The 72,089-nt window shown below is 40.7% G+C and overlaps 1 protein-coding gene across 1 annotated transcript; it reads right to left on the bottom strand.

The window, feature by feature from the left end:
- Positions 1–19,979: 19,979 nt before the first annotated feature.
- On the bottom strand, positions 19,980–69,712 carry LOC132823605 (cell adhesion molecule-related/down-regulated by oncogenes-like). The gene is made up of 9 exons (XM_060837523.1): positions 69,640–69,712; positions 67,144–67,458; positions 65,458–65,685; positions 64,412–64,525; positions 31,351–31,671; positions 27,531–27,806; positions 23,431–23,550; positions 22,882–22,925; positions 19,980–20,429 (listed from the first exon to the last, which is right to left on the bottom strand). Exons 1-9 carry the CDS (start codon positions 69,710–69,712, stop codon positions 20,280–20,282), a joined length of 1,641 nt encoding a protein of 546 aa, XP_060693506.1. The 3' UTR covers positions 19,980–20,279.
- Between the last annotated feature and the right edge of the window lie 2,377 nt (positions 69,713–72,089).

Raw genomic sequence — 72,089 nt, 5'->3', positions numbered from 1 at the left:
AAACCCCAGGTACTTTCCCCTGCATCCAGAAAAAATGCAAAACCCATGAGTACACCATCTCCCCCTCATGCACAAGGCCTTGCTGATTATCCCCAAACAGTCCTAGCCTTTCCAAATGCATGTAAATCCTGATTCTCATGAATCCCTCCAACTACGTGCCTACCACCGATGACATGCTCACCAGTCTATAGGATCCTGGCTTTTCCTTACCACCTTTCTTAAATAGTGGCACCATGTCAGTCGATCTTGAGTCTTCGGGCAACTCACCTGGGACTATTGATGATGCAAACATCTCATTTAACGGCTCAGCAATCACTTCCATAGCTTTCCATAGTGTTCTCGGTCTAGAATGTGGTGCTGGAAAACCAAAACAGGTCAGGCAGCATCCGAGGAGCAGAACTGATTTTTCGAGCATAAGCCCTTCATCAGGATTGTTCTGCTCCTCGCATGCTGCCTGACCTGCTGTGCTTTTCCAGCAGCAAACACTCGACTCTTATCTCCAGCAGCTGCAGTCCCTACTTTCTTTCACAAAGTTCTAGGGTACACTTCATCAGGTCCTGGGTATTTATTCATCTTTATGTGTTTTAAGACACTTCTTGACTGTGATATGTTTATTTTTCAAGATGTCATCATCTATTTCCCCACATTCTGTATCTTCCATGTCCTTCTCCACAGCAAACACTGACGTAAAATACTCATTCAGTATCTCTCCCATCTCTTGCAGCTCCACACAAAGGCTGCCTTGCTGATCTTTGTGAGGCTTGATTCTCCTTCTCGTTACCCTTTTGTCCTTAAAGTATTTATAGTAACCTTTTGGATTCTTTTCAACCCTGAGTTGTTTTTTTCCCCTTTTTTTCTCCTTATTTTCCTCTTGAGTATACTGCTACTGCCTTTGTACTCTTCTAAGGATTCTCTTCTGTATACCTGACTTATACTTCCTTCTGTTTCTGAACTAAGTTCTCAATTTCTCTAGTCATCCAGCATTCCCCACACCTTCTATCCTTATCTTTTACTGTAACAAGAATACACTTTCTCCAGACACTCGCTATCTCATTTTTGAAGGCTTCCCATTTTCCATCCATCTCTTTACGTGTGAACATCTGCCCCCAATCCAAGTTGAAGATTCTTGCCTCATTCCATTACGCGGTTCACCTTTTAAATCTGATCTATCCTTTTCCATCACGATTTTAAAACTAATAGAATTATGGTCGCTGACCCCAAAGTGCTCACCCATTGACTCCTCAGCCACCTCGCAGAAAGTGAGAACTGCAGATGCTGGAGCTCACAGTCGAATAGTGTGGTGCTGGAAAATCACAGCGAGTCAGGCAGCATCCGAGGAGCAGGAGAGTTGACCCTTCGAGCATAATGAACTGTAGTCCATAATTATCATCTCATTATTGGCAAATTTATCAATAAATTGTGAAGAAATACTTTTACATAGCAAATGTTCAGGAGATGCAATTAACAGGGCTTTTAATTATGACGAACATGAACAGACCAAAGGAGAAACTTGATAGACGTATGACCGACTTTGCTTTTCTAGCACCACAATTTTTGATGTCAGTCACCTGCTCTGCCTTATATCCCAAGAGCAGATCAGGTTTTGCACCTTCTCCAGTAGGTACATGCAAATACGGAATCAGAGGATTTTCTTGCCCACACTTAACAAAGTCCTCTCCATCTCAACCCTGAACACTATGGAAATCCTAATATATGTTTGGAAAGTTAATATCCCTGACCATAACCACCCTGTTATTCTTACGTATATCAGCGATCCCCTTACAAATTTGTTTCTCAATTTCCCGCTGACTATTTTGACATCTATATCACAATCACAAGAAGGTGATTATTCCTTTCTTATTTCTTAGTTTCCCTAGATGTATTCCTAGGAAAATCCATCCCTGTTAATACAGACTGAGATGAATAGGAATGTACATTATTCCAAGTCTGGTATGTATTCGGATTTCTCTCCTCAGCTTCTCGTTGTAGATGCAGGCATTGAGAACATGCAAGAAGGCAATGGATTCATTTTCTCCAATTAGAAGAGTTCAATTCCATGCATACTGGAAAAGTTGATTGGGTCGAATATTCTTGTTATTGGTTTTAAATTGTATAGTTGTGATTCATTTTGAAGCTGATGGATGACCTGAGAGAGTTTTTTTTAAGATGATGAGATGATTTAAAGGAAGGGTGGAGAAAGGTAGAGCAATAGTTCTTGGGGACTCGATAGTGAGGGGTACAGACAGACGGTTTTGTGGGGGCGACAGGGACTCACGTTTGGTATGTTGCCTCCCAGGTGCAAGGGTACGTGATGTCGCTGATCGTGTTTTCCGGGTGCTTAAGGGGGAGGGGGAGCAGCCCCATATCGTGGTCTACGTTGGCACCAACGATATAGGTAGGAAGAAGGGTGAGGATGTCAGACAGGCTTTCAGGGAGCTAGGTTGGAAGCTCAGAGTTAGAACAAACAGAGTTGTAGTCTCTGGTTTGTTACCCGTGCCACGTGATAGAGAATCGAGGAATAGGGAGAGAGAGCAGTTAAATGCGTGGCTACAGGGATGGTGCAGGAGGGAGGGATTCCAGTTTCTGGACAACTGGGGTCCTTTCTGGGGAAGGTGGGACCTCTATAAAAAGGAGGGGCTACACCTGAACCTGAGGGGCACCAGTATCCTTGGGGGGAGGTTTGCTAGTGCTCTTTGGGAGGGTTTAAACTAACTCCGTGGGGGCATGGGAACCAGAACTGTAGCTTTAGGGTACAGGACCTTGAGTGTAGGGAGGTTAGGAATAATGCAGTGATCTCTAAGGAGGGTGCCTGTAACCAGAAGGGTGGATTGAAGTGTGTATACTTCAATTAGGGCGGCACGGTGGCACAGTGGTTAGCACTGCTGCCTCACAGCGCCTGAAGACCCGGGTTCAATTCCCGACTCAGGCAACTGACTGTGTGGAGTTTGCACGTTCTCCCCGTGTCTGCGTGGGTTTCCTCCGGGTGCTCCGGTTTCCTCCCACAGTCCAAAGATGTGCGGGTCAGGTGAATTGGCCATGCTAAATTGCCCGTAGTGTTAGGTAAGGGGTAATGTAGGGGTATGGGTGGGTTTCGCTTCGGCGGGTCGGTGTGGACTTGTTGGGCCGAAGGGCCTGTTTCCACACTGTAAGTCTAAAAAAAAAATGCCAGAAGTATAAGGAATAAGGTAGGTGAACTTGCAGCGTGGGTTGGTACCTGGGACTTCGATGTTGTGGCCATTACAGAGACGTGGGTAGAACAGGGACAAGAATGGCTGTTGCACGTTCCAGGGTTCAAATGTTTTAATAGGATCAGACATGGGGGTAAAAAAGGGGGAGGCGTGGCATTACTTGTCAAAGATAGTATCACAGCAGTGGAATGGAAGATGGAAGAGGACTTGCCATCTGAGGTAGTTTGGGCTGAGGTTAGAAATAGGAAAGGTGAGGTCACCCTGTTAGGTGTTTTCTACAGGCCTCCTAATAGTCCTAGAGAAGTAGAGGATAATATTGCGAGGATGATTCAGGAAAAGAGTGAAGGTAGCAGGGTGGTTGTTATGGGGGACTTTAACTTCCCAGATATTGACTGGGAGAGCTATCGCTCGAGTTCATTAGATGGGTCGGTGTTTGTACAATGTGTGCAGGAGGGTTACCTGACACAATATGTCGACAGGCCAACAAGAGGGGAGGCTATATTGGATTTGGTTCTAGGTAATGAACCAGGCCAGGTGTTAGACGTGGAGGTAGGTGAGCACTTTGGGGACAGTGACCACAACTCGGTGACTTTTACTTTAGTGATGGAGAGGGATAATCGTGCGCCGCAGGGCAAGAGTTATAGCTGGGGGCAGGGAAATTATGATGCAGTGAGGCATGACTTAGGATGTGTGGATTGGAAAAACAGGCTTCAAGAGAAGAACACTAATGAGATGTGGGGATTGTTCAAGGAGCAGCTACTGCGTGTCCTCGATAGGTATGTACCAGTCAGGCATGGTGTAAAGGGCCTTGTGAGGCAGCCGTGGTTTAGTAAGGAATTGGAGTCCCTTGTGAAAGGGAAGAAGGCGGCATATGTAAAGATGAGGCGTGAAGGTTCAGTAGGGGCGATTGAGAGTTATAAGGTAGCCAGGAAGGAGCTAAAGAGAGAGCTAAGAGAAGCGAGAAGGGGACATGAAAAGTCTTTAGCTGGTAGGATTAGGGAAAACCCAAAGGCTTTCTATAGGTATGTCAAGAATAAAAGGATGACTAGGGTAGGTATCGGTCCAGTCAAGGATAGTAGTGGGAAGTTGTGTGTGGAGACGGAGGAGATTGGAGAGACATTAAATCAGTACTTTTCATCAGTATTCACTCAGGAACAGGACACTGTTGCTGATGTGAATATGGAATCACAAATAATTAGAATGGATGCCCTGGAAATATGCAGGGAAGAGGTTTTGGGAATATTGGAAAGGATGAATATAGATAAGTCTCCTGGGCCTGATGGCATTTACCCCAGGATCCTATGGGAAGCTAGGGAGGAGATAGCAGAGCCATTGGCCTGGATTTTTATGTCGTCATTGTCAACGAGAATAGTACCAGAGGACTGGAGGATAGCGAATGTGGTCCCATTGTTCAAGAAAGGGAGTAGGGATAGCCCTAGTAACTATAGGCCAGTGAGTCTGACTTCAGTGGTGGGCAAAGTCTTAGAGAGAATGGTAAGGGATAAGATTTATGAACATCTGGGTAGGAATAACGTGATCAGGGATAGCCAGCATGGTTTTGTGAAGGGCAGGTCGTGCCTCACAAACCTTATTGAGTTCTTTGAGAAGGTGACTAAGGAAGTGGACGAGGGTAAAGCAGTAGATGTTGTGTATATGGATTTTAGTAAGGCGTTCGATAAGGTTCCCCATGGTAGGCTAATGCTAAAACCTCGGAGGTATGGCATTGAGGATACATTAGAGGTTTGGATTAGGAATTGGCTGGCTGGAAGGATACAGAGGGTAGTAGTTGATGGATTATGTTCATCTTGGATCGCAGTTACTAGCGGTGTACCACAAGGATCTGTTTTGGGACCATTGCTTTTTGTTATCTTTATAAATGATCTAGAGGAAGGACTTGAAAGCTGGGTAAGCAAGTTTGCGGATGACACAAAAGTCGGTGGAGTTGTGGATAGTGAGGAAGGAAGTGGTAGGTTACAGCGGGATATAGATAAGTTGCAGAGCTGGGCGGAAATGTGGCAAATGGAATTCAATGTAGCTAAGTGCGAAGTCGTTCACTTTGGTAGGAATAACAAGATGATGGATTACTGGGCTAATGGTAGGCTACTTGGTAGTGTGGATGAGCAGAGGGATCTTGGTGTCCATGTACACAGATCTCTGAAAGTTGCCACCCAGGTAAATAGTGCTGTGAGGAAGGCATATGGTGTACTGGGCTTTATTGGCAGAGGAATTGAGTTCCGGAGTCCTGAGGTCATGTTGCAGTTGTATAAGACTCTGGTGAGGCCTCATCTGGAGTATTGTGTGCAGTTTTGGTCGCCATACTATAGGAAGGATGTGGAAGCTTTAGAACGAGTGCAGAGGAGGTTTACCAGGATGTTGCCTGGAATGGTAGGAAAATCTTATGAGGAAAGGCTGAGGCACTTGGGGCTGTTCTCATTGGAGAAGAGAAGGTTTAGGGGAGATCTGATAGAAGTGTATAAGATGATTAGGGGTTTAGATAGGGTAGATACTAAGAACCTTTTACCGCTAATGGAGTCAGGTGTTACTAGGGGACATAGCTTTAAATTAAGGGGTGGTAGGTATAGGACAGATGTTAGGGGTAGATTCTTCACACAGCGGGTTGTGAGTTCATGGAATGCCCTGCCCGTATCAGTGGTGAACTCTCCTTCTTTATGGTCATTTAAGCGGGCATTGGATAGGCATTTGGAAGTTATTGGGCTAGTATAGGTTAGGTAGGATTCGGTCGGCGCAACATCGAGGGCCGAAGGGCCTGTACTGCGCTGTATCCTTCTATGTTCTATGTGTGAGAATGGTATTTTAACTTCTGTGTGAGATAAGAGTAACTCTTTGGATATGGCCAAACGCGGCATCAAGGAAGCATGAAGTAATCAAGATAAACAACCCAAATGGAGAATCTAGGATTGTGTGGGGAAAAAAAAGTTTTCCTGCAGTTTTACTGTCCACTGGCAGCACGGTGGCACAGTGATTAGCATTGCTGCCTCACAGTACCAGAGACCCAGGTTCAATTCCCAAGTCAGGCGACTGACTGTGGAGTTTGCACATTCTCCCCGTGTCTGCGTGGGTTTCCTCCCACAGTCCAAAGATGTGCAGGTCAGGTAAATTGGCCATGTTAAATTGCCCGTCGTGTTAGGTGGGTGGGTGTGGACTTGTTGGGCCAAAGGGCCTGTTTCCACACTGTAAGTAATTTAATCTAAACTATTCACTTATTATTTGCTAATCTATCAATAAATGGTGAAGAATCTCTTTTACATAGCAAATGTTCAGTATATGCATATTTCCATTAGAAACACTTTTAATTATGATGCCGATGGACAGACCAAAGGAGAAATTTGATAGGCATATGATTTACAAATGTATAGAATGGTAGATTGGTGGGTTTATATTGATCAGACACATTAGGGGAGAGCTGTTGAAATTACTGATGTGACTCTTTACTGCATATGCTACAATGCAAAACTGCTACATACTAGGATGGATTCAGAGAGGTGCTCTAACTCTCCAGCCGTAGCAAATACTCACTGGCTGCATAAGAGACATCCATTGTCCTGACACCGTTTTATAACCAATGCGATCTAATACGTAGTTTCTTTTCATTTACAGACATTTCTTTGTAAGGAATACAGAGGCCCAAAAGTAAACACACTGCTGATTTTGCATCTTCGGTACCTTACCCCCTTTCTGATTAACAACAATACGGTTTATAATAAGCTCAATTCAAGCAGGTAGACATGATAACTGTTCAAGCAGAAGACTAGACCCAGTGAACAGTAAAACTACAGGAAAACGCTTTTTGTTCCCCACACAATCCTAGATTCTCCATTTGGGTTGTTTATCTTGATTACTTCATGCTTCCTTGATGCCGCGTTTGGCCATATCCAAAGTCACACACTTCAGTTTAACGTCTGTTCCTTGCTTGATCTGTAAAGGCAACAAGAAAATATCAAGAACAGCTGCTAGTTAATTTTTGTAGCTATTCAATGTGCATCACTGGAAATAGACACTTGTGTTAGAGCAGTCCTAGTCAGAAAGCATTGTTGTATTTTCCAGTTCTACCTGTGAGAATGTGTATAAGGTAAGAGCAGGTAGGGAAAGAGTTAAGAACAGGGTTGCGTGACAAAGGCAACAAAGAATTGAATTACTGAAAAAGTTAATTGAATAGAATATTCTTGCTATTGGTTTAAATTTGTGCAGTTGTGATTAATTCTAAAGCTGATGGATGATCTGACTTATTTTAAGATGATGAAAATGATTTAAGGGAAGGTGTGGGAATAATATCTTAACTTCTGTGTGAGATGAGAACTGTAGTCCGTGCTGGTATGTCTTTGACGAGATAAGAACTTGCAGTAAATAATGAGGTGCTGGAGTCATGGGTAATCGTTTAATGATGTGAAGAACATCAATTGTGTAATGCCAGATGGCTTTATCTTTATTGTTGTTACTTGCTGATTGTATCGGTCACCCAATCAATATAAGTGATGCTGAATTTGGATGCTGCTTCCTGTAAGTGCCTATATAATTCCTTAAGAATCTGCTGTTTGAGAGAAGACTGAGAACTCATGTTCTTGTGTACAAGAGCGATCGCGCTCTCTCCAGGGCTCAGAATAAAGATGAAGAAGGTAGAGCCATACTGTGTCTCTGAGTATTTGCTTCGAATGATACAGAAATGGGGCCACAATATTGGCAAGCCGCGTAGGAGTCCAAATGAATTGTTAAGATCAAATGGCGTCTGCAATTGCCCAGAGTACCGCTATCTCAAGATGGAAGGGTCCATAAGGTAGGATTTTAAACCTTGATCCCGCTCAATATTCCTGTGTGTCGGAAATGATCCCTTCATTCAAATGTATTCTTGGGTTTGAGTCCCCTGGATTTAATTGAGTTTCGAGTCCCTTGGGTTTAATTGGGGTTCAAGTGCCCTGGATTTAATTGAGGTTCAAGTCCCCGGACATATAGAGTAATAAAAAGGGCGTTCGAGTCCCCTTGAGAAGTAAAGTGAAAAAGGGATTCACGTCCCCTAGGTAAAAATGGATTAAAGTCCCTGAGGTAAAAGACAGTTAAAGTCCCTGTTAAAAGGAGTTTGGAGTCCGCTAGTGGTGAGTTTGAGCCCCCAGGGCATAAAAACAAGTTAGAAGCCAGGAACTTCAAAGAAAAACATCTAAGCAACATTTGGTACTTCTTAAAGTTATTGCTTTTATCCCCCACACCTCTCCTGCAAAATACTTTTAGGACAACATGGCGTCACTTGTAAAAGGGGAAGAAAGTGGAGCCGGTCCACTCAGATCCCAACAGCGAAGTGCATTGACTGCCAGGGAAGCTTGGTCCACGTTTTTGTTATTAGAGTCTCAGTTCCTGGGTTGGTGTTTTGACTCAGTGGGTCTTTGCTCTGGGCGACGGAATGGCTTGGACTGCGGCACCGTGTGGTCCACTGCAAGGGGTTTCTCTTTTTGTAAGTAGGAGAGGTGTGGCGGATAAAGGCAATAACTTTAAGAAGTACCAAATTTTGCCTCGATGTTTTTCTTTGAAGTTCCTGGCTTCTAACTTGTTTTTATGCCCTGGGGGCTCAAACTCACCACTAGAGGACTCCAAACTCCTTTTAACAGGGACTTTAACTGTCTTTTAAAGTATAATTTTTTGTAAGTATAATTTCATCAAGAGGATGCAAAAAAATAGAGAAACGCTGAAATTAAAGTTGTACTAATGCTTAGATAAAGGAAGTTTCGACATAAATTATATCATGGTGGAAGTGTTTGATATTTAAATATTTTGTTTTGTTAAAGTACTGGTTCAGAAAATCATTTTACGTAACTGTTTTGCCTTATTTGAATCAGGATCTCAATTTAATGCATTTTGTGGGCGATGAAATAGGGTAGATTTTACATTCATATACAACACTAAGTCCTTTTTACAATGATCAAACATCTAACATTAAAACAAGTTGATTGAGGACTTTGAGCCCCTGATTTGTTTGAAAGTCTACAATGACTGTTTCGAAAAACAATTGTGTCAGCGGTCATGTTTTAGCCAGATGAGAGTATTGTATCATAATATCTTTGCTGTGTTTTTTTAATGCAGCGTTTTCACAAAATGAGAAGTGCATTTGAATTGTGATGCTTTGTAAAGGTTTTAGAGAATATTTGAATTTGAGATTAAGCTAGTTAAATTCTGTCAATTATTATTAAGATTTATTTGGCCCCCTTCATATTGCAAATTCAAAGAATGTTAATCTCTAGCAAAGTTGTACAGTTACTGGTCTGTAACCATTCTAATTCCAATTGTTTTATTTGGGAAGTTCCATTTGGAGAGCATATTATATTATAACATATATATGTTCTGCATTTGTTTTGCACAAATATTAAGAGATTAAATCTGAATGGAAACTGAATCTTCAATGGCTGAAGCACAGGAAATATTTTGTTACTTTCTTGCCGTTTCAGATTTTGAAATAGTTTTCCTGCCAGTTTACAAATTAACCAAGTATTAATTTATCAAAGGAAAATGATTTTTGAATAACCTGAATGGGGTCACCGAAGGATTTGATTTTAGGATCACTGATTGTTGTTTATAATTGACTGAGTTGTTCAGGCAGTACACTTTAGAAGTTTATGTATTGTAAAAACTCGATAATGTTATAACAGAGTAACAAACTTCAAGATAACTGAGAATGTTGAAATGGGCAGACACAATTTAGTGCAGTGAAATGTGTGACTGTCTTCTTACTGAAACCCAGCTTGGCATGGAAGGAATAAGAAAGGAAATGCAGAGATATTTTCAGCAGCTAACATAATCTCCAGAGTTTCTCCATTCACAGGTAAAGCACAATTTCTGACCACCACCCATCCCTCCACAGCCTGATCCAACGGATTCAATCGACTCCCCAATCATAACAATGGTGAAGAGGAGGTCTGTACGTGTTTTGTCAGTGGATTTCCTATGGACATTAAACCACATGAGCTTTACCTTGTCTCTTGATCATTTAAGGAATATGAAGGTTTACTGATCAAACTAACATCAAAACAGCCAGTTGGCTTTGTTACATTTAACAGCCAAGCAGGTGCAGAAGCAGCAAAGGATGCTGCATTAATCTAGGCTGTTGCTGCTGCAGCTGCTACACTGCACACTCATATGTGCCAGTAGCCTCCTTCTGAGGCAGTTCCGCTAGGATGGAAGTCTCGTCAGTTTTCTTAGGTGGTTAACTGCCCTTATCTTAGAATTGCGATATCTCCATGGAGTAATGCAGAAGCACAGACTGGATTTCATTTTCAGGCTGGACTTTACTGAAGGAGATTTCGGATAACTGTCTCATTTCCACTCGACTCGGAGGGGGTGGAATTGTCAATGAGAACTGAGGACTTAAGAACTTTACAGGTGAAATCAGTTTTCCACGTAGGAGGATCCTGCAGATCCTATCTATTGCATGGACTTGTAATTTTTGTCGTTATATTCATTGCATGTTGTGTGTCAATAACTTGCTTAAGACCTGGCAGTAAGAGTTTTATGAAGAAGATGGCAGTGTCATCTAGGTGGTTATCATGAAATGATAAAAAGAGGGAATGAGAATGTGTATAAGTATGAGCAGGTAGGGAAAGAGTTAAGTTCAGGGTTGCGTGACAAAGGTTTACCTGGCATGACTTTGGCCAGCTAAGAACTTGCAGTAAACGGTGATGTGCTGGAGGCACAGGCAGTGGTTTAACGAGGTGAAGAACATCTATTGTGTAATGCCAGATGGTTTAATCTTTACTGTTGATGTTTGCTGATTGTAACGGTCACCGACCCTCCGGTTTCCTCCCACAGTCACAAAGATGTGCGGGTCAGGTGAATTGGCCATGCTAAATTGCCCATAGTGTTAGGTAAGGGGTAAATGTAGGGGTATGGGTGGGTTGCGCTTCGGCGGGTTGGTGTGGACTTGTTGGGCCGAAGGGCCTGTTTCCACACTGTAAGTCTAATCTAAAAGACTATAAGACATAAAAACAAAAATTAGACCATTCATCCCATCAAATCTGCTCCACCATTCAATCATGGCTGAACCCCATTCTCCTGCTTTCACGTCATAACTCTTGATCCCCTTGATACACAAGAACCTATCTATCTCAATCTTAATCATATTCATTGATCTGGTCTCCACAGCCTTCCACAGCCATCGATTTGCCACTCCCTGGCTGAAGGCGTTTCTCATTCTTGCCGTTCTAAAAGGTCTTCCCTTTACTCTCAGGTTGTGCCATTGGGTCCTTTCTCTGATACCATTGTATAGATGACCTGGGTTTCAATTGTGATCCTCATCTCCATCTATCAGATTGCTAACAAATGATATACAGGTAGATTTATTATGTAATTTTTGGAGAAGTTTCAGTCAAATAACTACATACCAGTCAGCCATTTCAGAATGAAAATTGTGAAACACTTTAACACAGGATATTTAGGAAGGATGAAGATACATGCTGAGAAATGAAATTGAACACTGATTATTAATAACATCTTGAATATTATTAACTTAGCTGAACTCTTTAATAAGTTATGTGAGTGGCTTGATGAAGGTACTTATTGATCAATACTTGGAGACTCGAAAAGTCTTTTAAAGATGCCACCATTTAGAAATATCATTAACAAAGCACCTGCAATTAAAACGACAAGCACACAATGGAGAAGCAACTCCCTAAATAACTTATATTGAGAATCAAGGTCAATGACTTCAATTTTAACTTTGTAATAATGTACCTCATGGCGATATATACTAGAAACAGGTACAAAGTCACAGAGGCATAGAGGTGTATACAGCATGGAAACAGACCCTTTGATTCAATCCATCCATGCAGACCAGATTTCATAAATCAATCTAATCCCACTAGGTGGCATTTGGCCATATCTTCGAAACTCTTCCTGTTCAAATCCCCATCCAGTTGTCTTTTAAATGATGTAATTGTACTAGCCTCTATCACTTCTTCTGGGGACACATAACACACACGCACCATCCTTGGCTCGAAAATGGTGCCCATGAAGTCCCTTCCAAATCTTACCCCTATCGCTGTAAACCTATGCACTCTAATTGTGGACTCCCGTACCATGGATTTAAGACCTTGACTATTCAATCTATCCATGATTTTATAAACCTCAAAATGGTCACCCCTCAGTCGCTGATATTCCTGGGAAAACAGCCTCAGCCTATTCAGCCACTCCCTATAGCTCAAACATTCCAACCCTGTCAACAACCTTTTGTGAAACCTTTCAAGTTTCACATCATCCTTCATATTGCAGGAAGACCAGAATTGAACTCAGTATTCTAAAACTGGCCGAACAAATGAACTGTACAGCCACAACATTACCTATAAATTACTGTACTCAATGCAATGATCAATAAAGGCAAGCATATAAAACACCTCCGTCACTATCCTATCTACATGTAACTCCAATTTCAAGGAACTATGAACCTGCATTCCAAGGACTCTTTGGTGAGCAACCTTACTAGGACTTTACCATTAAATGTATAAATCCTGCCCTGATTCACCTTTCCAAAATGCAGCACCTCACATATATCAACATTAAACTCCATCTGCCATGCCTCAGCTCATTGGTCCATTTGATCAAAGTCCCATTGTACTCTGAGGTAACCTTCTTCACAGTGCTGTACACCCCTAATTTTGGTGTCATGTGCAAACATACAAAGTATTCCTCCTATATTCACATCTAAATCATTATTATAAGTGATGAAAACCAGTGAACTCAACACCTTTCTTTGTGACACACTGTTGATCACAGGCCTCCAGTCTAAAAAGCAACCATCTGCCACCACCCTCTGTCTCCTATCTTTGAGCCAGTTCTGTATCCAAATGGCTCGTTCTCCTTGTGTTCCATGTGATCTAAACTTTCTAACCAGGTCAGCATGAAGAACTTTGTCAAATGCATATTGATCATGTCCACTGCTCTGCCTCATCAATCTTCTCCTATACTTCCTCAAAAAACTCAATCAAATTAGTGAGACATGATTTCCCAAGTATAAAGCCGGGTTGACTTTCCCTAATCAACCCTTGCCTTTCCAAATACGTATAAATGCTGACCCTCATGATCCCCTCCAACAATTTTCTCAGCACCAACATCAGGCTGCCATGTCTATAGTTCCCTGGCTTTTCCTTATCAACTTTCTTAAATAGTGGCACCACGTTAGCCAACCTCCAGTCTTCAGAAACTTCCGCTGTGACTATTGATGGTACAAATATCTCAGCAAGGGACCCTAACAATCACTTCACTAGCTTCCTACAAAATCCTCGGATACGCCTGATCAGGTTCTGGGGATGTATCCATCTTTATGAGTTTTATAATGTTTAGCACCTCCTCTTCTGGAATACAGACATTTTTCAAGCTATCGTTCTTTATTTCCCCAATCTCTAGCTTCCATATCCTTCTCCACAGGAAATACTGATGCAAAATACTCATTTAGTATCTGCCCCATCTCTGGTAAGTACCAGGGCAAGAACAGCTTCATTCTCGGTTGCTCCAAGAAGTGAAAAAAGAGATTGTTAAGCCACTGGTAAAGATTTTGGTTACTCACTCTACGCGTGAGTCGTACCAGAGGATTGGAAGGAGGGTTGTTCCTCTTTACAAGAAGGGTAATAGGGAAATCCCTGGCAATTACAGACCAGTCAGTGTTACGTCTGTGGTCAGCAAAGCTTTGGAAAGAATTCTGAGGGGTAAGATTTATGACTATTTGGAAAAGCGTAGTGTGATTAGAGGCAGTCATCATGGCTTTGTGAAGGGCAGTCATGCCTCACAAACCTCATTGAGTTCTTTGTGGAGGTGATGAGAGAGATGGACAAAGGTCGAGCAGTGGATGTGGTGTATGTGGACTTCAGCAAGGCATTTAATAAGATTTCCACGGTAGGCACATTCATAAAGTCAGGAAGTGTGGGATACAGGAGATTTGGCTATCAGGATTCCAAATTGGTTGGCTCATAGAAGGCAGAGAGTGATTGTCGATGGAAAGTATTCTGCCTGGAGGTCAGTGTTGAGGGGTGTCCCGCAGGGTTGTGTTCTTGGGTCTCTACTCTTTGTAGATTTTATACATGATTTGGATGAGGAAGTTAAGGAGTTGGTTAGTAAATTTGCCAGTGACACAAAGGTTGGAGGTGCTGTTGATAGTATCAAGGGCTATTGCAGGTTGCAGGGCAACACAGACAGGATGCAGAGCTAGGCTGAGAAATGGCAGATGGAGTTCAACCTGGAAAAATGCGAAGTGATGCATTTTGGAAGGTCAAACGTGAATGTTGAATATAGGATTAAAGACAGGATTCTTGGCAGTGTGGAGGACCAAAGGGATTTTGGTCATCAAGGGCATAGATCCCTCCAAGTTGCCACAAAAGTGGATAGGATTGTTAAGAAAGCATATGTTGTTTTGGCTTTCATTAACAGTGGGATCAAGCTTAAAAGCCGCGAGGTTTTGCTGCAGCACTGCAAAACCCTGGTGAGACACATTTGGAATATTCTGGTGGCTCTCTTATAGGAAAGATATGGAGAATTTGGAATGGGTTCAAAAAAGGTTTACCAGGATGCTACCTGGCCTAGGGGGCTTGTCTTACGAAGAAAGGTTGACCTGGAGAGAAGTAGGAAGAGAGGTGACCTGATCGAGGTAGACAAGGTAATGAGAGACAGGATGCAGAGCTGGGCTGAGTAATGGCAGATGGAGTTCAACCTGGATAAATGCGAAGTGATGCATTTTGGAAGGTCAAATGTGAATGTTGAATATAGGATTAAAGACAGGATTCTTGGCAATGTGGAGGAACAAAGGGATCTTGGTCTTCAAGGCCATAGATCCCTCCAATTTGCCACAAAAGTGGATAGGATTGTTAAGAAAGCATATGGTGTTTTGGCTTTCATTAACAGTGGGATCGAGCTTAAAAGCCACGAGGTTTTGCTGCAGCACGCAAGACCCTGGTGAGACAAGTGCATAGATCCCTCCAAGTTGCCACACAAGTGGATAGGATTGTTAAGAGTCAATAGCCAGAGGGCACGATTGACTGGCACAGGGCGGGGAGGGGAGGCGGGTGATAGTTTTAAGATATTAGGAGGAAGAAAGTTGTGAATGCATGGAATGCATTGCCAGCAGTGATGGTGAAAGCAGAGTCATTAGGGACACTTCAGCGACTGCTGGGCATGCACATGAACAACAGTGAATTGGCGGGTGCGTAGGTAAGGTTGTTTTATGTTAGATTAGGAATAATCCTCGGCACAACATCGTGGCCCAAAGGGTCTGTTCTGTACTGGACTTTTCTATGTTCTATGTTCTTGTGGTAGATGCATAGGCAGCCTTGATAATCTTTAAACTGCCAAATTCTTGTCCTCCTTACTCATTTGTCCTTCATATATTTGTAAGATACGTTTGGAGTCTCCTTAGCCCTATTTTCCAAAGCTATCTCATGACCCATTTTTGCCCTTCTGATTTCCCTTATAAGTATACTTCTACTGCCTTTATGCTCTTTTAGGGATTTGATTGATCCCTGTTGTTTATCCCTGACATATGCTTCCTTCTTTTTCATTAGCAAAACCTCAATTTCTCCAGTCATCCAACATTCCTTACAATTACTTCCTTGCCCTCCACCCTAACATCTCGTCTCTCTCACATCATGTCATTTTTGAAGGTTTCCCATTTTCAGCCATTCCTTTGCCTAAGAATGTCCCCCTCACTGCCACCCAAGGTCCCAAAGAATCATTCCATATCCAGCAGAGATTTTCCTGCACCTCCAAACACATCATCTACAGTGTCCATTGTTCTCGATGTGGTCTCCTGTACATTAGGGAGACAGGACGGCAACTTGCGGAATGTTTGAGAGAACATCTCCGGGACACACACACCAAGTTGGGTGTGGGTGACAATTTGAACTCTCCCTCCCCCTCCCACTTCATGAATGACACCTAAGCCCTGCGGCTCCTCCATCGCCAAATCCAAGCTACCAGACAACTGGAGGAAGAACACCTCATGTTTCATCTTGGGACCCTCCAATCACGAAGAATCAATATCTGTTACACCAGTTTGTTCATCTCCCTTCCTCCCACCTTATTCTGGATACCACCATCCAACTGAGCACCACCTTCTGTAATTATCCTAACTGTCTATCTTCCTTCCCAACGATCTGCTCCACCCTCCACTCTGACCCATCACCATCACCCCCGCCTTCATCTCCCTATCGCATTCCAAGTCACCTCCCCCCTGCTCTATCTCTCAGCCACCTTGGACCCCGACCAACATTTGTGATGAAAAACTTACGCTCGAATCATCGACTTTCCTGGTCCTTGGATGAAGTCTGGCTGACTGTCCTTTTCCAGCACCACATTTATTGACTCTGATCTCCAACATCTGCAGTCCTCACGTTCTCCCTATTCTTCTTCTCTACCTTACTGGCCTCACTCTATGACTATTCCTCAGTTACATTTCTTACTGAACCTTGTCTTTGGCTCCCACCTCTGTCATTCTAAGATGAAAACCTCCCAAATATCACTAGCTAGGATACTGGTGCCTGTGCAGTTTACGTACAAGATCCTCCGTACTCCAGAATACATTCCAATGATCCACAAATCCTAGGCACTCCCTCTGTCACCAGCTGTTTAATCACTCAGTTAACTGTACTATACACCTACTCCTAATCGTACTGTCATTTAGCATAGGAAGGAATCTCGAGATTGCAAACTTACAGGTCCTGCTTTTCAACTTTCTACCTAACTCCTGCACTTGCTTTGCAGGACCTTGTCCATCTTTCTGCCTATATCATTGGTACCAATCTATCTACCAATTATCCTGTACCCGCTCAGAGACATACGTTACCCTGGCATCAGGGAGGCAACACACCATCCTAGGGTCTTGCTTGCCACCACAGAAATTCCCATCTGTGCCACTAAGTTTGGAAACCCTTTCCAAACTGCTCACTCTTTCCTCAACTGTCCTGGCTGTACATCAATGCCAGTCATGGTGCCGTTGATCTGGGTGCTGCTGTTTTTCCCTGAGAGGCTATTTCCTACCAAACGGTATCCAAAACAGCATCCCTGTTGGAGAGGGGAATGACCTCACAAGATTCCTCCACTGCCTTCCAACATTTACTCATCTTCCTGGTAGTGACCCAAATCTTCTGCCTCTGTATAGCTCTTACTGATAGTGTGACTGGTTCACTAAATGCACTTTCTACAACATTGTCAGCCTCATAAATGCTCCATAGTAAGTCCATTCACTCCTCTAGGATCTCAGAGCTGCAGCTGAACGCACTTGCTGCAGATGCAGTCACCATGGGACACTGGATGCGTTCCTGATTTCCCACATCTTGTAGGAAGGACATTCCACAGAGCTGATTTCTTGTGCTATTTCAAACCTTATTGACTAGATCAACCTTATCAACTCCAGACATTAATCCGGGAACTGATTACACAACTTAATTGACTCATCACCAAAATCAGGTTTCTCACTCTACATTCCAAGACTACAGCTACAAAATGTAAGTGCTTCATCTCATTCCAGGCACCACTCACTCAGACTGCCAACCAGTTTCCTGAGCAGCCAAGATTGTGTCACTTTTTTTATCTGTGATGTCATCTCTGTAGCACTGCCGCGAGACTCAGTTCAGTGTTTGCCTTGAATGACCCCACTCCGCAGGTATTTATCCTGTTGCTGATATTCATCCTCAGGTTCACTCTGACTGACCTCACTCATAAGGTACTTATGCTGCTATTGCTGTTCGCCCCTAGGTTCCCTCTGACTGACCCTACTCGTCAGGTATTTATCCGACTGCTGCTGCTTTTCAGAGAAGGACAAAACTCAACCTCCTGCTGAGAATTAAGGGACGGCAAGTACTAAGATGTTAGTGCGAGACCATTTTGGAACCAATCACGATAATTCTACTTAGTTTTAAAATAGTTGCAGAAAAGTATAGGTCCACAAGTTAAAGTTCCAAACTGGGGCAAGGCCAATTTTGATTGTATGAGATAGGGATTTTGTAAAGTTGGTTGGTGGAGGCTGTGCGCAGGTCAAAGAATGCCTGGTTAATGGGAATTATTCAAAAGCAAGATGGCACGAGTTGAGGCTGAGCATGTTACTATATAAGTGTGAATGGTAAGGCTAGTAGGACTAGGAAACATGGAGTGCTGATGCTCTGGTAAATGAAAAGGAGGCCCATGTCAAGTTAACACAGTTGAGATTAAAGAAATTCTTGAGGAGCATGGAAGGAATAGCAGTACACTTCAAAGGGAGGGCAGAACAAGATCATGAGATAAAAATTCTCCAAGCCTCTGAAGGGCAAAGAATAATTAGGGAGAGAATAGGACCCCTAAAAGGTCAACATCTATGTGTGGAATCACTGGAGATGGGTGAGATCCTAAGTCGACACTTTTTTGTCAGTATTTGCTCTGGATAAAGACATGGAAGCTGGCGAGCTCAGAGAAATAAATATAGATGTCTTGAAAAGCATCCATATTACAGCAGAGGAGGTGCTGAATTTTTTGAAATGCACAAAGGTGGATAAATTCCCAGGACATTGTAGGAAGCTAGGAAAGAAATTGGGGGACACCCAGTATAGGTGCGAATATCATCAACAGCTGCAGATGAGATGTTGACAGACTGAAGGATGACTAATGTTGTGCCATTATTTAAGAAAAACTACAAAGAAAAGCCAGGGAACTACACATCTGTGAGCCTAATGTCAGTGGTGGGTCGGTTGCTGGAGGGATTCTCAGAGACAGGATTTACACGCATTTGGAATGGCAAAGACTGTTCAGGGATAGTCACCATTTTTTTGTGCGTGGGGAACTACGTCTCACAAAATTGTTTGAAAATATATTCAAAAACATAAATGCAGGCAGAGTGGTAAACATTACCTTTTAGCAAGGATTTCACAAGTGTTCTGCATGGTAGATTAGTTAATAAAGATGGATCCATTTTAAATCTTTCTCCCCACACCTTAAACCTATGCCCTCCAGTTTTGGATTTTCCAACCCTGGGCAAAGGACCTTGTCTATTCACCTTAGCTATGCTGCTCATGATTTCATAAATCCATATGAAAACATCCCATAGCTTCCTATGCTCCAGGGAATCTCAATGATGTACATTGGGAAAATGTTAATTTCCCAGTGGGTGATTGGACTGTAACATTCTCCTCCCAAGCAGCCAGTTGTAGTTGGGCCATATAATACATTGAGAAGTTATTCATTGAATACATTAGGCAGATATTTGATAGACAAGAGTGTCAAGGGCTACAAATGATTTGGAGATGCCAGTGTTGGACTGGAGTGTACAAAGTTAAAAATCACACAACACCAGGTTATAGTCCATCAGGTTTAATTGGAAGCACACTTGCTTTCGGAGCGACGCTCCTTCATCAGGTGATTGTCAAGGGCTTCATCAGGTGAAGGGCTACAAAGTGTGGGATGTTGTGGACCAAGCAAGAAATTTCAGTGAAGGTCGCAATATTCCGAATACATGCTGTAGAAGGTTCAAGGGTTTCAAGTGTCTACCACTTCTCCTTGTCATGATTTTCTTCTGCTTACCCAGGAAATATACTTTGTAGGTTCAGTTTGCTCCCACATGATGTCTTTGAGATGATGATTTGTGCATGCCAGAAGGAGCTAGATAAGTCCACGAAATAGAAAGGAATATAAGGACTTGTTGATATCATTATTCAAAGAATGGTAAGAGCATTTTCTTATCGAACCTATATGCTGTCAGAGATGAGTGAAGATGACCAAATTGTCAAGAGCTCCTCTGACTGTATAAAAATGGTTTATTTTATAATGTTGCATAACTCACCCAATTAATCACCTTCTACTCCTACCTGAATTGGCAAATATGTTTCACATTTCATGTGTCCCACTTTAAAACCTTGATGAATACTGTACTGCTTTGGTTCTTTTAAACAAGCTGTAGGTTTCAAGGTCAGCTGCTGTGCCAATTCCCAATGTCTTTCTCTCAGTAAATCTTCTGCAGTTTCCTTCCAATTCTTTTATGTGTCAATGTGCTTCTAAATAACCAATAATGTACTGTACAGGTAGTTTCCATAATCAGACACTGCATGGTAGAACCTATGTGGCTGGCCCATTATTGGACTCTACAATTGTTCATACGAGCTGGGATTCTCTATGTGGCTTGTTTATCTTGATCTTTGCGTATTCCTTTTCCATTTTCTGCTGGTTGTTTTTTTCACTTTTCTGCGGATTGGTGAATTCCACAGATGTATATATCAGTTTAACATCAGCACTTTGTTTAGTCTGAGGGAACATCAATAAAAGATCAGTTGCATCCTTTATTCAAATGTATTTTTCTACTTTTGTCAATGTACATCGCTGAGATTAGCTACTTATACCTGATCACTCCTTTTTTGGCATACTCATTCCTGGGCATAAATGGTCGGCTCTCCCAGATGCCTGGGTTTTGCAGATTTCCTGTACTCAATGAAATTGAGAGCAGCATAGGAAGGGCTGTTCACTTCTCTCCCATACCTAACCTTTTGGGGCAGATATTATTTGCTTATCACGAGTCAAAAACGTCATGCAGTGACACAAGGAACAATGCACACAATCCTTACATGTTCAGAAGTCACTGGAGACCAGGTTTTTAGATTAGATTACTTACAGTGTGGAAACAGGCCCTTCGGCCCAACAAGTCCACACCAACCCGCCGAAGCGCAACCCACCCAGACCCCTACATTTACCCCTTACCTAACACTACGGGCAATTTAGCATGGCCAATTCACCTGACCCGCACATCTTTGGACTGTGGGAGGAAACCGGAGCACCCGGAGGAAACCCATGCAGACGCGGGGAGAACGTGCAAACTCCACACAGTCAGTCCTGAGTCGGGAATTGAACCCGGGTCTCAAGCGCTGTGAGGCAGCAGTGCTAACCACTGTGCCACCGTGCCGCCCAGGTTGCAGTGCATAAATATAGCCTGTACATTCTGTGCCTCTATGTTTCTCTTTACTTCACCTGACGAAGCAGCAGCACTCCGAAAGCTTGTGATTTCAAATAAACCTGTTGGTTTACCTTGTCCACCCCTGTATAACACCGGCACTTCCATATCATAGCTACAGTCCATACAAGGGTAGATAAGTAGAACAGTGCAGTTCGTAACTGCAATGTAAGTGCAATAATTGGTATTATATATGTAAGAACTTTTATATAAGGAGATCAGCGGATCCATTTTCTGCAAATGCACAAACATTTATTGCCACAACTTGCTCAGAGTAAAGTGTTGACAAATTAAGTAATAGATGTTATGGCACTAATTGGAAGTTCAGAAACTTTCAAATCATAATTTCTGAATCATAATCACAAGCGGTCCTTCTTCTTGAACTGGAATAGGCTACTTCACATATTCGAATAGTTGTCAGGGTGGTTTACATAAAACACCAGTACAGAAATCAATATCTGTTAGAATTGATGGATTACTTGAAAGCGAATCCTGCCAGCAATGTGGAGGAAGGTAATGAAGTAATAGAAATGCTAACTTGGTGATACTCTGTGCACCTGGAGGAGGCCCATGCATACATGGGTAAACCTTGCAAATTTCACACAGTCACGCGAGCCTTGAATCAATCTGGGTCTGTACAACTTTGAGGCAGCAGTGCTAACCACTGAGCCACCAGAAAGTAAAAGAAACACTTACTCAGTGATACTCACAGTTTGTTCTGGCATAAGCAAAAGCAGTTCTGTTATAACAATAGAATTACTATAATTTTGGTGCCAATGTACAGCATATTTCAATAGCGTGTTTTGAGAAGATGTTTAGCTTAGGATGAGGTTCCGGATGTAGGTTTGCTCACTGAGCAGTAAGGTTGCTTCATCACCCTACCAGGTAATATCTTCAGTGGGCCTCCAGGCAAAGCACTGATGATGATTCCTGCTTTCTATTTATATGTTTAGGATTCATTGGGTTGGTGATGTCATTTCCTGTGGTGCTGGAACTTTCTGTTCTTTTTCTCAGGGGATGATAGATGGAGTCTAACTCAATGTGTCTGTTGATAGAATTCCAATTGGAATGCCATCCTTCTCAGAATTCTCATGCGTGTCTCTGGTTGGCTTGTCCGAGCTGCTTTTTTTACTGTGTTGGTAATGACCCCTTGGCATCATGGTGGTCCACAAACCCATCAACACACTAAAACAGCAGCTAATGAACTTATAAGACTCTATACAGACAACAAGAAAAATTAATGTCATTTACAAAATACTGTGCAAGGACTGCAACAAAACCTACATTGGACAAACAGGCAGAAAACTAACCACCAGGATACCTGAACATCAAATATCCACAAAACAACATGATCCTTTCTCATTAGTATCCTTACATACCGATAAGGAAGGACATCACTTTGCCTGGGACAGCACATTCATCCGAGGACAAGCCAACCAGAGACACACACATAAATTCCTAGAAGCATGGCATTCCAATCAGAACTCTATTAACAAACACATTGAGTTAGACCCCATCTACCTTACCTTGAGAAAAAGAACAGGAAATGACATCACCACAAGAAATGACATCATCAACCCAAACATACAAATAAAAAGCAGGAATCCGCAGCAGAGCTTCACTTCGAGGCCCACTGAATTTTTTTTTCACTATTAGGGTGAAAAAATATCTGAAAATGGAACTTCCTGCTCAGCGAGCAAACTTACATCCAGTGCATATTTCAGTGTCAAATTGGATGAGAATGAAGCTAACCTGCGTCTCCAGCTGCTCTGGTATGTCTTCAGTAATCTGTGTTCCTATTGGAGATTGAAACTGATATCAACAATAAAAATTTATCATGAACTTGATGTGTGAAGAGCAAAGTATATTGGTTTAAAGTGACCTGATTCGACATCTATAAGGAATACACCAGCGTCTAATTACAGATTAGCTTTGGGCTAAGGTGCGACAAATTATTTTGCCGTGCACATTTCACACTTTCTTACCCAGCGGTGATCATTTTCCCTGTTACAGAATTAAGGGTATTAATCTAGATCGTTCACAGTATCATATTTATTTATTGTAAAGTACAAAGCTATGGTTGACTTTAACATGGAGATGTGGACGTATTATTCTGCAAAGTTCTTTTTCAGGCATTGCCTACATTCAAGCACTGAGGCCCAGAAAGCCAGTCTTTTTTTTCCTGATATCTGCATTATTCTGAATATCTAGATGAGTCTGAACTTTACACGGTCCGTGCTACAACACCCAACAATGAGTAGACCAAACAAAACAACTAAACATGGTAATGCCAAGGTTTACCTTCAGGTTTGCCTGATGTCCGTTGCTTGACAAGAATTGCAACAACAGGAAATAAAATTATTAAACCGCCCACTGCACACCCAGACACCAAGACGTAAGGAAAGTTATTGTTGCCGTTGCCTGGAAGATGCAAAACAAAAGCTGCAATTTGCATTTTACAGAAAAGATGGTGTTAAACAATTAAGCAAATTCACAATGAAAGGGCAAGAGAATAACTTGGACACACTCTGTCATGAATGGTGTAACACACACTCCAGAATATATTCCACCACGATGCCTAATTGGGAAAATTTTAGACTGACAACGTCTGACAGACAATAAATCACACGTGACTACCAATTTAGAATAATTTTCAAATAATAATTAAGTTTGTGGTACTTATGTGATTGTATTGCTGCCCCCCAGGTTTGTTGTGTATTTGTACACCATATTTAGAAGTCTCATTGTGCAGGAAATATAAGTCAAATTTAATTAAATAGGTTTGTACAAATTAAAGAAAATTAATTTTACAAAAACATTATCAAGAGCTGAGAAATCATTTGAAAACAGTGACCATCAGACAGATCAGTCAGGCCCCGCATCTTTTTAGATTCTCGGGCGTCTTTAGCCCACAGGCCAACTTCCCGGATGTGATGCAAACATAGAAAAAAATACAGCGCAGTACAGGCCCTTTGGCCCTCGATGTTGCGCCAATCCAAACCCACCTAACCTACACTAGCCCACTATTCTCCTTATGCCAATCCAATGCACGTTTAAATGCCCATAAAGAGGGAGAGTCCACCACTGCTACTGGCAGGGCATTCCATGAACTCACGACTTGCTGAGTAAAGAATCTATCCCTAACATCTGTCCTATACCTACCACGCCTTAATTTAAGACTATGCCCCCTCGTAATAGCTGACTCCATACGTGGAAAAAGGTTCTCATGGTCAACCCTGTCTAAACCCCTAAGCATCTTGTACACCTCTATCAAGTCACCCCTAAACCTTCTTTTCTCCAATGAAAACAGCCCCAAGTGTCTCAGCCTTTCCTCATACGATCTTCCTACCATACCAGACAACATCCTGGTAAACCTCCTCTACACCCATTCCAGTGCCTCCACACCCTTTCTATAGTATACCGACGAACACTGCACACAATACTCCAGATGCAGCCTCACCAGAGTCTTATAAAACTGCAACATGACCTCAGGACTCCGGAACTCAATTCCTCTACCAATAAAAGCCAGTACACCATATGCCTTCTTCACTGCACTATTTACCTGGGTGGCAACTTTCAGAGATTTGTGTACATGGACACCAAGATCCCTCTGCTCATCCACACTACCAAATATCCGACCATTAGCCCAGTACTCCATTTTCTTGTTACTCTTACCAAAGTGAATCACTTCACACTTAGCTACATTGAACTCCATTTGCCACCTTTCTGCCCAGCTCTGCAGCTTATCTATATCCCGCTGTAACCTGCCACATCCTTCCTCACTGTCAACAGCTCCACCGACTTTTGTATCATCCGCAAACTTGCTCACCCAACCTCCTAGCCCCTCCTCCAGGTCATTTATAAAAATGACAAACAGCAATGGTCCCAAAACAGATCCTTGCGGAACACCGCTGGTAACTGCACTCCAAGATTAACTTTGCCATCAACTACTACCCTCTGTCTTCTTCCAGCCAACCAATTCCATATCCAAACCTCCAACGCACCCTCAATGCCATACCTCCGTAGTTTTTGCAGTAGCCTACCATGGGGAACCTTATCAAACCCCTTACTAAAATCCATATACACCACATCTACCGCTTTACCATTGTCCACCTCCTTAGTCACCTTCTCAAAGAATTCAATAAGGTTTGTGAGGCACGACCTGCCCTTCACAAAACCATGCTGACTATCCTTGATCACATTATTCCTATCCAGATGTTCATAAATTCCATCCCTTACAATTCTCTCTAAGACTTTGCCCACAACAGAAGTGAGACTCACCAGCCTATAGTTACTAGGGTTATCCCTACTCCCCTTCTTGAACAAGGGAACCACATTTGCTATCCTCCAGTCTTCTGGCACTATTCCTGTAGACAATGAGGACATAAAAATCAAGGCCAATGGCTCTGCAATCTCCTCCCTTGCTTCCCAGAGAATCCTAGGATAAATGCCATCAGGCCCAGGGGACTTATCTATTTTCACCCTTTCCAGAATTTCCAACACCTCTTCCCTACATTCCTCAAAGCCATCCATTCTAATGAATTGTGACTCAATATTGACATCGGCAACAATGTCCTGTTCCTGAGTGAATACTGATGAAAAGTATTCATTCAGTGTCTCCCCGATTTCTTCAGCCTCCACACACAATTTCCCACTACTATCCTTGACTGGACCTATTCCTACCCTAGTCATTCTTTTATTCCTGACACAACTACAGAAAGCCTTTGGGTTTCCCTAATCCTACCAACCAAGGACTTTTCCTGTCCCCTCCTTTCTGCTCTTAGCTCTCTCTTTGGATCCTTCCTGGCTACATTATAACTCTCAATCGTCCCAATTGAACCTTCACGCCTCATCTTTACATAGGCCGCCCTCTTCCCTTTAACAAGGGATTCCAATTCCTTGTTAAACCACGGTTCCCACACACAACCCTTTACTTCCTGCCTGACAGGTACATACTTATCAAGGACACTCAATAGTTGCTCCTTGAAGAAGCTCCACATATCAATTGCACCCTTCCCTTGAAGCCTACTTTTCCAAGCCACGCATCCTATGTCATGAACCACCGCATCATAATTTCCCTGCCCCAGCTATAACTCTTGCTCTGCTGTGCACATTTATCCCTCTCCATCACTAGAGTAAAAGTGACCGAATTGTGGTCACTGTCACCTACCTTCAATTCTAACACCTGGCCTGGTTCGTTACCCAGAACCAAATCCAGTATGGTCTCTTGTTGGCTTGTCTACATGTTGTGTCAGGAAACGCTCCTGCACACATTAATGAACAAAACCAGACAGGACAAAATCAATTGACTTTAATGAAATGATTGGGATAGTATGTATAAGCTAAATGTACACAGTGTGGCCCCTTCGTTGTGTCATTAAAATATCCTGACGCTTATCCATTTTAAATGTTGAAATCACCGTAACCATGGAGCATTTTTTTAATGTGAGTGTTCTTGCGGTTTTCCTAAAGTCCCCAGGACAGGGTTACAGTACCAAGATGGCTATTTACCAATTATCAGATAAATAAAACCATTTTTGTATTGATTTGACCATGTTTGACAACCAGTATTCAAAATTTGTCACAGTATCATATCAGTGATTGCAGGATTTTAGTTTTCTGAATGTAATCACACCAGTTTTCCTTGCCGTATTACACTCGCTTAGTTTATACCCCGATACATCCTAGTCATTCGCCCTGTTTACTTTGATTATACCGCCAAAGTAAACCTTGTAGAATCTCCCAACTGTAAATCAATTTTCGATCGCATTTAAATCGAACTAAAATCTTTTTGAACTTGATACTCAGCAATACTTAGACCAGCACATTTGCATGTGTCATTTGGAATCAGGCAACACTCTGGACGCAGAAAGTCCACGAAAGCTCTGAAATGAAATGAGACTGATGCAGATGTACAATCAATCTCCAATGTCGCAGTCCCATCGCAGCGAACTCACGCCATGAGAATGAAATGCATCAGCTACGAAATTTGTAGTCTGCCTTCTGAATCATACCACTGAGTTTATATAATGACATGTTTTCAGGTACTTCCCCAGAAACCCAAAAACCATGAAAGGAGAGTGTCGTGTTTCACTATCGTGATTTAAAAATGGCCCAAATAGGTCATGGCACATTACAGGAGGAAGTGAGGTCTGCAGATGCTGGAGATCAGAGGTGAAAATGTGTTGCTGAAAAAGCGCAGCAGGTCAGGCAGCATCCAAGGAGCAGGAGATTCGACGTTTCGGGCATTCCTGAAGAAGGGCTTTTGCCCGAAACGTCGATTCTCCTATTCCTTGGATGCTGCCTGACCTGCTGCGCTTTTTCAGCAACACATTTTCAGCCATGGCACATTACACTAAATTTGGAAGGTGGAAACAATATTAAACGTTCACATTTCTCACCCTGAATCTTGTAGCTGATGCAGGCTGGGAGCTGGAGGGCTACATGGGAAATCTGACACATATAAACCGATCCGCTTTCCAGATGATTGAGAACGCTGGCGACTTTAAATAAACTCCCCTCCTTCCATACTTTCGTGGCGTTGATCCCAGATGTAATTAGGATATCATTTTTATACCAAATTACGTAAATTTCCTCTGGGAAAAAAGGAGCTGTCGTGCAGTGGAGAGTGAGGGTCGGAGCAGGCAGTTGAACAATTTTCACTGGAGTTGGTGGCACTGTGAATACATTGATGGGAGTCGGTATTAAAACGCTATTAGTACATTACAACGGCAAAATGAATGGAAGACCTGACATCACCGAACAATCCAGATTAACTAATAGGAAAATTCCTTTAGTTGGGGAATTTCAGTGAGCACAGTGCACTCACGAAGGCACTTTCGACAGCAGCTTGCAAAAGTAAAAGGCCACTTCCATCTGGGAGTGCAGAAGCAACAGAGAGATGGGAACACCACCATCTTCACACGTGCCGCCAAGCCACTCACCAACCTGACTTTGAAATATATCGCGGTTCCCACAGAGTCACGGGATCAATTGTTTCCCCGGTGGTATGGTGGGTCTAGTTGCACCAAACGGATCGCAGTAGTTCAAGAAGTCAGCTCCTCACAACCTACTCATGGCTACTATAGGGGAAGAACAATAAATGCTGGTTCAGCTAGCGACAAGTGGGGTCCATGAATGAATAATACATTTAAAAAAAACAGTTGAGCATGTAAATTATCTTACTGCTTGTCTTCATACAAACACTAATTGGACTGGGACCAGTTTCAGGCTCAAGTTAATCAAATCCCATGGAAATATTCGGTTGCATTTGTTCGGTCAGTAGATGTAAGTGTCGCTAACACTTATTGCTTGTCCACTTCTACATTCAGATGAACATCAACTTTGTCCTGGTGATGGCATTACAGTAATTAATTTGCACAAACTTATGATCATGACAGCTGATTAAAAATCCGCATATTCTGTCCGGCTGGGAAGAACCTACAGAAAGCAATGCCTCCCAGGACCAACCGAATTATATTTCTGAATTAAATGCACATTGTGATTATAATTCGTCCTCTGCGTTAATAAAGTATTTGTTCCAATTCAACCAGCACAAATTAAAGTTAGTAGGTCGATGATTAGAATAAGAGTTGACCCAATGTTCTGTGTTTTTGAAGATCCGGGGACATCATTCCTGGTGAATGTAGTGAATTCCTGTCGAAAAGTAAATTGAAATTAACTTTACCCCATCTGCCTTCCCTGTCTGTTGTAGTTTGATGTCTGGGTGTTTTATAAATTGCTTCACTTCGTTTCCAGCGGCTCTCTGGCTCAGTGGTTATCGCTGCTGCCTCTCAGGTTTCGATTCCAACCTCGGGCTGAATCAAACTGTGTGCAGTTTGCACATTCTCTCCGTGTCTGCGTGGGTTACCGCTGTGTGTTCCATTTTCCTCCCACAGTCACAAATACATGCAGGTTAGGTGAATTGGTCGTGCTAAATTGCTCATTGTGTCCTGGGATGTCTACGCGAGGTGCAGTAGTAGGGAAAAATAGGGGAATAGATCTGGGTGGGATATACTTCAGAGGGTTAGTGTGGATTTGTTGAGCCAAACAAACTGTTTCCACTTACGGGATTCTATTCTATGATTCTGTGACACTCAGATTGAGTTGGAGCAATAGATGCTCCAAAAACGTAAATTTACCAGTTGACTTTGAAGCATGGGGATTAGCTCTGTTTTACTAAAACTTTCCCTAACCAGTGCTTGAAAAGAAATCTCTGTACTTCAGATCTCATTTAATTATTAGCACGCATGGATATATTTTATCATGTCATTATAATTATCGCTGTTTCTAAATCCATTGCATTTAAATGAAGGTAATGTGAAACATAATTTTCCATTGGTTGTAACTGATCAGTGTTTGCACCATCCTACAAATAAATGCCTTCAACCTAGGCAAATACAATGCCTAAATATGCTTTAAGAATGAATAAGCTTGCAAAGTGCATGTGGTCATAGTGTTATAGAGGTCCACAGCTGAAAAAACAGAGCCTTCAGGCCATGCCGCATAATTTTCTTTTAAAATTGAATCCATCCAACCACATCGACCCTCTGAAGAGTAACCCGCCCAGACCCATTCCCCTATCATTTACCCCTAACTAATGCAACTAACCTACACATTCATCAACTCTGCGAGCAATTTAGCAATGACAATTCACCTAGCCTGCACGTAATTGGATTTTGGCAGGAAACAGGAGTACCCAGAGGAAACCCACGCAGAAACACAGAGAATTGAACCCAGATTCCTAGTGCTGTGATGCAGCAGTACTAAACTGTGAGCCACCGTGCCATATATTATTGTCTAATGTGCAATTTATAACGTTGCTGTTTTGGTGTAACTTTGTTTTATTTTCACTCAATCCAGTATATCTATCCCCCATTTCGAATTTTGTGATATACTTATTGGCATACTGTAGCAAGAACAGAAATTACTGGAGAAACTCAGCAGAACTGGCAACATTGTGGGGAGAAAGCAGAGTTAATGCTTCGATTATGATAAACCCTCCTGCAGAACCTTCCCTTCTTCAGCCATACTGTATCCTGGCTGAGTCCATTACTGCATCCCGACTGGTTCTATCAAAAGTCTGGAAAAGACTGTGTGCTCAGGATAAATACAGTGGAGCTCTTCTCTCAGCAATGAGTATAATGAATTAAATGAATCCAAATAAGATTTCATTGATACATTTATTTTATTTTTTGCGATGATACTCTAATACTCTCTATGACTCTACATGTTGGATCTTTTAAAGTAAATGAACATCAGGTCAATCAAATTTTACATGTTTGAAAAACAAAACAAAATAATTGAAGACACTGAAAATCAGATATAGAAAGCAGAATTCAGTGTTCTGAAGATTCATTAGACCCGAAACGTTAACTCTGATTTCTCTCCACAGGTACTGCCAGTCCTGCTGAGTTTTTATAGCAATTTCTGTTTTACTGTGTTTGAATCAGACAGTGAATCGGACATGTGTGGCCAGAAACTGCATGGATGCTGTAACAAAACTCTGAGGGGTTCTCTCTTTGCCAGCTACAACCAAATATTATGATGTCATACCGGGTAAATTCTGTACACATATTACTGCAACAATATTCCACAGCAGTCTGAATTCAGCGAACACAGGTCTGCAATTATTCCCATCCTTCATTGTTGGGATACTCAGCTTGCAGTAAGCGTCACCTACTAAATACTCTCCGGTATTTAACAAACCTGCTTAAACACAAACTCTCAGATCCACGGGCTTATTACCGACAAAGGCAGGAGAGAAGCCCGCAAGGGATAACGAGCACAGCCATCTTCCCTGAGCAGTCAGTAGAATGCTTACTTGAACACTAAGCACCCTTTCTTCGTCAAGTTAGGATCAGAATGCTACAAATAGGTGCCTGAGAGCATCACACAAATACTTAATGATTTCAAATGGAGCAATTGAATGTAAATTCACTAAACCACACAAACAAGTTGTGATATAAATGCAATATCAGGTCCATATTATTTTAAATTATTTGAACAAATAAGAGATATTTCAAAAGGTTATGCTGGATTCGAGTACATTGATGAACAGTAGTAAGCTTTCTGAATGATACTAACTGATTCATGAGACATTGCAGGGGCGAGGCAAACTCAAGAGACGTGAACAACGAACACACGTTACTTTATTCTATGAAATATCCCTTTAGGGCTGTGTATGTTTACACTGGCCATTAAAAGTTTAGTGATACTCACCATGTACGATCAGCCTTGTCCCATTTCTATTGAAAATCTTCCTGCCAGAGACCCTAATGCTGCAATAATAGATTCCGGAGTCCTGGAAATGTAGATTGAGCAGTTGGAGCTCAGAGGATCCTTGCTTGAATGGTAACATTATTGTCGTTTGGTCTGCAGTCAGATCCAAAGTTTTGCCCTGGTCGCTTTTCTGCCAGTAAACGTCTACTGCTGGGTTGTGACGGAATAGCGGAATGGAACAATACATGGACACATTCATACCTTCCACTTCAGTCAGGCATGTGGGGACTTGAGTCACAGAGAAAGGGGTTTCGTTGGCATCTGTCAGAAAAAGAAGAAACACACAAATATAAGCGTGGATTTGAAGCAAATTTCTCCACACAGTCTTTGCTCACTTTGCTATTTATCAGACAAGGTTTATTTTGTATACCTGTGTAGAAAATGCCGAAGATTGACAGGTAACACGATATTGCAAGTCCATACATTTTGACCAAATTCGATGAACTCAAACTTTTTCTTCAGTCACTCTTAAAAGTCATAAAAGTACGGCATGGATAGAGGCATTAGAAGATTAAATGCTATTCAGGGTGTTGCATTAAATCTGAGCAAATATAATTGAATCTCCAACATCAAGGCTGCGGTTTCCATTTGACGTCAGAGCTGAAGCACATTGTGGAACTTCAAACCACCAACCAGCCATTGACCTTTAACCACAATATGGAACATTTCTACATCCACTTAACATTTCTGCATTGCTGTAGCTCTTGGCAGAATGTGAAATTAACCAGTTTGACTGCACCTTCGGGCTTTCAGATGGCTGTATGCTGTGGAAACTTCGCTGTTCGTCTCAGTGGCACCGTGACTCATTTTGAAGGAATGGTGATTTGGTGTTGAGTCCACAACACCGTGACTGACACTCAGCTGACCTGGCACTCTGTAACTGAGAAGCACACTTGATTCTTACGACATTCATGGAAAGCATGGAAAGGAACATCATCCAAAAGTAAACAAAATATTCAGCAAATGTCTGTCTCGAAACAATAATTCTTTGGGGGAAACGATTCTGCTAACTGCCAAGCATGTATTTCCAGGGCGGCACGGTGGCTCAGTGGTTAGCAATGCTGCCTCACTGTGTGCAGTTTGCACATGGTCCCTGTGTCTGCGTGAGTTTCTTCCGGTTGCTTTGGTTTACCCCCACAATCCAAAGATGTAGATTTTAGGTGAATTGGCAATGCAAAAGCACTTGGCATGAAGGGTAAGTGCGTTAGTCAGGAAAATATGAAGTTGGGAAGTTCAGTGTGGGTTTGCTGGGCCGAATGGCATGTTTCCACATTGTAGGGATTCAATAGAACTTTACTGGGGATTGCATAATGTTAGCAGTTCTTTTCCTGCTGCTGACCTATGTACTGTACAGAGTACTGATGATAACTCGGTGCATTCATTGACATGTGCCCGATGTATTAAGAAGGGCAACAGGCATAATCTAGGTAATTTTAGACAGGTGAGCCTTACGCCAATGGTATGGAAGTTGCTGGAGAAGATACTGAGGCATAGGATCCATTCCCAATCAGAAGAACATGGGCTTATTAGTGACATGCAACATGGTTTTGAGCAGGCAAGGTCATGTTTTACTAGCTTAATAGAATTATTTGAGGAACTGACAAAGTTGATTGATGAGGGAAGGGCTGCAGATATCACATACGTGGAATTCAGTAAGGCATTTGATAATGTTCCCCATGATAGGCTGATGGAGAAGTTGAAGTTGCATGGGTTCCAGGGTGTACTGACTAGATGGATAAAGAACTGCCTGGGCAATAGGAGACAGAGACTAGTGGAGGAGAGTTTCTCAAAATGAAGATCTGTGACCAGTGATGCTCCACAGGGATCTGTTCGGGGACCACAGTTGTTTATGATATATATAAATTTTCTGGAGGAAGGTATAGGTGGTCTGATTAGCAAGTTCGCAAATGGCACTAAGATTGTTGGAGTAGCAGATAGTGAAGAGGACTGTCAGAGAATACGACAGAGTGTAGATAGATTAGAGAGTTGAGTGGAGAAATGCCAGATGGAGTTCAATCCTGGCAAATGTGATTGTGTGTTTTGGAAGATCCAATTCTATACGATAAGTGGACAAATCCTTGGGAATATTAATGTACAGAAAGATTTGGGTGTTCAGGTCTATTGTTCCCTGAAAGTGGCAATACAGTTCAACAGAGTAGTCAAGAAGGCATATGGCATGTTTTCCTGTAATTGAGTACAAATTGGCAGGTCATGTTACAGTTGTATAAGACTTTGGTTTGGCCACATTTGGAATACTATGCATAGTTCTGGTAGTGCATGACCAAAAGGATGTGGATGCTTTGGAGAGGGTACAGAGGAGGTTCACCAGGCTTGTCACCTGGTATGGAGGGTGCTAGCAATGAAGAGAGATTGAGTATTTTAGGATTATTTGCCTTCGAAGGATGGAGGTTGAGCAGGGACCTGATGTCTACAAAACTATGAGAGGTATAGACAGGATGGATGTCAAGATTTGTTTTTCGTAGAGTGGAGATCTCAATTATAATGGGTCACATACTCAAATTGAGAGGGGAAGAGTTTAGGGGAGATATGCGTGGAAAGTTCTTTATGCAGAGGCTGGTGGATGCCTGGAGCACGTTACCAGTGGAGGTGGTAGAGGCGGGCACAATAGCATCATTTAAGATACATTTGGACAGATAAATGAACGGGCAGGAAGCAAAGGGATGCAGACCCTTAGAAAATAGTTTTAGATAGACGATCTGGATCTGCACAGACTTGTATGGCCGAAGGGCATATTCCTGTGCTGTAATTTAATTTGTTCTTTGCTGTTCTTTGTATATTTTCGTGTCTGCTTTCAACTGTTTATGATGGAAAATTTGCTTTTGATCTGATTTTTTTCCCCATTGATTATGACAATTCCTACAATGAGTTTTTTTTTTCCTGATGTCTAAGTACTTCTGTTGCTGTAACTTCACACTACTTAACTTTTGATGGTGATCCCAATGAGTGTTCAGTGATGCTGGTGACCGTGTCTTCCTTTTGGGGGGAAACTCGGTTTTGCTGGTCATTGCTCAGAGTTTCTGCTGGCATCGCATTACGGCTCCAGGTGATAATGCTATACAATATTGCTGAGGAGTGCTACTCATAAGTGTCACCTACCTAGTCATCGTATTTTTCATGAATCCCACTCCTAGTTATCATTTAATTCAGTTGTTGGCAATTGAGTGATATCATAGTCGTTAATTGAGTAGTAGTTTTGTTGGAGCACATGTGGATCTGCATGTGTAACATCCGCACTCGTAAAATCTTTCCGTGGAGACATCCAATAGTTTTGCTGAGGAGAGGGTCCCCATGAATTACTCAATTTTTTATGTCAGGTATGTATTACATAAATTAGTATATTTTCTCGTTATAGCTTGTTACAATTTATTTGTGTTTTTGGCTAATATGCCTGTGCATATCTTATGTGAGTACCTGGTGCTATTTGTCTGTGCATGAAAGACAAAGTGTGTTGGTACTACTTTTGGGTCATATGTTTTTGTGCTAAGTTTTGATGAGAGCTTACCTTGTTCTGGTGGAATGATTGTCACATATATTCTTGACGTGGTATGGCTGCAGAGTGACACAGTCACTCAGTGGTTAGCACTGCCACCTCACAGTGCTAGAGACCTGGATTCAACTCCATCCTCTGGAGACTGCCTGTGTGGAGTTTGCACATTCTCCCCGTGTCTGCGTGGGTTTTCTCTGTGTGCTCTGATTTCCCCCCACTATCCAAAGATGTGTATGTTCAGCGAATTGGCCATACCAAATTACCCATCATGTTCAGAGATATAGGTTAGGTACGTTAGTCAGAGGGAACTGTAAGATAGAGGAATGGGTCTGGTTGGGTTACTCATTGGAGGGTCAGTGTGGATTTGTTGGACCAAATGGCCTGTTTCCACACTGTAGTGATTCTATGATATCTATGTGTATATTAGTGCATGAGTGTGTTCCGGCGGATCGTTCAACAGTTCATAATCACTTTTAATTTTACTTGATTCCAAATCAACTATAAGAATTCCCTTATGCACCTGCTCAGAATTTGCTTATTCCTTACAATTTTTTGTTTCCCTAAAATCTAGTATTTAACACACTGATCATGTCGTATTTTGAACTCAGATGTTTAGCTGGTTCTCGGTCTTCTCGCTGTGTCACCTCTGTCTCTATTCTTCCTCTAACCAACCACATTTTGCATCAACCTGCTGCATGTATGATTGGATTCTTATTGTGCAAGCCAGGTAACCGAACAGACAATGGTAGAAAGACTCTTGTCAACCCTGGAAAGTCCTCCTTACTAACATCTCAGTGCCAGTGTCAAAATTGGGAGAGCAATCTCACAGACTATTCGAGCATCAGTCTGCCTTTGTCATACTCATTGTTTCATTCTTTACTGACGATGTCCCAGGCACCACTCAACACCATCCTCAAAAGAGAGTTTCTCAGGGAGTCGTCAACATTGACTACTGACCCCACAAGGCTCAAGACTTCAGCTCCACATAGTTAAGGAAATCTCCTGCTGATTACCACGTACAGTCATTCTCATCTGATGAATCAGTATTGGTCCATGTTGGCATCACGTAGAGGAAGCATTTAGGATGGCAAGGGCCCAAAATGTACTCTGGGTGGGGGATTTCTATGTCCATCACCAAGAGTGGCTCTGCAGCAATACTACTGATTGATTTGGTCGGGTCCTAAGGGACATGGCTACTAGGTTTGATCTGTTGCAGGTGGTGATGGAACCATCAAGAGCGAAAAACATGTTTGACCTTATCCTCATCAATCTATCCATAACAGTATTGATTATACTGAAAACCACACAGACATTGTGGAAATGAAGTCCCACCCTCACATTGAGAAAAATCTCCATTGTGTTGTGTGACAATATCGCTGTGCTAAATGGGACTTTGAATAGATCTAGCAACTAAAGACTGGGCATCTTTGAGGCACTGTGGATGAGCAATAACAGTAGAACAGTACTCCAGTACAATCTGTCATCTCATGGCACGGCATATCCCCCACTCAACCAATGCCATCAAGCTAGGGGATTAACCCTAGATCAGGAGGAGGGCATGCCAGCAGCAGAGAGCAGGAGGGCATGCCAGCAGCAGCACCAGGCATAGCTGAAGATGGAATGTCAACACGATGAAGCCACCAAACAGAATTCCATGCATGCAAAACAACATAAGCAGAAAGTGGTAGAAAGATCTAAGTATTCCCATGACTACCAGATCACATCTAAACTTTGCAGTCCTGCCAGTTGTGAACTTTGATGGATGATTAAATAAATCGCTGGAGAAGGAGACTCAACAAATATCTCCCTCAATCATGGAAGACCCCAGCACATTAATTCAAAAGATAAGGCTAAGGAAATCATAGCAATCTTCAACCAGAAATACCGAGTTACTTATTCATCATGGCCTCATCCAGCAATTCCTATCATTATAGATACCAGTCTTCAGCCGATTTAAGTCACTCCACGTGATATCAAGAAACGGTTGGAGGCATTGGATACTCCAAAGGCTATAGACCTTGACAACATTCCAGCATCAGCATTGAAGACTTGTCCACTAGAACTTGCTTCTCCTATACCCGAGCTGTTACAGCACTGGCATTTACCCAACAATGTTGAAAATTGCCCAAGTATGTCATTCTTTATGAAAAAAATATTGATTCTCCTGCTCCTCAAATACTACCTGACCAGCTGTGCTTTTCTAGCACCACACTGTTCGAGTCTGATCTCCAGCATCTGCAGTCCTCACTTTCTTCCAAGTATGTCCTGTGCATAAAAAAAAACAAATCCAATCTGGCCAATTACTTCCCCATCAGTCTAATCTGGATCATCATTAAAGTGATGGAGGGTTTCATCAACAGTGCTATCAAGCAGCATCTGCTCAGCAATAACATACTCAGTGATGACCAGTTTGGGTTCCGCCAGGGCCACTTTGCTCCTGATCTCATTACAGCCTTGGTTCAAATACAGACAAAAGAGCTATTCCAGAAGTGATGTGTAAGTGACATCCTTTGATACTAAGGCTAGATTTGACCGGGTATGGATTGAGGAGTCCTCGATAAACTGGAAGCAATGGGTGTCAGGAGCAAAATCACTGATGGTTGTAGTCATTCTTGATATGCAGAAGATTGTCATGGGGTTAAAGGTCTGTCATCTCAACCCCAGGGCATCTCTGCAGGAATTCCTCAGGGTGGTGTACTAGACCCAAACATCCTCAGCTGCTTCATCAGTGACAGTCCCTCCATCATAAGTTCAGAAGGGGAAATATTCCCCAATGCTTGCACAATGTTCAGCGCCATTCATGAGTCCACAGATACTAAAGATATCCCTGTTTAAATGCAACAAGATCTGGGCAACATTCAGACTTGGGCGGACAAGTGGCAAGTAATATTTGCAGCACACAAATGCCAGGCTATGATCATCACCAAGAAGAGACAATCTGACTGCTGTCCCATGATATAATCAACATGCCAATGGTTATCATTGACCAGAAACTCACTGGACGCACCACATAAATACAATGGCTACAAAAATAGGTCAAAAGCTAGGAATACTGTGATGCGTAACTTACCTCCTGATGCCCCAAAGCATGTCACCACCTATAAGGAACAAGTCAGACGTGTGATGGAGTACTATGCTCTTGCCTGGATGAATGCAGCTCCAACAACACTGAAGAAGCTTGATAACAGCCAGAACAATGCAGTTTACTTGATTGGCACGACATCCACAAACATCCGCCACCAATGCAGGATATCAGCAATATCCTGCAGTGGCCTAACCAATGCCCTGTACAGTCACAACATGTTTTCTCAACTCCTTTACTCGATGCTCTGACCAATGAAGGCAAGCATACCAGACATCTTCTCCAAATCCCTATCAATCTGCGATTCAACTTTCAAGGAAATATGAACTTCACTCCAAGTTCCCCTTGTTGATCAACACATCGCAGGGCCTTACCACTGAATGTATAAGTTCTGCCTTGTTTTGCCTTTCCAAAATGCAGCAACTTACGGTGGGCAGCATGGTGGAACAGTGTTCAGCACTGCTGCCTCACAAGCGCCAGAGACCCAGGCTTGGTTCCCGCCTCAGGCTGTGTGGAGTTTGTACATTCTCCCAGTGTCTGCGTGGGTTTCCTCCGGGTGCTCCGATTTCCTCCCACAGTCCAAAAATGTGCAGGTTAGGTGAATTGGCATTGCTATTGTTGATGACTCTGCGTCAAGTGGTTATTTTCTTCCCCAACATTATTAATCCTTCATTGTACCATGACTGCATAATGTTGTCTGATTTGTTCATTGTGGGTTTAATTAACCCATCCTTGGTACGTTGTTGTAATGTCATCTGGATGCATTATTTTTAACCATGAATATGCTGCTTCTGTTAATTCCTATTGACTTAGAGTTGATACCCAGGCTTGATTTATTTATTTTGTTCCCATGAATGGAGTACCTGAATCTACAAATTGTAATGAAGTACAATTTTCCGGATGCTGACTATTCCCAGCGCTTTATGCTTGTTCAGTTTGGAACCGCCCCATATTTCATGCAAGCATTTAAACATAATATAGATCTAATAGACTGAAATTAAGAAACTTTCTTTTGACATGGCAGAATGTCATGGATCTACGACGTTAGACATTTCTACCTCGGCAGTTGCTTCACCTTTGCTGACGATTTAGAGCAGTTGATTGTTGACTCCCCATTATTTTCATATTTCAGATCTATAGCTCTTTGCTCGAGTCAATGTTTTCCTTGAACGGATTGGTTGGCACAAGCAAAAGTGAGACTGCGAATTTATGTGTAAATGATCAGGCCAAAAGCCCCTGGATACAATTTGTTTTCTTGCAGTGACTTTATTTGCCAACCAGAATTGTCAGACGAATTATGTCAATATCTCGATAGCACAAAGCTCAAACATCACCAAAATTATTCTTCCTAACTCAAATCCATAAAGACGAGTAACCGCTGGAATGATTTGGGATTTATTACTACTCGGAAATGGTGTGAACTTGTTGAAATTACTGTTATCTTCACAGATCGTGTCGGGGACAATAACATCTCTTCTCTAACGTTTTTCCATTGTTTGGGCATTGGATTGATTTTCCTCCTCATCGTGACATGCAAACTCATGCGAATCGGGAAGAATGTTAAATGTTAAAACATGAGATAATGCTCATTAAGCACGCTGTTCCACTTGGTGTTTTCAATTTAAAGGAACTGAATCAGTTCATGATATCGTCAACTGGTAGACTCACTCAAATGGAAGCATAGAACATAGAATTGTATAGTATAGCAGAAGGCCCTTCGGCCCATCAATTCGGTGCCGATCATGATGCCATGAAAAACGAATCTCATGTGTCTGCACATGGTCTATTTTCCTCTGTTCTCTGGGTGATAGAACACAACTCAGCACTGCACAGGAAGAAGGAAGTTTGAATTGCTGCCTGAACCGAGAATTCCATATGCCGCCTATCTCCACCCTCCTCTCTGTGACTTCTCATTTTGGGATTGCAGCAACATTAACTGATGTTAATGTCATGGTTTACATTAAATACAACGAATTGTTTCACAATTTAACTTGCGAGTTGTGTCCAGATTTTAACCAATCTATATCATAGGATTTATTCTTGATGCCGATGCTTTTGGAGGAAGTGCCTGTGATATTATTTGTAACATTTTCATACGTAGTTGCAACAGAATTAAAGTTCATTTTGTCTGATTTACTTCTCGTTTGGGAACACGCAGAAAACTGAAAGAGTGTAATCAGAGCAATGAGCAGGTAAACCACTGGCAGCAACTATTTAAACTGTTTGGGCTGGCATTTCCAAAAAGCGATCTTTTTTTCCCATTGCGTCAATTCCCTGTATGTTTGCATGACTAAAAGGGTATGTTACAATTAGATAACATGCGATGGTATAATAATGTCATTCAATGCAGAAGGCATGTTGCAAAGGACCAGTTAGGTCAAAAGTTAAAAACATCAGCAACATTATTTTGAATATAGTTAATAGTTTGAGAGGACCACAATAATTACTTGAGGTTAAATGACTAAGGGACTTGACAAGACAGTAAAGCGAAAAATTATCAAGGTGATTGATATAGAATGTAATCAAAGGTATGATCTGTTGGAGAGAATGACATATTTCAGTGATGGGAATTTAAGCAAAATATATTGATGAATGAGGGAGTATAATTAGGAGACGGCTGCCAAGCATTGAGAAAGAAAACCTTCATCTCGACGGTGAAAGGATAAAGAGAAGCTATAGTTATGGACGAGGCAAAAATACAGCAAACCGTTCTATTCCTCAAATAATACAGAATTAAATGATTAAATTGAAACTAAAAAAGTAAATCTTCCATAACAGCGCTGATGATGAAAATGTCAGTTGGCCGAATTAGAAATGGTGTGACAGAACCGGATCCTAATGCGAAAACTTGAAGGATAAGGCAATCTGTAAAGAGTTAGACATTCAGAAAAGTAATACTGCATCTTAAGAATGATTGGAATCAAATCTTGTAATCCCATCTACAATTTCAAGTAAGGCAAAGTAGTTCAACCTGCTCTATTTGCAGAACAAAAATGACATGTGATTCATTTTGGAAGGTCGAACTTTAATGCAGAATACAGGGTTAAAGACAGGATTCTTGATAATGTAGAGTAACAGAAGGACATTTGGCTCCATGTTCATAGATCCGTCAAAGTTGCCACCCAAGTTGATATGGTTGTTAAGAAAGCATATGGTGTGTTTGCTTTTATTAGCAGGGGCATTGAGCTTAAGAGCCGCGATGTTATGTTGCAGCTCTATAGAACTCTGGTTAGAACACAGTTGGAATATCACGTCCAGTTCTGGTCGCCTCATTATCGGAAGGCTGTGGAAGGTTTAGAGAGAGTGCAGAGGAGATTTACAAGGCTGCTGCCTGGATTGGAGGGCATGTCTTATGAAGAAAAGTTGAGGGAGCTAAGGCTTTTCTCATGGGAGCGAAGAAGGATGAGACGTGACTTGATAGAGGTGCACAAGATGATGAGAGGCATAGATAGAGTGAATAGTCAGAGATTTTTCTCGAAGGGCAGAACAAGGGGGCATAATTTTAAGATGAATGGAGGAAGGTTTAGGTGAAATGTCAAAGGTCAGTTACTTACACAATAGTGGTAGTCAGATACATAGAGGACATTTTAGCGATTCTTGGATAGGCACATCGATTACAGTAAATGAAGAGTACATAGTTAACTTGATCTTTGAGAAGGATAAAAGGTCGACACAACATCAAGGGTCGAAGAGCCTGTACTGTGCTGTACTGTTCTATGTTCTATTTTACATTGTCAATAATTGACACAGATACTGCAAAATGCATTGGCTTATTTTTCGTGCATAAACAGACAAAATGTTGGCAAATCAATCGCAGAACAACGAATAGTTGCATGAGCAGGAAACGTGATATTTCACAGCCATTTTTTTCGCCTCAATTATTGTTAACCAATAAAGCAGAAGCTGCATTTCAGAGTGGCAGACTTCAACACCAAATATTGGTGTTTACAGACGAAACAGGGAATGACAGAAAATAACAACATTTACACAGGCTTGGATATCACAGGTTCGGGGAGAACTGGGCGAATGCCCAAGAAGGAAATCAATGCAAGTTAAGCTCAGGTGCGGTTGATATTTTTTAAAATCGAACTAAAGAAAAATAGCTCGTAATTAAAGTTAATGCAATGCAAACTGACATTTTACATTTGAATATATTAAAATGCATTAAAACTTGGATCCCAATAAATTAATTATTAGATGATATGATAACATTTGAAATAGTCATTTTAAGAAAGAATGCACAAATAGACTCTTTTTGTTTGACAGGATCGAATGTCTGTAGCAAGGCCCATTAAGGTCAATGCTTTTAGATCCAATGTTTATCAAATAGAATAGACAGATGATGGAACATGAAGAAGGTACAGTTCACTTCAGAAAATGGTTTATCCAAGCGTTTTAGGTGGAAGAATAATGACCAAAGAACACAGCTTCACATAAAACTTGCACTGCAGGTTACCAATTTCCCTGAAATATTGCTCTGATTGTTACTGTAAAGAAGAGAGCCAAACGTGCACAGTGCTCCAGAGTACACCCAAGCTGTGTAAACATCGCAAGAATTCTTCAAACTTCAACAAAATCCATAATAGGAAGAAAGATTATGAACTTTGATTTCGAAGACTGAACTCAACCCATATCATGTCCAGAACATTAAGAGGTTATTAATAGTACGTTAATAGATCGGGAGAAACAGATGTTAATAAAAAGAAATCAGTTTCTGAAATCACCAATCATAATTAAATTGTAAAGACATCTGATGTTGCACTGCTTGTTTAAAAAAAATCAAGGAATATTGGCGCCATTGGATAAACAACCAATTATTATTCATCCTACTTTCGGTAGTTATTTCAGGCAATAGCCTTAATATGTTGAATAAACTAGAACGGACATAAACTGGAATGGATATGCACAGGCGATTTTAAAAAAACTCTTTCTGGTGTGTGTCGTTCTCCTCTTGTGTTCCGAACCTGAGCTTTGCCCCATTTGTTCAATTTGGCTGGCACTCCATCCGCAAGGTGCAGGAGAAATGACACTTCCTGCGAAAGATGGGATCCCAGATTTCCGCTTCATATTGCGCCCAAAGTTGTGGTCTGCATTGTTATTGTTTCTAATGGAAATTCATTCTGCAGTGAAAAATGTTTATTGGAAATGCACTTGTATGATCTTAAGAAGATTTCTTTTTCTCCCAGCCAACAGTAGAAAATACAGAAATCGATACCCTTTATATAAAAGTTAGGGTAAAAGGAAATTATGTTATGATGCTTTTGATGATGTAGACAGGACAGAATATATTTTAGTATACGAGTAACCTTCGATTGGATTGCAAATATTTCAAATAAGCAGCAGGATGAAATGAATAAATTCTTGGTTTTTCCGTCTCTTAATCTGCAATATATTATTCACAAATTCTTGATTTGTCCATCTCTTGATCTTTATTCACAAATTTCGAGGAAGCAGTTATAATGGTTATCTTCTGAAGAGACTGTGAATTCCAGGGCAAAATTGCAGTGACTTGGAGAAGGGATAAGTCAGTTGGAGTAATTGATTGTATTTTCAGAGCACCAACATTCTTCATCATTCTTGACTGTGAAAAGATTTCATTGTTTTGGTATCTTTAACAACGAAAACATTAACGTCTGTGATACTCTGACCACTTAGATTATAAACCACTTAAACAGATTTATGAATAGTCGTTTAAAGCAGATCCTCATAATGAAAAGTTTTGTTTTTCAGATCAAACCAAAGAAATCTGACAGTTAAGGTGCATACACCAATCCGCATAGCTCTGGCATTTATACACCTTAAAGACCATATTGGATTGAATGCGCAATAAATGTTGATAATAGCATACATTTTATGAACAGTTTTAAGAAGACAGCAGGGCTGAATATCCCCTTTTTTATTTGGACAGCAATATACTTTAATGTTAATATATATTTGTGTACTGTAAGCAACTTGATATTCATTTCCATCAGATTTCTTTCACTAATTACACTGTAATTTTATGTTGATATATATATATATAAACAACAGAAATGTAAATCAAACGCATTTAAAGCAATATGCATTGATTTTGTAGATCCTTGATCTTATTTACTGAATGACATACAATAAAATCATTACAGCAGAATTCATAATTATTCCAACACTTCATTCAAATTTCGTTCCAACAGTATTACATGGGAATTGATTCATGGGCTATAAATTGTATTACAAATTTTGACATTTTGATTATGACTTTCCAGATTTGATTTAACTAATTCAAGTTTATCCATCAACTTCACGTTTTAATACGATACATATCCATTGATACGTAGAGCCCTGTTCATTGCAGGCAGAAAGAATATGTGCACATACAATGCACAAATTAACAAAGTATTGGCAGATTTTGCTGGCCGATTTCTCAGAGATTTGAAATAAACCTGTCGGACTATAACCTGGTGTTGTGTGATTTTTCGATTTCAGTTCGTATCAATCTGCCTGGATTCGCAGTTTTTAAAGCCTAACTGTTAACTGTTATTCAATATTTGTGGTTGGCATAGCAATTCCATGACAACATCTACACAAGTCCGTGAACAAAAACAACCAATAAGCACTCCTCTCATCCGGCATAAACGTTTGTTTTCCCCTTGAAGTGGCATTCTTGCAAATTGTTCTGATGAGTGCAAGATGAAAATCTGTGGCAGAAAATGCCTTTTTTTTTCCCTGCGAAGCTTTCAAGCCTTGACAATTGCCACATTAGTAACTGCACCCCTCTCACATTTTTAAGGAAATCAATTAAATGGTGACACTTTACTCTCAAGCAGATGTAGCTGTTCTCTATCTGTGTTTGCAGACGAACAGTCAGCCTCTTGTCACGAGTTTCATCAGGACACGTTTAAAAAAAAGGAATACAAATTAACCGTCATATGTTTTCATTGTCCACCTTGATATCAGAAGTGGCATCTTGGTTCCCTCCAAATAAACACAATCTGGGCTGTATCGTTTTCCTACCCTGAAAAATGCTGTAGATTTCATGTTACGAGTTTCCTTAATACAGCCAGAATTATTTTCTTTATCAAGCTTCACAGTCTTCCAAATTTGTGAAAGTTTCCAACTTTGGCTTGTTTATGATAGTCAATAAATAATGTCAAACACAATGGCCTTTCATCTCTTTTACAAATTGTATGTTGTTCAAGATGTAACAGGAGCTAATTATGGCACAACACCTTTCAATGAGTCAATCTAAAACACACTGCATAAGCTCTCAATGCCTTATAACGAGCATTGGTCTATGATATTATTCGAAATTTTAAAGGTCTGCCATTTTAGAATTGAAGATTTCCTGTTGCTTTTGACAGTAAGAAAGGCACAAAATACATGTCTGTTCTCTTTTTAATATACAGGATATAGTACATCCCGTTGATGATAACAAAAGTTTGTAACGTCATTAGTTGGTAAAGCGATTGTCTACTATAAAGAAACGGAATTAGAATAAAATCCATTGCAGTAAATCATAAAAACTTCAAGTTATGACTAAGAAAAAGTTTGCTTTTGATTCTGCGTTATCACTGCATCATACAGGTTGGTTTATCGTTTGATCTGATCGTGACCATGTCATCCATGGTATTACTGCCCTCTCATAACTTCTGAGTTTATGATACCGTCTCAACTGACTAACATATTATGAAATGATGAAGAAATTTCATGTTTTGAACAGCATTTTGCACCATGCAATTTTAATTTTCGTTGAACACATTCCTGGAACTACGGTCCATGCATTTGATCACTTCTCGAAGTCAAATGTCATCGCACTGCAAGGTTGAAAGATTGAAGATGTGTGTTCGAAATTGATTATCATTTATGCACCAGGTTCTCTTCCAGCTTTAGGTCGATTTCCGACTCCTTGCCCAGTTCATAGAAGACATGGTGGCTCAGTGATTAGCATAGACTGGTGCCTCGCAGCGCCACAGATTTTGGGCTCGATTCTAGCCTCAGGCGACTGTCTGTGTGGAGTTTGAACGTTTTCCCTCTGTCTGCGTGGGTTTGCTCCTGTTTCGTCCCGCAACCCAATGATGTGCAGTTTAGGTGCATTGGTCCATGCAACAGTTGTCCATATTATTCAGGTCAGGGTAGGTTAGGTAGGTAGAGCAGTGGGTTACTCTTTGGAGGGCCGGTGTAGACTTGTTGGGCTGATCGGCCTGTTTCTACAGTGTAGGTATTCTAATTGTAACCATTCTTAGAAAATCAGATCCAAATTCCTCAGTGGTGAATTCACAGCAGGTCATTTTCCTTATTTAGTACCAACACAGCTTTGTGAAAAACTGGAGAGGAGCAAAAAACACTAGATGGAATTCTGCATGAGTGGTAATAATTCACAACAAGAACTTGTTTATCAGGAAATTTAATGTGTCACAAATACATCAAGAAGGTTACAAAATTAATTTGTTCCTTATATGCAGCAACAGTACAACATCACAAGGAAACAATGGTGAAAGAAAAGCCAGCGAATAAAATATCTTGTTTAAAGGCCCTATAGATGTCACAATAAAGCCTAACATTGACTTAATTGCAGCGAAATGCATTGAGACATCTGAAAAGAAGTTTTTTTTTGCTGAAGTGTCATCACATTCAAGGCTATGGGCTTAGTGTTGATTCATTTTCATATTGAAGGTATCTTTCTCCATGGAAGTGCAATTAATTCTCACGACTACTTTTTCCTGGTTAGAGGGACATCCTTAAGATGAGAGTAAAACATATTTTTAACCACTTGCTTTTAGCAGGTTGAGAGATGATAAAATTAAAACATATAAACATCATGAAGCTGAGAAAATGTTTTATTTTCGTTCCTCCTGTTTTATTTCATTTCCTCCTAGTTGGAAAATCTGCAACAAGACAATGTTAGGTTATGGTTTTTCAACATTTATGAACGTGTAAAGAAGAAATGATTCCTCTTTCCAACTTTGAAACTGAATGGTAACCTGCTGAGTACAGGGAAACAACCCTTCATAGATTTTATCAGCATAAGAATTTTGAAATCACACTCAATCCATTTTGATCTATGTCTCTGTTTTTTAACAAGCTTCATTGCCTATCTTGGCATTGGCAAGACTCATTTAAATCAAACCCTAATATTCCTGAGCCATCACAATTATAAACATGTGATTAAGCTAGCAAAACTTGCCAGGCTTGGAGGATCTGAGCTACAGGGAGAGGGTGAACAGGCTGGGGCTGTTGTCCCTGGAGTGTCGGAGGCTGAGGATGACGTCATAAAGGTTTACAAAATTATGAGGGGCAAGGATAGGATAAATAGACAAAGTCTTTTCCCTGGGGTCGGGGTGTCCAGAACTAGAGGGCATAGGTTTAGGATGAAAGGGGAAAGACATAAAAGAGTCCCAAGGGGCAACATTTTCATGCAGAGCGTGGTATGTGGTTGGAATGATCTGTTAGATGATGTGGTGGAGGCTGGTACAATTGCAACATTTAAGAGGCATTTGGATGGGTATATGAATAGGAAGGGTTTGGCGGGATAAGGGCCAGGTGCTGGCAGGTGGGACTAGATTGGGTTGGGATATCTGGTCGGCATGGACGGGTTGGACCGAAGGGTCTGTTTCCATGCTGTACATCTCACATAAAAGATTAATATATAAAGTTGTACATCTCTATGACTCTATGATTCCAAATTGCCTAAATGTACCAAACTACCTCGCTATGTTTAAGTGATGGCACACAGAAGATTTTATATTTTCCAAGAAAAGCACTATTTATGGCAATGACATGGTTTCAATCATGTCAACAAAGAATCTTGAATTATGAACTGATAATGGCAACATAGCCCCAATGGATCAAAGTGCTTCTCTCTCATTATGGAGACACAATTAGTGGTGGTTTAACCTGAGGTGCACCGTGCCTCATATGAGAGGTAAGATTGAGAAATTAGGACCTCTCTCACTTACACTTTACTCCATTTCATAATTTCCGTATATGTGCCAACAGAGAGACAAATAAACAAAGCAAAACTCTAACATTCGGACCAAGAAAAGAATTAAGAACTCACTGAAGCAGAGGAGTCAGATCTGTTGCGTACAGTTGTGGGAAATAGGAAAGATGTTGATGCACTGGAGAGAGTGCAGAAGTGATTTACAGAATGGTTCCAGAAATGAGAAGTTTCATAAAGATTGAAGATGTTGGAATTATTCTCTGAGAATAGAAGAAGAGGATATTTGATGGAAGCTTTAAAAATTATGAGCGTGTTGTATAGAGAATATAGGAAGAAACTGTTTTCACTCAAAATAAGTAAAAGCGAGAGGGCACATATGTAAACTGATGTCCAAATGAAGCAAGAGCAGTGCGAGAAATACATTTTTTTCACACAACAAATTGTTAGCATATGGAATGCACACTCCATGGATGTAGTGGAAGCAGTTTCAAACAAAGCTTGCAAAAGAACATTGGATGGTTACTTGGATAGAAATGGTATGAAGGGATATTGGGAAATGGAGGAGATTGGCACTGCATAATAGAATTGATGCAGGGATCATGGATCCAATGGCCTCCATTGCAATGTAAAAATTCTGTGATTTGCAATTCATTTTCTGAATTAATTAACCTTTTTCCAATCGGTGTATAATTTTAATGTAGATTGAGGTTCCCAATATCTTCCCCACCACTGGGTGAAACTGACTGTACTGAATTTTCTGTGTTTACGCTACTTCAAAAGAGGTGTGAATTAGATAAGCTATTTTCTGCCTCATTTTCTATAACAAGGTAGGATGAGAAGTTGGTCATTAATGTCTTTAAAATTGTTGCTGGAAGCTCAATTTCATTTGATGCGGTAATGCATGTTCATTCGACATCTCTGCAGCTCTCCTCACTGTTCAAACATTCTATTCCTCAACATGGGTTCTTATCATTTCTGGAAGTGAGGTTATAAACTTCGCCAACAGAGTAGTTTCCCCAACAGCCTCATATTTCTTTTCCGTCTTTCATGGTCTCATCCATCTATGGAAGTTGCTCTGTTTAATTCTTTCAAACTCAATATAAGTCTGACCTGGTTCCTTTTATGCTTCTGGTACCAATTCATAGGCAGCTCAAAGTGGCCTTTTTTACTTCTTCATATCCTCCTAACACCTCCTCTGACAGCACTGCAAGCGCCTCAATAGCCCTGCCAACCAACGTGGACTGAATTAACATTAGTCACACAGTGTCTGGCCAGTTTATCTGTGTAGCCAATTTCTCAAAGAAAATGAAAAAGGCTCCGACATGTTTCCCATCAAATTTTGGTAATGTTTGGGCATATTTGGATCGACCAGGCTGTTGGTTACACTGACTTTGCTCATCATCACTTCAGTCTGTTTGTTCTGTCATTTGACGTCTTTTTGCTTCAGGTTCCAACTGTTCCAATTCAAACATTCTTTCCTGTTCTTCTGTTTTTAACCATTATTCAGACTGTTTCAGTCTCGAACATTCTCGATCTTTTTTCCCTTTCAAGCTCACCTTTTAACTCTATTTATGTCATTTGCAATTCAATATTTTCTAACTCCACTATGCTTGACTCTCTCTCTGATAATCATAACTGCTTGGTTAACTCTAATACAATTACAGCTTTCTTATTAAAGATCTCAGACACGAGTCCCCAAGTTTGTTTAGACATTGAAACAAAGAAGATAGGAGCAGGAGGAGGCCATTCGGCCCTTCCATTCTGCTCTACCATTATGATCATGGCTGATCCTTCAACTCAATATCATAACCCTGTTTTCTCCCCAGAACCTTTGATTCCATTCACCCCAAGTGCTATATCTAGCTGCTTCTTGGATACATTCAATGTTTTGGTCTCAACTATTTCTTGTGGTAATGAATTCCACAGGTTCATCACTTTTTCAGTGAAGAAATGTCTCCTCATCTCCAACCTAAATGGTCCACCCCAAATCCTCAGACTGTAACCTCTGGTTCTGGATGCACCCCACAATGGGGAACATCTCCCTGCATCTACCATGTCTAGTCCTGTTAGAATTTTATAAGTCTTGATGAGATCCCTCCTCTCTCATCTAAACTCAATCCTAACCCAGTCAATCTCTTGTCATATGTCAGTCCCCTCTTCGCTGAAGTCAGCCTGTTAAGTCTTCACTGCACTCCCTCAAGAGCAAGAGAAGGAGACCAAAACTGCACACAACCTTTGAGGTGGAGCTTCAATAAAGCCCTGTACAAGTGCAACAACATATCCTTGATCCTGTACTCATAGACCATAGAACATGGAACATTACAGCTCAATACAGGCCCTTCAGCCCTCGATGTTGCACCAACCTGTGAAACAAATCTGAAGTCCATCTAACCTTCACTGCTCCCTTTTCATCCAAATGTCAATCAAAAGACCAATTAAATGCCCTTAAATTTGGTGAGTCTACTACTGTTGCAGGTAGGAGGTTCCACACCCCTACTACTCTCTGAGTAAAGAAACTACTCCTGACGTCTGTCCTATATCTATCACCCTCTCAGTTTAAAGCTATGTCCCCTTGTGCTAGCCATCACCATCCAAGGAAAAAGCTTCTCACTGTTCCACCCATCTAACCCTTTGATTATCTTAAATGTCTCGATTAAGTCACCTCGCAACCTTCTTCTCTAATGAAAATAGCCTCAAGCCCTTCATCCTTTCCTCATATGACTTTCTGTCCATACCAGGCAGCAACCAAGTGAATCTCCTATGAACCTTTTCCAAAGCTTTCACATACTCCCTATAATGCAGTGACCAGAACTGTTTGCAATACTTCAAGTGCAGCTGCACCAGAGTTTTGTGCAGTTTCAAAATGACTTCATGGATCCAAAACTGAATCCCTGCACTAATAAAAGCTAACACACCGTACACCTTCTTGACAACCCGATCAAACTGGTTGGCAACTTTCAGGGATCTACGTACATGAAAACCGAGTTCTCTCTGCTCATCTTCCCGACTCAGGTGACTGACTGTGTGGAGTTTGCACATTCTCCCCGTGCCTGCGTGGGTTTCCTCCGGGTGCTCCGGTTTCCTCCCACAGTCCAAAGATGTGCGGGTCAGGTGAATTGGCCATGCTAAATTGCCCGTAGTGTTGGGTGGGGGGTAAATGTAGGGGTATGGGTGGGTTGCGCTTCGGCGGGTCGGTGTGGACTTGTTGGGCCGAAGGGCCTGTTTCCACACTGTAAGTAATCTAATCTAATCTACATTACCAAGAATCTTAACATTAGCTCAGTATTCTGCATTCTTGTTTAGATTAGATTATCTAAAGTGTGGAAACAGGCCCTTCGGCCCAAAAGTCCACACCAACCTTCTGAAGAGTAAACCACCCCGGCCCATTTTCCCCCGACTAATGTACCTAGCACTATGGGCAATTTAGCATGGCCAATTCATCTGGCCCACACATCTTTAGACAGTGGGAGGAAACCAACACAGACATGGGGAGAATGTGCAAATTCCACAGAGGCAGTCGTCAGAGGCTGGAATCGAACCTGGGATGCTGGTGATGTGAAGCTGCAGTGCTACCTTATCGCCCAAACTATTCCACCTTCCAAAGTGAATCACCTCACACTTTTCAACATTAAACTCCATTTGCCAGATCTCAGCCCAGTTCTCCAGCTAATCTCTGTCCCTCTGTAACCTACAGCATCCTTCAACAACAGTGTCATCTGCAGATTTACTAACCAATCTTTTTATGCCCTCATCCAGGTTATTTATAAAAATGACAAGCGACAGTGGACATAAAAAACAGATCCTTGCAGCACACCACTAGTAACTGACCTCCAGGATGAACTTTTCCCATCAATCACCACCTTCAGCTAGCCAATTTCTGGTACAAACCACTAAATCACCCTCAATCCCATGTCCTCCTATTTTGTGCAATAGCCTACCGTGGGGAACCTTATCAAACACCTTACTGAAGTCCGTGTACACTACATCAACTGCTTCATCCTTATTCACCTGCTTGGTCACCTTTTCAAATAACTCAAAAAGGTTTGTGAAGCACAACCTACCCTTCACAAAACCTTGTTGACTATCCTTAATCAACTTATTCCTTTCCAGATGATTATAAATCTTATCTCAAATAACCTTTTCAACACATTATCTGCAACTTAAGTATGGATCACTGGTCTAATAGATTTATCTCTACACCCTTTCTTGAACAAGGAAGGACTCTGGAGGGCATTTGCTATCCTCCAGTTTTCTGACACTATTCCTGTAGACAATGACGACATAAAGATCAAAACCAAAGGCTCTGCAATCTCCTCCCTAGCTTCCAAGAGAACCCTGGAAAAATCCCATCCGGACCCAGGGACTTACGAATTTTTAAACTTTGTAGAATTTCTAACACCTACTCCTTGTGAAATTCAATCCTATCCAGTCTAGTCACCTGTATCTCAGTATTCTCCTAAACAAGATTGTCTTTTTTGAGTGTTAATACTGACAAAAATATTTATACAGTGCTTCTCCTGTCTCTTTTGACTATACAACTTCTGAATACTGTCCTTGACTGGCCCTAATCTTAATCTAGTCATTCTTTTATTCCTGATAAACCTGGAGAAAGCCTTAATGTTTTACTTGATTCTATCTGCCAACAACTTCTCATCTCCCCTCCTGCCTTTTCTGAACTCACTCTTTTGGTCTTTCCTGGCTAACTTGTAACTTGCAAGTGCCCTAACTGAGCCTTCATGTTTCTTCCTCTTGACAAGCGCTTCAACTTCGACTTCAACGGCTCCCTCGCTCAACAATTCTTCCATGCCTGACAGTTACATACTTATCCAGACATACAGTAGCTGTTCCTTGAATAAGCTCCACATTTCAATTGTGATCATCCCCTGAAGTCTCCTTCCCCATCCTATGCATCATAAATCTTGCTGAATCGCATCATAATTGGTTTTCCCCCAGCTATAACTTTTGCCATGCAGTATATACCTACCCCTTTCCATCCCTGAAGTAAGCATAACCGAATTGTAGTCATTATCACCAAACTCCTCACATACCTCCAAATCTAACACTTGGCTGGGTTCATTACCAAATACCAAATCCAACATGGCCACGCCTTTTGCTGGCCTGTCTACATACTGTGGTACAAACAATGACTGCAGATGCTGGAAACCAGATTCTGGATCAGTGGTGCTGGAAGAGCACAGCAGTTCAGGGAGCATCCAACGAGCAGCGAAATCGACGTTTCAGGCAAAAGCCCTTCATCAGGATCCTTCTGCACACATTGGACAAAAAATTGACCCATCGAAAGTACTTGAACTATAGAATTCTGAGTCAATATATGGAAAGTTGCTGTTCCCTCATAACAACTGCCCTGTCACGCTCGTTTCTCTTGAGAATCAGCTTTGCTATAATTTCTTTACATCTCTGGAACTATTCACAGGACTACAGAAAATTCCCAACAGAGTATCTTCTCCTTTCCTGTTTTTAATTACAACTCATACCACTTCAGTAGACAAGCCCTCAACATCTTTTCTGCAACAGTAATGCTATCCTTGACTAACAATCCCACACCACTCCCTCTTTTACCATTTTCTCTGTTTTTACTGAAACATCTAAATCCTGGAACCTGCAACAACCATTCCTGTCCATGATTTATCCAGTCTCCAAAATGGCCACAACATCGAAATCCCAGGCACCAACCCATGCTGGAAGATCAGCTACATTATTCTGGATGCTCCTGATGTTGACGTAGACAAACTTCAAACAAGCATCTTGCTTGCCAGTGCCAGCTTAGGACCTTGAAATCATATTTCCGACCTCACTACCCTCAGTCTCCTGGTTTAGGTTCCCATCACCCTGCTGAATTAGTGTAAACCTTTCCAAGGAGCATTAGCAAATTTCACCCCAGGATATTGGTACCCCTCTGATTCATCTTCCACCCTAGCTCCCCGAATTTCTGCCTTAAATCCCTATCTCTTTTCCTACCTATGTGGACCATGAGTTGGGGCTGGTTCCCCCTCCCCCTCCTCCTCAAGAATGCGAAAACACAATCAGAGACATCACAAACCTTGGCACCTGGGAGGCAACACACCAACTGTGAGTCTCTCTCATTCCCACAGAACCTCCTATCTGTCCCCCTAACAGCGGAGTTCCCAATGACTAATGCTCTGCGCCTCTTCCCCCTTCCCTTCTGAACAACAGGGACAGAATCTGTGTCAGACACATATGCCCCCATTGATTTGACCTGGTAAGTCCACCTCCCCAGACACTTTCCAAAACAGTATACTTGTTATTGAGAGGAATGGCTGCAGGGGATGCCTGCAATGCCTGCCTCCCTTTCCATCCCCTGATGATAACCGATCTACTTTCTTCTTGTACCTGAGGTGTGACTATCTCCCTGTAACACCTCCCAATAAGTCCCTTCACCTCCCGAATAATCCGACATTCAACCAGCTCGAGCTCCAGCTCCCTAAAACAGTTTTAAAGGAGCTGGAGTTGGGTGCACTTCCCACAGATACAGTCAGTGACACTAGTGGTGACCCTTATCTCACCCATTCTGCAGGAGGAACATTCAACTGCCTTAACCTTCTTTCTCACTATTCTAATTCCCCAAAAAACCTGAAAACTAAGGACAAACTAGTCATCTTACCAAACAGGTGCACAGAACTTTTTTTTTGGTTATAGGTGGAGGATCGGTTGAAGATACTATCCGAGTAGTGTTTCGGGTAAAGAAACCACCCAAATATATAACCTCACTTACCCAGCAGTTCCATGTCCGCTCCTCCTCACTGTGTGCTCTGCCAATACATAAGGTAATTTTTTATACTTTAAAATGAGTATACTTTAAATTTACCTTCCAGCCAAACCCCTGGTACTAGCTGTCACTGCTCCGACTGCAACTGCTGCTAAAAAATTAGACTGGTGAACACCTCTGAAAAATACTCAAAATCTCTCACACTGAAGCCAATGTATCACTTGCATTTATTTCCACCTGCTGCATCTGCATGCTTACCTTCAGCAACTGGTGTACAAAGACACCCAGGTCCCACTGCAACACTTTTCTCTCCCAATTTACAGCCATTCAGATAGTAATACTCCTTCTTGTTTTTCTTCCAAAATGAATAACCTCATATTTATCCTAATTTTACTGCATCTGCCATTGATTTGCCCTCTCTTCCAACCTGGCTCAGATCTTTGTGAAGATCCTCGTTTTACCCTCCCACCCAAGTTGATCTCATCTGCAAATTTTGAGATGTTGAATTTTGTTCCCTCACCCAATCCTTAATATATTGTGAACAGCTAGGGTCCTAGCACCGATCTCTGTGGCACCCTCTAATTATTGCCTGCCAATTTGAAAATGACCCATTAATTCCTCCTCCTTGTTTCCTCTCTGCCAACTAATTTTCTATCCATTTCAAAACACTATCCCCAATCCCATGCGGTATAATCTTGCACAATAATCTCTCTGCCAAGTGCTCTCTGGCCGTCCACATATACCACAGTGACTGGCTCCCCCTTGTCGACTCTACTCATTACATCTTCCTAGAATTCCAAGAGATTTGTCAAGCATGACTTTCCCTTCACACAGCCGTGTTGACTCCGTCTGCTTCTGCTACTGTTTTTGATATATTTTGTTTTATAGCCCTTGATAATGGATTTGAGAATTAGAGATATTTAGGCATACTGGTCTATAATTCAATGGTTTCTTTCTATCTCACCATTGAATATTGGCATAACATTAGCTACCCTCCAATCTGCAAGGAGTCTTCCTATAGAATCCTGGAAGATGACCACTAATGCATCCACTATTTCTAGAGCCACTTCCTTAAGTACTCTGGAATGGGGTTATCAGCCCTTGGGGATTTATTCACCTTCAATCTCCTCAATTTGCCCAGCACCATTTTTCTCAGTTCTTTGCTCTCACTAAATCTTGTAATCTCCATTTCTGGCATCTGAGTTGTGCCCTCTTTTGTGAAGACAGAATCAGGAAATGTATTCGGTTGCTCAGCCATTTTATACACTCCACTGTTTCTGTCTGTGAGGGACCTAGATTTGTCTTCAACAATCTCTTTTTCATCACATACCTCTAGAACCTCTGAGTGCCAGTCTTCATATTCCCTGATTTGGAGATGCCGGTGTTGGACTGCGGTGTACAAAGGTAAAAATCACACAATACCAGGTTATAGTCCAATTAAACCTGTGTACTTCCAATTAAACCTGTTGGACTATAATCTGGTGTTGTGTGATTTTTAGCTTCATATTCCCTGCAAGCTTACTTTTGTACTGTAGTTTCCCCTTCTTAATCAATCTCTGAGTCCTTCTTTGATGAATCCTAATGTGCTTCCAATCCTCTGACCTATCATCTTACTTTGCAAATCTGTATGCTTCTTCCTTGGATCAAACACTACTTCTAATTTCCTTTGCAATCCATGGAGTGTCCCTCTTTCCCATTTAGCTTTTGTGCTGGACAGAATAGATAGTTGTTGCATTTCCCCCATGCATTCCTTGGAGGTTTGCCATTGCCTATCCTGTCATCCCTTCAACTAACTCTCCCCAATGTTTCAAGGCCAACTCATGCCTCATATCTCCATAGCTTCCTTTATTAACATTCAGCATCCTAGTCACTGAATCAACAACTTCACTCTCCATCTTGATAAAAATTCTATCGTGTTATGGTCGCTCACCCCCAATGGTCTGACACAGTTCGATTAGCAACGAATTGATTATACAGTACCCAGGTTAAGATGTCCTGCTCTGTAGTTGGTTCTTCTACATATAGGGCGAGGAAACCATCCCACATACACTCCAGGAATTCTCCCTCTACAGTTCTGTGGCTAATTTGATTTGCCTGATCTATGTGCAGAGTAAAATCACCCATGATCACTGATATTCCTTTATCACATGCATATCTAACTTCCTGTTCAATGTCATTCCTAACATCAGCACTGCAGTTTGGGGGAGGGGGGAGGGAATCTTTTTAAGTCTGCTGGCATCTTTCGTATCCAAAATCTGTTCACATCTCTCCAACTCCCAGATGACAACCCCCCAACCTGTCATAAAGCAGACGTTGATTCCCCCAACAACTAAATCCAAAACACCGAGAGAGGAGCACATAATTTGTAAAAAGAGAGTGAAAATGGTTAACCTGTTTTTCAGAAACTTCTAATGGTTAAATAAAATAAATCCCTGAAAGTCACTTTAACATCAACCAGTAGCAATTTATTCAGTTTACATAAATAGTGAATGTGTTGAAAAACTTTTAACAAACCGAATAAATCCCTTCTAACTACAAGCTATTCATGAATAAAACAATATTCTAACAGTATGCAATTCCAATAATCATAAATCCAACTCATATAATAAAAAATAGAATTTACTCTCTCAAAATTACATTCAGGTTATGTGTCTTCCAGAATGTTCTGTGTCTCGTCCGTCTATTCTTCTGTCAGGAATGCATTCGCTGTCATTTGTACCATTGTTAATTAGAAGGTGCTTTCTCTAATGCATAAAGGAGACCATGAGAGACAACAATTCTCTCTCAAGAGCTGGGGGTTAGGCTGCCTGACTGCCCCTTTCTTTTATACCTGTGATCAAATATTAATATTTCTTATAACAGAATTGGTCCTATGTTGTCATAAGCCACCGGGTTTAAGTTGAATAGGATTTTGGTATTGAAGTACTTGGTTCAAATTAATTGACTAAATTCAAAAGTCTTTTTTTTAGATTAGATTACTTACAGTGTGGAAACAGGCCCTTCGGCCCAACAAGTCCACATCGACCCGCCGAAGCACAACCCACCCATACCCCTACATTTACCCCTTTACCTAACACTACGGGCAATTTATCCTGGTCAATTCACCTAACCTGCACATCTTTGGACTGTGGGAGGAAACTGGAGCACCCGGATGAAACCCACGCAGACACGGGGTGAACGTGCAAACTCCACACAGTCAGTCGCCTAAGTCGGGAATTGAACCCGGGTCTCTGGCGCTGTGTTTAAAAACTGCCAATTCGCCTGCTAACTGTATGGTCTATTAAAGCAAATGTTTCAATTTGGGTTCTCTGTGTACTTACAGAATTTCTAGCTGTTGTTCACAGACATCTATTGTAAATCTCTAAGCAAAGAGAAAAAAAGCCATCATTTAGAGGGATGTGCAATCCTCCGCTCCCACCCCACACCAACACTTGTCAATTATCAACTTCACAACCATATGAACAATGGAAATTAGAAGCTTGGGTAAGTCAGTCAATCTCTCTAGCCTTCACTGGCATTCAGAAGGTACACCAACATGACTGATGTATGAAAGCAGTCCATTTAGGAGACCAAATCCAGAAGGTAATACAAACAAGGTCATAAAGAGTCTGACTGTAACCTCAAATCTACATTCAAACAACACTCCAATAACGTTCCACTTCCTTGTTCTAGCAGAATCTAACAATTCATGACTTTACAATATTCAAAAAACTTGTTTCTGCTACCTTTTGAGGAACAGTGTTCCAAAGATTCATAAATGCCGGAGATGAAAAGGTCCATCACTTTTCAAATGGTCGCCCTCTGATTTTTTAAACTATGATTCTTTATTCTATATTTTCCTGTTAGATGAACAAACTTCACCCTATCAAGGCTCCTTAAGATTTTATGTGATTCAATCAAACAGCCAGTTCTTTTTTTTTTGCAGCTGTCCAATCTTCTCCCACAAGACATACAGAATTTTTTTTTGCCTCTACCGAGCTAATTCACAGTTTACAACTTTCCAAGCAGCTTTTCAAAATACTTCATTTTTAATAGTTGAGCACTTGTAAGTTTGGTCAAAAAATGCATTCACATCAATGCAAAACCACAATTTTTTTAATATAGATTAGATTGCTGTATGAAAATAATAACCATTTGCGTTGAAAGCATTGCTTCAGCGTATATCAATGCACTTCCTTCAAATGTGAATTGATTTCTTTCTGTAATTTCATTCTCACTTCAATAAAGAATTGCTTTATATTTTCATTATTCAGAGACATTCAAGAGTCATGCAATCTTTTCCTGCAAGATCACATTACAATGAGATTGCAACTCCAGTAATAGGGGATCAAAGATGGCGTATTAGTCTGCGCTGTCTGGGCAGAGTGCCACTCCACATGAAATGTACATTAAGAATAAAATTTGAAGAACAAACTGCCAATTATTAACTTAAGCAAATTAACTAAGTTTTAGCTTTCTGGATATGGAAAAATCAACATGAATATTCTCACAGCAAGTGAACAAGCAGGATTTAAACAAGAGCCACAATGAAAGCAAAATGAAATATCAGCTCATGCCAGAAAAGACAGTGAAACATAAACAAGTTAAGGAAAATTAACCAATAGAAATGTTGAGAACATTTGCCACAGCAAATCCAATAATTTCTAGGTCAAAATGTAATGACTGGAGAAAGGAAATGAAAATATCGGTATAAGATATTGGACACTGCGTTATTAGTACAAGCGGAATTATGATGACTATTTGACAGTATACAAAAACATGAAAATACTCAATAATTATTTCAATGATTAATATGTTAAACTTTGTATAGATTTAAAGGGAATAAGGAGATCTTTCACAGTTGCAAATAATTGAGTTGTGATTTTTCGTGGTAACTGTGGCAATAATTTTAATGCTGAAAACAAGCGAATCGAGGTGCCATTACTGAAAGGGAGAAGTTAATCCACAGTTTTGCAAAATTGCAATGGATTTATATGAGCAAAATAACAACATAAAGTTAATAAGCAACATAAACATCCCTGTGATACAATCTGTGCATCTCTCTTTCAAGCATTTTTTCTTTTGCCCCATTTAGTGGCTGCTTTTCACTGCTGCATATACTGGACTGATTTCTTGGTGTTTGGGTTTTGAGAAAGTCTGGAATCATTTAACTTCAAAGCAATGTAAGTCAGGTTGCAATCTGTCATGCTCTGCTTTGTCTGAAAACACAACATTGAGATGAAATTAGCACTTAATTAAATCATTCTAGATGAAAATTTCACAAAGAAATGTTCAATATCATTTCAAAATCAACGCATGATGATGATTATTTACACAAGAGTCTCAGGTAGAAAGGATAGTGAAGAAGGTGTTTTAGTGCGCTTTCTTTTATTGGTCAGAGCACTGAGTATAGACATTGGAGGTCATCTTGCATTGATGAGGTCATCTTGTACAATACATTGGTTAGGACATTTTTGGAATATTCTGTGCAATTCTGGTCTCCCTCCTACAGGAAGGATGTTGTGAAATTACAAGGGTTCAGAAAAAGATTTCCGAGGATGTTGCCTGTGTTGGAGGATTTGAGCTGCAGGGAGAAGCTAAATAGGCTAGTGCTGTATTCCCTGGAGTGTCCGAGGCTGACGGGTGACCTTATAGAGGTTTATAAAATCATGAGGGGCATATTTAGGATAAATAGACGAGGTATTTTCCCTGGGTTGGGTGAGTCCAGAATTCGATGGCAAACGTTTAAGTTGAGAGGGGAAAGGTGTAAAAGGGACCTCAAGGGCATTTTGTTTCATGCAAGAGTGATGTATGTATCAAATGGGCTGCCAGAAAAAGTGGTGGAGGTTCATACAATGAAAAATTTAAAAGGTATCTGATTGAGAGGGATATGGGTCAAGTACTGGCAAATAGAACTAGATCATTTTACGATATCTGGTCGGCTTGGATGAGTAGGCCGAAGGATCTGTTTCTGTGCTGTACATCTCTAAGACTTCAAACAAGCTGAAATGTGCCTCTATATACATTGTGATTCCTTCCTGTTGTTTAGGAACTATACCTCAGACCCAACTAGATGAAGAGCAGCAAATGTCAGCTTAACCTCAGGCATCTCTCGTTTTGTCCAGAAAGTCAGGATTAAAATCCATTAGGTTATTTTATTTTAGAGTCAAGAGATACGCATACATTCTTAACATGGGCAATTTGTTTTTTGGACTGACTTTGCGAACACTTGATACTTACAACCATGATAATTAACCAATTCTCACTCTGACCTGTTTCTTGCCAGGAACATCACACTTAATTGCAAAAAGCCAACTTTTTTTTTCAATATTACTAATATTAATACCGTTTTAATTTAAGGTCACCAGGGGAATTTTGCAAACATGCAATGTTGAAGAAAACTTTCCATGCATCAGTTCAATTTAATTAGGTATTTCAGTTCTGAGAGGTGACTTCTTGTTTTACTACATTCTGCTACAAATTGAGCATGCAGTGCAGTTTATTAAATGAAGCAAAATATAAATGTGTCTGTGTTTGTTAATAATAACGTAAAAAATCGTCAGTCAAATTGCTTTGTAGTAAAATTATGAGAGGCAATTACTGGAAATAAATTAGTTATGTCTTTCATTTGGAGGGGATATGGTGCAGGATTTGAATGAACGTGCCCTCATATTAATTAGATAAATGAGCACAATTAGAGAAAAGGAAGAATTGTACTTACCATTGATAATAGAAAATTAATTTTACAATCAACTTGCTCCCTTATGAATAAAGGAAGGTAATTATTTCAGTAGGTAATTTCAGCAGTAATAAATAAAAGCATTGAAATCAGAAGTGCATTTTCAAAGAATTCACAAGGTACACTTAATGCCATACAGTATGTTTTAAAGTAAATTATTGATGTTTTAAGTTAGAAAATCGGTCAACTATTTAAGGAAGAACATGTTCAAGTTGGTGACAATGAAAAGTGCAACAACCAGGGACACTTTTGTCTGAAAAGGAAATCACAAAACTTCGGTGCTCTGAAAGATACTTTTGGCCTTCTGTGAGGTATTTCTCAACCATAAATAATTTTGTTTCGTCTTCTTCTGATCCACTGCTCAACCAACAATAAAACACAGGCTCAGCATTGCATCTGGACACCCAGGGCTTTATTCTGTTACCTACAAAATTGACCAAACAGGGAGATGGGAGTAAACCGGTTGATGTGGCGTATATAATTTCAGCAAGGCGTTTGATAAGGTTCCTCACAGTAGGCTACTATACAAAATGCAGAGCAATGGGATTGTGGGAAACATAGCAGTTTGGATCAGTAGTTGGCTTGCTGAAAGAAAACCGAGAGTTGTACTTGATGGCACATGTTCATCTTGGTGTCCAGTTACTAACGGCGTATCACAAGGGTCGGTGTTGGGTCCACTGCTGTTCATCATTTTTATAAATGTCCTGGATGAGGGCTTGGAAGAGTGGGTTAGTAAATTTGCGGGCGACACTAATGTCTGTGGACTTGTGCATAATTACGAAGGATGTAGTAGGTTTCAGAGAGAAATAGGATGCAGAGCTGGGCTGAGAAGTGGCAAATGGAGTTTAATGTGGACAAGTGTGAGGTCATACACTTTGGTCAGAGTAATCAGAATGCAAAGTACTGTGCTAATGGTAGGATTCTTGGGAGTGCAGATGAGCAGAGATATCTTGGTGTTCATGTACACAGATCCCTGAAAGTTGCCACCCAGATTGAAAGGGTTGTTAAGAAGGCATAGAGTGTTTTAGTCTTTATTAATAGAGGGATTGAGTTGTGGAACCAGGAGGCTATGCTACAAAGCTCTGCTACGGCCACACTTGGAGTATTGTGTACAGTTCTGGTCACCGCATTATAAGAGGGATGTGGAAGTTTTTGAAAGGGTGCAGAGGAGATTGACTAGAATGTTTCTTGGTATGGAAGGAATGTCTTTCGAGGAAAGGCTGAAGGCCTTGAGGCTGTTCTCGTTAGATAAACAGAGGGTTAGATAGGGTGGACATGGAGAGCCTTTTTCCAAGTATGGGGACGGCAAACACGAGGGGAAACAACTTCAAAGTGAGTGGAGGTAGGTATAAGACAGATGTCAGAGGTAGTTTCTTTACTCAGAGAGTAGGAAGGGTATGGAATACTTTGCCTACATCGGGAGTAGATTCGCCAAGTTTAAGTGCATTTTAGTCGTCATTGAACAGACAAATGGACGTACATGGAATAGTGTAGGTGAGATGTGCTTCAGATTAGTATGACAGGGCGGCACAACATCGAGGGCCAACGGGCCTGTACTGCGCTGTTATGTTCTATGTTCGACAACAGTGCAGCTGCGATATTTCACAGAAAGATGTGGGTAAAGACTTTGTCCGGGTTTTCTGACGTCCACCAAGAAAGGAAGCAAATTTTTGCTGTACATACAGTAGAGAAGTGGGTGTATTCTACACGATCTCCAATTTTTCTGGGATGTGAGCCTCAGTGACAAGGTCAGCATTTGGTGCCAATAACTGCTTACCGTTAAGAATCCATAGCAAACCAACTTCTTGGCTTACTACTGTCCAGGTAATTTAGGTGCAGTGTTGTCAAGGAGGAAGTTCCAGGTACTAGATGCGATGGAGTCGGAGTTGAAAATGATGGCGCTGGAAAAGGACCGCAGGTCAGGCAGCATTCGAGGAGCAGGAGGGTTAAAGGTTCAGATATAAGGCCTTTTATCATTCTTGATGAAGGGAACATGTCCGAAACACCTACTCCTCAGATGCTGCCTGACCTGCTAAGCTTTTCCAGTGGCCCCCTTTTCAACTCTGCATAGTATGTTCAGTTCTTTGGTACAGGCAATCATCGAACTCAGCCTAATAGGTGCGTTAATTTTGAACAGTATAGAAATGAAGGTGAGAACAATCATCTCTATTTGCACCATGAAACCTATCATTCAAAATAGCCAGTGCAATGTTATGTCTGTTAGCAACATGACACAATTATTCAGCACATTGTCATTTGTTTAGTACGAAAGAAAAGAAACATTTCAAATCTATTGATTCAAATCTATTATTCATAATTATAAATATCAGCACAATTTAACTAATACAGGTTGCATGTTTATAAACATGTTTGACTATTTAAAATAGTTGCAACCGTTTGTTAATCTTGCTACTATTTTCTATTTTCTTTATTTTGTTATTATTCAGCTGAAATTGTGATTTTGAGAGCCAATGAAATCTTCAAGACATGTCTTGACATATTTTACATATACAGTGTTCCCAGTTTAAATTGTTCAACTTAACTTCAAAATCAAAATAGACAGAATAAAAGAAGTTTGTCTCACCACATCTTCATGCTGAGTTGGATTTAATTATTTTTTTCTCTTGCCTTCCTGAGAAATAAAATTAACATGAGTCGACAACAAAAAAGGATGAGAATTGGACTCATTAGAAGCCAAGAGCAATTCGACTACTATTTGGCAATTGTAAACAGGATATAACAGTTTCGCAATGTAGGTTGAGACATTACGCATAGCTGCTTTGAATTTATGCCTTGAGGGTTGAAGCAATGGAAATTTCTTTCAGCAATGTGTTTCACGATCACAATTCTAATCTACATCAATACAACTTAGCAAACTATTTTATTTATGTTCTTATTTTATATTTGATGTGAATCCGGGTATATGTTTGAAAGAGGTTGTTCATAAAATATTTGTTTAAATTGTGAAGTTCAGAGATTCAGGTCCCAGTTATATTGATTTAAATGAGACATTTCATTTCTGCTCATACCTTTGGATTTAAAGAACAGAAAACCCTTGCCAATCATCACGGTCAATATTAGAATTGCAAGTGCACGTAAAGCGCAACCAACCACCATTGGAACACTGATTTTTGAGGCAAAATCTGTAACGTTAATATAAATTAAAAATTAAAAATTGCACTATAAAGTGAAGATACACATGTTTAAATGTCATAAGGATCATTCTCAATTATACTGCCGTGCGCAAATGATAAATATATTACATAAATGTTGTGCATTTCAATGTTGTTGTCACTTTATTTAACGAATATGCAGCTGGAAACAAATATCTGGAATTTAAAGCAATAGGTATATGATAGAAGTGTCTCAAGTAATGACAAATTTAAAATTAATGGAAATAGAGCTAATTACAATAAGTGCTCAGTTCTCTAACCTATGTCGCAAAATAATATACTATTTGCTGGGAGTTTGATTGGATTGCATGCAGATCAAAGTCAGAAAAAATAAAATGGAACCTGTTTTCAGCTTTGCTTGAGTTGTTCGTGGAGGTAAAGTTCAGTTAAAATAATTATAATCTCTGCAGCTACGATCCAATCAGCTATGTATCTATGTTGCGTATTTAATCACGAATGTGGCACTCTGATGATTGGGAAAATAAGCTAAACTACCGGATGATTGGAGGTACATGGAAAACGTAAATTCGATATTATGCATTCTTTTTCAAGAATTAACATTGACCTTTCAGTCCTTTGCGAATATTCAGCCTATACATAAAAAGAAGTATGTGACCTATGTTAACTAGTTCTGGTGATGTCACGTGTGAGAACTACATATCGGTTTCAAAAAACACAAAGGAAGTAAACTTTAATTCATTAAATGGGGCCAAATCTTGACTTTGACATAATCACATAAAATAACTTTCATAACCAATTCCTATTTATTTATCCATTCTGAAACATATATGAGCATTTAATTACCACATATTATAAAATGTTACCTTTATTCGTAATAGTGTAGCTGGCATTTGCAGGAAATGAGCTTGAAACATGATATATTTGACACATATAGACTGTACCACTTTGAACGGCCTCCTGCAATTCTAAGGAACTGATGACTTCATAAAGATCCCCAGTTTTTGCCTGCTGTTCATTCCTAAATCCTGTCAAGATGTTTCTCCCATTTTTGTGCCAAGTAAGGTTAAAGGCTTTTGGGTAAAAGTAAGATGTCCTGCACTGGAGTCTGAGAGAAGCAGCAAAATGGTCTTCAGATAGCACAAAAACAATTTTCAAAGGAGCTGGTGAAGCTGAATAGAAAATAACTCAAATTAGACAAAGCAACTTTTCATCTTCTACAAAAATGTATTTTAAAGTGACCAAAACAACATACTTCCAGCACACCAGTTGCATTAATTGCTGTTACGAATAGTGCACGAAAATGTCACATGTTTCACATTTAAAAATCCCAAAATCCTTTTAATATGCCTCTGCGCTTATAGAAAAATGAGTTTTCAGACTTTGTCCTGACTTAAAATAAAATTAGGATAGGATCATCAAAATGCACCTTTCTTTACAAACACAATGACGAATTTGACCTCGATACTGGGAATTTAGGTAAAACCATTCAAGTGATGGGACTGACGATTTAGCTGTTCTCGTGAGCTAAGGGTCGTCAAAAATGCATAATTTTGCAGATATTCATCCTGTCCCTCTGTGTTCAAATGCAAAACAAAATACATTAAAGTATTCCAATGAATTTCTCTGCAAAAGCTAATTGCAAAAAAACCGGAACCAACCCATGACCAAATGCAGCAAGAACTGGGTTTGGGCTGAAAAGTTGGAAGTTACATTCATGCAAATGCCAGGCAAACACCATTTCCAAGAACAGACGATCTATCTATCACCTCTTGACATTTGGTGGAATCGCTATTAGTGAATCTCCAACTATTGACATTTTGGGGGTTACCACTGAGCAGAAACTGAACTGGGTGAGCCATATAAATTGAACCATGGGTTGGAGACTTGGAATACTACAGGAAGTAACTCAACTGCTGACTCCCCAAAGTCTGTCCAGCATTTACAAGCTACAAGTCAGCGGTGTGTTGGAATGCTTCCCACTTGCCTGTATGCTGCAGGTCCAGAAGCACTCAAGAAGTTTAACGCCATCTGGGTAAAAAGCTGCCCATTTTATTGACACCACATGCAATTACTCCACCACAGACATTCAGAAGCAACAATGTGTACCATCAAGGTGTACTGCAGAAATTCAACAAGGATCCTGAGAAAATACGTACACAACGCACAATCACTAACATCTAGAAGGGCAAGGATAGCAGTTCATGAGAACACCACCAGCTACAAGTCTCTCCCAAGTAACTCAACATCCTGACATGGAAACACATCACTGTTCTTTCACTGTCACTGGGTCAAAATTTTGTAAATTTTTCCAAAATGGCATTTTGGGTTATTTACAGCTCATCGATTGCAGTGATTCTATGCAGTTCCCCACCACTTTGTCAAGAACAACTAGGGACAGGCAATAAATGCTGGATCAACCAGCAACGCCCATGTCCCCGAAGGGATTTTTTGTTATAAATACTGAGCAGATCAGAAACTTTGTAATGTCACTGGTTTTCTACGGTTTCAATATTTTTGAATATATTTCATTTTAAATAAATCAAAATATGTCACACAATATGCCTTAATCTAATAAACATTACTTGCTTTTCTCAGGAGCGACGTCTCTGTGTTTATCTGACACTTACCATATACAGTAAGTTGCACAGCAGTTCCTTTCCCAATTGTTCGCTGTTCGGACTTGACTGCACAGATATATGTTCCAGCATCCTGGACAGTAACATTCAGAAGTTTAAGATAGGCTGCTCCTTTAACTATATGGAAGAACTTTCTTCTATCCTCCTGTAGAAAGGTCTTATCACCTTCTCTCCACCAGTAAGCGATAACATTTGAATAGTTGATTTGGTAGGAGAAAGGACATAGCATGATAGCTGTTGAACCTCTCTGCACCGTTATTTGTTTTAGATCCGGATTCACTTTGGCCGAAATACCCCCAGCTGCTGCTGTCAACCAAGGACACACACCGAGATTAAACAAGAAAAACGGTCTTCACCACTCAAATAACATCATCATTCCAGGCTATTGATGCAAGAGCAATTTACCATATTTTGTTGTTCGACTAATTCTCCACTTTTTAAAGCATTGTCCTAGTTGTATGCCATAATTTCTTCCCACAAACACACTAAATGAGTTCTGTGAATATTTGACTTGACAAAAAGACAACAATAATACAATGTATCCTTTTTTCATCTGAACTAACCTTAAGTTCACATTGTTTCTTGATTATGAACAGCTAATACACACCATAAAAAATGTGTACCTGCACGCAAGATACACAGCAGACAGACACTCCATAGTGAATGACACTTCGACATAATGGTAAGAAAAATCTGAGACCATCCGTTGTGAGTGAGATCAGGATAGACAAATGCTCTTAAGTGCTCTTCTCTCCCTCTAATTTACTCTTATACGTATATGTGAGTCCTTGAGCACATGACTATTTGTTAGCTGAAAATAAGCATGCCTTTTCAAATAAGATTCGCTGTTTTGTAACCGGAACTGCCACAAATATTGATGACCTCAGAGAGGGTCACGATTTTGTCGGGACTTACAATTGTGGCTGAAGAATGATTGGATGGGCTGATACATTTGCCACTGAAATTGGGATGCACAAAACTGAGATGGGCTGAGACATTATCGATGCGGAAGAGGTCCTTAGCCTTCAGTTTGTGGTCAGTGATTGATGGTTATAGGTTTAAAGAGATTGACGGAAACACTTAACAGGGAGATGTTGAAACAGTTTAACCTAGAGTGTGGTGGCTATCTAGAATCTCTGGCCTGAAAGAATACGATAAGCAGACAACTTTGACTCTATCACAAGTTATTTCTGTTTTGATGGGCACTTGAAGTGCTGCAATCTGCAATGCTTTGCACTAAATCCTCCATAGTATGGTTTGATTTGTTGGCTGCTTGTCTGGCTGGCACAGCCAATTGTTTGAGGTTTTCAGTATCGTACACATTTTAAACATTTTTTTTAAAGAAACAGCCCACTGTAGTTGTAGCAATTAGATAGACAGGGAGGCAAAACTACTGCTAAACCCGGTATTGCAAGCAGAAATTCGGGTCACAATGATAAACCTCTCACTGCTGTATCGTCAAGTATTGAGCAGCAACGTCAGATTAATCTGCTAAAATTCCATTTCTTGTTACTTTTTAAGTCTCTAATTATCAGCATCATGTCTTTGACAGCATTTCTCTCAACCTATTCTCAATGACTCTTGACCTTTTTTCCACTAACTACAGAATGAAGGCATTTACACCATTATGAAGGGCTACAAAAACACCAGATTGGTGTAAACAACATTCCAGGAGTTATCAAATAACTGATATTGATCACAAATTTAAAATTGAGATGTGTGCTGAGTTAGTTGTTTTAGTATGTTAAAATAGAAATCAAATTCTTGTAATTTGTGACTTTGTTTCTTTAATTGATGTGACATACAAGCTGATTATTGAATGATTTGTTTTCCCCTAATTGTTCTGGGACTTCTGCAACCTTCTTTCCAATGTTCCGCGTTCATTTTGTCAAGACAGTGTCTCATCACGAGGAAACCATATTGAGTATTTTCTGTCTCGAGCAACCATCAATTCCATGGCAGTACAAGGATTCTAGAACAACTATGAAATTGTGAATCAGAAATTGTTTCAATTTGCTCTGATCCATTTTACACAGAGATGTTCAAAAGCGTGTTTACTGTGATATGAAGGTTTTCATTTTAATGCTATAACAGGTTCACCATGAATACGTGTTATACACATTCATTCACTTGTCTTTGTGAATCCTTATTAATGACTATCTAAATTAGGTGTTTCCTTCTGAAATGCTCTGATAATTTAAGAGAATATATTTGCTGATCAAATGTGTTATTTTGTCCTGGACAATACCATCTCCAGAATTCTGCTGCAGCTGTTGTCATCCAGGTGATGGTAAATGGGAATGTTCCATAAAACTATGCAATTGTACTCCTTGGTTAGAAGGCAGACATTCCTCAGTCATGATATAATCACCCCACATTAAAATAGTAATCTTCTGAGTTGCTCCTGGATCCAAATTACTATCCCCTTCCTAGCAGCGCATTGGATGGACCTAAACTACATTGACTGCACCATGGAGTCATACATACCCTTTGATCCAACCAGTCCATGCTGAACGTAGTCCCTAACTAAACTGGCGGTATCTGTCTGCTCCCAGCACATGTTCATATATACCTTTCTTATTTAGGTACTTATCCAAATGTCTTTTAAACATTGTAATTGTACCCACACCACCACTTCCTCAGGAAACTCGTTCCACACACGAACCACCCTCTGTGTAGAAAGTTTCTCCTTATGTCTTTTTAAAATCTTTCTCCTCTCATCTTAAAAATGTGCCTCTTAGTTTTCCTGCCGAGGAAAAAAGACAACAATAATTAAATCCATGTAAACCTTCATTATTTTACAAATTTTTACAAGGTCATTTCTCAACTGCCTATGCTCCAGTGAAAAAGGACCCAGCCTGTCCAGCCTTTCTTGACAACTTAAGCTTTGCATACTGGCAACAGTTCATTTCCAGTTTCTTAAGGCCAACTAACTGAGAGTAATAAATAATGTGATCAGTGATACACATATTGAATTAAAAAAAGTCGTGAATTGCACGAAATCATATTCGGGAAGACACCTGCCATGTATGTAAGCCAAGCCAAGATAGTCTTCGAGAGCAATCAAATTTAAATTCTCCAGCTGAGAATTAATATACGCGAGCTGTGTTTTATAATCAACATATCTTCTACTATCGGAGGTCACGTGGACCGAGTGAATTTGGCTTCAGCATTATGTCTGTGATGTGTGATCTTATCGGCTGTTGTAATGTTGCAGCAATGCGTGGCATTCCTGTAAATTGTTGAAATTTAAAATTTCTTTTAAGCCATGGGCTTTGAATCATAATTTTACTCCACTGTTAAAAGCATGGCGTCTCCTACTCCTGTCATGCGTGTGGTTTGTTCTTTTTCCTCAAGCAATAAATGTGACAGGATTGACTGCAGAAATGTGGTTGCTGCTCTGGTGGTCAGATCATTTCATAATCTGCGAGTGGAAAGAGAGGCAGCAACTCCGCAGTTCAATGAAAAGATATGTGAATAATTGAAATCTAAAACTTCCAAAAAAGCGTGGATGCTCAGTAAGAGTATTCATAAATTAAACAAGTATGTTCATAAAGGAATCCATGTTTCATGCGTTGAGCTTAGCTGGAGAGCATTTCAACTTGCCTATACACTCAGTTGAATGAGACATGTTACACAATCCACTGGCATGTAGATGGCTCCATGCCAGCAAAATGACAAATCAATCCACAGCTATCAGTTACCACAGATGTCAGATTACCTTGATGGAGTGACTTTAACTTCCATGTGTGCCTGCATATCAGCATGCAGGGTATTTGTTAACTAATTAGAAATGCAGAAAGTAGTTTCCAGTAAACAAATAAGTTTTTGTTATTTGAAGAATATTTGAAGAAATAATTGGTTTTCTAGTATCTAAGAAATACTTCTTTCACCAGGTTCACCTTTGGTGGCTGTCCAATTTAATGATCAATATGCTGTACTAAGATGTACAGGAAAAAGAAAGCATCATATTAGCACGTATAAGTGACATTTATTCATTCTCCAACAAAATAACAACCACTGGGAATTTGCACGAAGCTCAGTTGTTCCAGTCTCTGGATACTCGGAGTCTGGGTCCAAGCAGGATGCCTGCAAACGTGACTGACTGATGAGTTACTTATTCATAGAGTCATACAGATGTGCCTCACTGAAACAGACCCTTCGATCCAACCTATTACCCCAACCCAAACTCGTCCCACCTGCCAGCACTAGCCCATATCCCTCCAAACCCTTCCTATTCATGTACCCATACAAATGCCTTTTAAATGCTGCAATTGTACCAGCCTCCACCCCCCCCCCCCCCGCCCCTTCCTCTGGCAGCTGATTCCATACACTTATCACCTTCTGCGTGGAAAACTTGCCCTTTAGATTTTTTTCCATATCTTTCCCCTCTCACCCTAAACCTATGCCCTCTAGTTCTGGGCTCCCCCATCCCAGGGATAAAATATTTTGTCCATTTATCCTATTCATGTCCCTGATAACTTTGTAAATCTTTATAATATCACCCCTCAGCCTCTAATGCTCTTGGGGAAAAAAGCCCCAGCCTGTTCAGCCTCTCCATCTCCCTGTTCAGCCCAACCCTGGCAATATCCACATTTCTGGTAGGATGTCACCTGGTGCCTGGAGTCCTTTGAAATAGTTCACAATCTGAATTATAGTCATGGATTCAGAGAGCTCTGAGTAACTTGCCTGCTCTGAAGATCAATCATAGTGGACAGGAAATGTTAACTCTATTTCTTTCTCTTTCCACAAATGCTGCCAAATATGCTGAGATTCTTGAGCACTATCTTTGTTTGTTACTTACCTGTCAATTGTTACTTATATGGGAACTTTGAGGCTAAAATTTTAAAGGCTTTCAGGAAGATGCAGGTGTAGTTCTTATGGGATCATTGGATACGGGGAGGAAGTAGGAACTGGATAATAAACTGGATGTGCAG

Source organism: Hemiscyllium ocellatum, chromosome 17 (assembly GCF_020745735.1).
Source record: "Hemiscyllium ocellatum isolate sHemOce1 chromosome 17, sHemOce1.pat.X.cur, whole genome shotgun sequence".
Taxonomy (NCBI): domain Eukaryota; kingdom Metazoa; phylum Chordata; class Chondrichthyes; order Orectolobiformes; family Hemiscylliidae; genus Hemiscyllium; species Hemiscyllium ocellatum.
This window is presented reverse-complemented; position numbering and strand designations above follow the sequence as displayed.

Bases quoted from the DNA above. Each gene is read 5' to 3' on its own strand.
- LOC132823605 (XM_060837523.1), bottom strand. From the start codon at position 69,712: ATGTGCTGGGAGCAGACAGATACCGCCAGTTTAGTTAGGGACTACGTT. The intron at 27,807-31,350 runs GTGAGTATCACT...ATGTATTCACAG, and splicing joins GACAAGGCTGATCGTACATG to TGCCACCAACTCCAGTGAAA. The intron at 23,551-27,530 runs GTGAGAAATGTG...TGCATCTTCCAG, and splicing joins CATCAGCTACAAGATTCAGG to GCAACGGCAACAATAACTTT.